Here is a 72,089-nt window from a genome sequence, read left to right as displayed (position 1 = left end):
GCCGCCGAGTGGAGGGAGCATTCAGTGCAAACCAGCCTGCCTGCCTACATCTCCCAGGGTCCTCTGCTGGGACTCGGGGACGCCGCCTGCAGCGCCACGGAACCGCGCCCGGAGGCGCATAAAGAAGCAACGCTCCTACCGCGTCGCGGGATGCACGCGGGCGACGCCGGGTGGAGCACGGGCAGAGGACGGGCCGTCTGTGGACGACCAGGGACGGGACGGGCCACCCCCCCTGATATTGCTATCGTGACAGGTACTGTTAAACTGGACTGGTTATCTGCTCGCCAGGGCTACAGAACACATTGACATTTATTTTCCCAAGACGACGAACTGGGCGAGGGGCAAGTATAGCCCTTATAGGTTTGTGTAGTCACTTACAAGAAGGAACTTAGGACTGCACTCAGGGGAGGGAAAAGAGCTAGCCAATAATAGACTCACTATGTCAAATCCCCCTAAAACACGCTCGGCTACGAGCAGAGCACATCTAGCCCAAAACCCAACACAAACCATGGCGGAAACAAATACTGCACCCACTATTAAAATAAAAAAACCTACCGCAATTGATTTGATGTTAAGGAAGGTATCGGGGGAGATAAATCGAATGGAAAGGAGTCCATCCGCCTCACCCATTCTTATAGCAGCCACCACAACTTAGGGACCAAATACTAGCTGATAGTCCCAATATGTCGGGAAATATACTCTCGACTAGTAACCCACTAGAGTGTGTTCCCTGCGCCCAACACATACCACTAGCTGGGGTAGAAAATTTAGAGCACAGTGACCCTATCACCCAAAGTCAACCCAAACAACAGAGGAAGAGTAAGGGACACCACAGGAAAAATAAATCACTGAGAGGAGTTGGTCGTCCTGAAAAGAGACAAGAGGCTACCATGATAGACAATAGAGTGCACACAAGCGAAAATCCGTCAGGCTGGATTGAGGAGGTTCTAGGAGAATTCAAGAAACACATGGAAAATTCATTATCGCCCAGTTGAAACCAATTGTAAGCAGGGTGGATAAAATAGCCAATGACTTAAACAAACAAGGCAAGACAATAGATCTGATATGTAAGAATTATCCTCCATGTCCTAATCAACCTAATCAACCCAAGAGTGTGGCTACTGATAAAATAGCAAGTATTAATAGTTGTGTTAATAACATCCAACACACGATTGCCGAGGTACATAACACCCCAGAACTTCCTCAGGACGTGGGAAGGGGATTAAACCAAAAGACGGGCACTAAAAATATAGTAAATGGCCCCCAGCAAACATTTATACAAAGGGTCCAGGAATACCACCACCTAGTAATGACCCTTCAAGCACATTCCACAAGGACTGTGACCCATTCCATAGCCCAGAAAGCCCCCTCCCACATATAAACCTACCACCAGAGGCCAGCCTCTTTGTAATAGTATTCGCAGGAGTACCAGAACGTAGGGTATCAGATAAAGAATCGCACTCTCAGCTCCATTCAAAAATTGCAAAGTGGCTGGATATTCACCGGCCACTGAATAACGGGGAAAGGGGGGAGATACTGCACGTAAGAAGAGTCAACTGGCTAGGAGGGAAGAAAAAAGACATAAGAGGGGACTGTATAGTGGCAAATTTCAGAGATGTTAGACTGGTGGAATATATATTGAGAAGTCCTAACAGAAACCACACCAGCACAATCTATGCGCTCCCCCTGGGGTATTTTTACCCCAGGAGAAGGAGCAGCAACAATCTTAATTACCCAATGTGGAACTCTGGAAGGCCACAATACACCCAAAATGAAAGAGCCAGGAACCACCCGGAACAGCTCTTGCCTCCCCGGGAATATCCCCAGTGGAGAAACAGATTTGCCCCCCGCCAGTCGCTCGATGAAAACGATTGACTACTCCCTACATCTAATGAGCAAATAAGTAGTGTAATAGGGGAGCAAGTAAGTCCTGTAAGAGAGGAAGGAATGACTCATACCACGAAAGGGGCAGCAATGAGGATAGAGGACCCCCTAAATCAGAGGGAGGAGACTGACAGTGCACTAAAAACACACAAAAAAGGCGAATGTAGATTAAATGACTACAGCGCAGAGGATAGGAAAGCAAATAGGGCAGGGCTAGCACTTGTGTCTTGGAATATAGCAGGCCTGGGGGGCAAACTTGAAAACAAGGAGTGGAGGGACTATATAAGTGGTTTCCACATTATAGCCTTACAGGAGACATGGGCACGAGATGCCGACTCATGCCAACTGGAGGGCTATAAATGTTTCTTTAGGCCAGCCCAGGAAGCAAGATCGGGGAGGGCAAAGGGAGGGCTAGTTATATACGTGGTCTTAGACTTAAAAGGCATTTGGTCACAACCCATATGGGCATCAGATACCACACAAGCAGTGACATTCCAGGGACAAGGACAGACATTTCTAATTCTAAACTTTTATAACTCAGGCCAAGTTGAGGGAAATTTCCCCATACTACAAGAGTTAGAATGTAGATTAAATGACGAAATAGACCAAAGGCAGGGGGGCACCGAACCAATCGTACTGTTGATGGGTGACTTTAATTGTCACTTGTGCCCTAAATTATTTCCTATGACACCTGATTGGTCATCCTGTCCTGAAGAAAGTGGCCCACACTTTGAACACAACAGAGAAGGTACACTGCTTATGAACTTATTGGGTAGCTTCGCCCTCACCCACACAATGGACTTGTTGCCATTGAAAAAAGGGGACACTCTTGTACCAACATTTAAAGGAAGAGGCTGCTCTTCTATTATTGATTTTATAGTAATATCTGCCTTTGCCAAAGAGCAGATTAAAGAGGTTAGAACGGAGTGGAACCCCTTTAGCGATCACAACCCCTCAACTCTCAATATAGCATGGAACGATCTACCTGTAGAAAACCGCAGGGAAGATATTGTAATTTGTCCATCTGACCAGGGGAGGCGTATAAGATGGGCAAAGATCAACCCTCAAGAATTCTATAGCACGCTAGTGGAAAGAGGGAAAGATCACATAAAGATTTGCCTCGATCTTGCAAGAGAGGGGAGAGAAGTGGTGCTGGCATTTGAGTCTTTAACTAGGGTAGTTGAGGGATTATTAAAAACTAAGCGGCCGATAAAGGAACCGACAACCCCAAGATGGTTTGACTCTAATTGCTCGCGGGCACTGAGAGAACTAAAACAGAGCCTCAAGAAGTCTCTGAGAGAAAAGAATGAAATCGCCCTCTGCAGACGTAACTATAAAACGCAGCTTAAGCAAAGAAAGACTACACTCCAAAAGGAAGTTTGGGCAGATTTAAGAGAAGCAGGTGAAAACAGAGATTATACCCAATTCTGGAGAATTATAAATAGACCCTGTTATCATGACTCCAGTTCCCCAGTAATTAGCACCAACATACTTCCCGAACAATGGATTAACCATTTCAAAAGTCTTTATAACCAACAGGATGAAGCAGTTAGGGAAGGAGTGTGGGAGGGCCCCAGAGCAACTGATTTAGAATTCTCTTTATTAGAAATCTCTAAGGCAATCCAGGGCCTGACGCGCAATAAAGCACCAGGCCCGGACGGCACCCCCCCCAGATCTTTTTTTAAGTAATATTGATTTGTGGGCACCGATAATGACTAGAGTACTAAATGCCGCAATTAAAACAGGACTCCCGCGTTCTTGGTCAACTGCACTGATTATCCCTATATACAAGAAAGGATGTAGGGATAACCCACAATGCTACAGACCAATCTCGCTAATTGATGTCTCAGCAAAACTATTAGGTAGAGCAATTTTAAACCGTCTTGCTGAGTGGACAGAAGCACACCATACCCTAGTGGACACCCAGTATGGGTTCAGAGCAGGCAAGTCAACTAGTGACCAATGCCTGAACTTATATCTACTAGTCGCCAAATACACTATATCTGAGAACAATGTACATGGGGTTCATGGACCTGGCAGCTGCATTCGACAATGTAAATAGAACTAAACTCTGGCCACTTATGTTTAAATTGGGAATTGATCCAGATCTTCTAAACATCCTAAAGGAACTTCACTGGAACACCTCTGCCAATGTCCGCTATAGCGCGGGAGGGGTGAGCACCGATCCCTTCCCGTGCACTGGTGGGGTGAGGCAGGGGTGTATCCTGGCTCCGTTCCTATTTTCCCTCTACATAAATGACCTGGAGAGCTCTCTGACGATATTGGGGACTGATTGCCCAAGAGTAGGATCGCGTCACATACCGGTACTTTTATACGCAGATGACGCAGTCCTGCTCGCACGAACAGCAGTGAGCTTGCAGCAGCTAATCAGTGGCTTTGTTAGGTTCATGGAGAACCTAGACCTCTCGGTAAACCTGACTAAGTCATTTGTCATGGTCGCAGGGAAGAAACCGTCTAAGAAATTTTTGTTCAAAATAGGAGCGCATACCATGAACACTGTAAATACATTTCCATACCTGGGTCTCTTGTTCGACGAAAATATTAGGTTTGCCCCATTATTGGAGGAAAGGTGTAGGAAACTTGTATCAGCAAATGGTGCCATCTTAAACTTTGCACGCAGGTTGGGCCGCTGGTCCCCAGAACTAATAATGACACTTTACAGAGCAGTGAGTACCACCAAAGCTATCTATGGGGCAGAGGTCTGGGGCTTTAGGGTTGCACACCAGATACAAGTAGAGGAAGATAAATTCCTAAGGAAATTGCAGAAATTACCACAAAGCATTCCGGCAACGATTATACACAAGGAACTGGGTACCCCGTACATTTCTGATCTGATAAAAGTGAGACCGATCCTGACCTGGCTTCGAATTTGGTTAAATCCAAATGCCGAACTCAGTAGACAAATAATTACAGACTGCCTCCTGAGAGAAACGTGCTTACAAATTCCATGACTTAAATACATTAAAGAAACCCTAGAGGGTATAGGTCATCAAAGTCTATTTACCGACCCAACACTGATCGACACTTCCTGTAAACATCGCATCCATATGCAGTTAATCGAAAAATATGACTCTAGCAGGAAACAAATTGACTCTACTAAAACATCTGTAGTAGTGCACGCTCTTGTGAACAACGAAATGGGGATGGAATCTTATCTATTCCTAATGCATAGCCAACAAGAGAGGTTTTTAATGTGCCGTTTTAGGCTCAATCTGTTATCTAATATTTTAGCATACCCGTCTGGTTTTACCTTAACAATTGAGCAGAAGGGTGCCTGCGGCTGCGACAATAGGTCTCCGCAGGACACCCTTCATTTTGTATTATTATGTTCTTTTTATAGAATTCCACGCCAAAGATATCTTGTGGACATTTTAAAGGAGTAAAAAATTTATCATGCTAAAACTGCATTATTATTTTTGCAAAGGGCGTCTGACATGCGTACTCTGTGTGCCATTGTGAGTTTTTTTTAAATTGTGGTCAAATTACGAAATACTAGGGGTTGATGTAGGATGAATTGAATTAAATGCATTTCTTTTTTTTTAAACCATTATTAACATGAATTTTAAAATGTTAACATGGTCAAAGTTCAGAGATTTTATGTAAATTGTCACTGTTGAATTGTATTATGTATTTTTATGATGGTTTTTAACCAACGAAATAAAGTATACTGAACTGAACTGAAGTGGCCAGCTTTGCTTCTTACAGCAGGAAAAGAGCTGATAAAACTTGAACCTGGACAAAGTACAGTTGGTAATATGGGTGCAGTATTCCCAGGAATGGCATTTGTCACCAAGTACAATGTCTCTCCAATATACAACTCCTGCCTCTTTTAGTGGGTAAGCAAGAGAGTCCAAAAGACACTACGGTGTACCGGGTGAATCCCAAACGGACGCCCAATTACTATAATAGGATAGTTCTAAACAATTTCAGCAGTCCAACCACAACCTAGCCGCCGAACGCAGAGTCGTTAAACAAATATTTTTAAAGAATTTAGGAGAGTCGAACTTGTACATGAAACCTAGCTCCTCTTCTCCTACTAACATGGCTTTAAACATGCAGCCTATCAGCGAACTGTCCGGAGAGAGCAATAGCATTTACAGTTCTTTAGTTGATAAGCCCAACAGTACAGCTGGAAGTCTGGTAGGGCCACCCCCATCGCTGGAGTTTGCGCCTTAATTTCTTCCAGGATAACCAGATCGCTTTACTTGCGCAGATAAAGGAAGATATCTTGCCCTGGATTTTGAGAATATCAGATTTTCCAAATTCTGAAGGAATGTTGTTAAAAAGGTAAGCGTATTTTGGGAGAACACACATCTTGATGAGATTAACTCACCTATACAATGATAGTGGGATACTCTTCCATCTTTTTAGTAGGACATTGACCTCTTTTGAAACTCTATCTAGATTAATCTTGGGAATTAGGGCGGGGACCTGAGATATTATAACTCCTAAGTATCTAAGTTCTTTAGCAAAATTCCCCTCCTGATCGGTTATGTTCAAGGCCACAACCTCGGTTTTCTCATTGTTTATCTCATAACCTGACAGGCTTCCAAAAGTTTGGGTTTCAGCTTCAAGCTCTGAAAGTGTAGTGCTGACATTGGATGATAGAAGGATCAGGTCGTCAGCATACAGTGCTAACTTTTGTATAAACCCGTTTATTTAAAAATGGACAATCTTCTGATTCAACCTTATGCTCTGAGCTAGCGGCTCTATATATAAATCAAATAGGATGGGGGAAAGCGGGCAGCCCTGCCTAGTTCCACGCCCTATCTTAACTACCGGGGAGAGATTGCCATTAACCAGAATCTGGGCCCGAGGGGATTTATATATTTCTTTCAACACTTTCCTAAAACTATCAGCAAAACCAAAGACCTTAAGAACCCTATCCAGAAGGTGCCCGTTCACCCGGTCAAAGGCCTTGGCTGCTTAAACAGTAATGATTGATAGAGGGAGACCCTGCGACAAAGCCAAGTCAATCGACCCAATTAAGGTATGTATTAAATCAGACATCTGCCGGCCTGGCAAGAAACCCTTTTGATCCGTGTGAATTATTGGCCCAACAACTGTGCTAAGTCGGGCATTCAGAATTCCAGCAAAGACTTTATAGTCAACATTTAGCAAAGAAATTGGGCGGTATGACTGACATTGATTGGGTTCTTCCCTGGCTTTAAAATCAGTGCAATAACAGCATCACTCCAAGAGTCAGGCAGGCAAGATTTACCTTCTAAGATCCCATTAAACAGTTTTAGCCAGACCGGGATAATCTCCTCCCTCAAAATCACCCGAAACATTATCACTAATTAGGAAGATAACAACAAGTGGTCCTGTGATGCTCGCTGGAATGGGCAGTGTTTAATCAGAAAGTGGATTGAATTAAAGTTTAGGTGACAATTTTTCAAAAGTGTGTGGATTTTGTATATATTTAAAATTGTTGATCTCCAAAATGGCCTCAATCAATAAATTGAATTGAAATTTAAGTTTATCATTTGGATCCTATTGTTGGAAAAGAAGTGATTTTGAACTCCCATGAGGCGGTTCCTTTCCAGAAAGCATTCAGGTTGTAATCATGAGTCAAATAATGCTGAGGAGGTTAAAATATTCAAAATGAATTCAAATTACACATGAAATGTTTATTGTTCAATATTTTTCTCTTAGTATTTTAGTATTTTAATAGTGGAGAAGTGTGGCTCAATGGTTAGAGCGGCAGACCCTGATGCAGAGGTTTAGCCCGGGACCAGGGTTCAATTCCCTGCCTCGGCGGGTCTTGGGCTAAAAAATTCCATGGACCTGATAATTCTCACCTCGGTGCCTATTCCAATCATGGAGTCCCACTCTGCAACTCTGGGCAATAGCTTGCTTAATCTCCACAACGGCCCCCACAACGCTAAGGATGCCTGGCCTCCACCTTGGGGGTGCCCAGGAGTGGACACCTCACAGGGAAAGCCAGGATGGGTTCCACAGCGGTATTCGTACAAGCGCCTTGAGACCCTTGCGGGTGAGTAGTGCGCTATACAAGTATCAATTTACATTTACATTTAATGTGAGGACTTTATTGCTTAAGGAAAATAATAGTATTTGTTTTTCTATATGTAGGAAGCATTACATTAATGAAACCACTGTATCCCACCTTCTTTCTTTCATTTCCTGTTCTTTATGAACGTTTCTATTGTTGAACTTTAAAGATTGCCTGAAATTAAGAATTGTGCTCAACATAACTTTGCTGTGTTACAGTATGTTGATTTTTATGTACAACTTTTGTCTCTTATGTGTATAGCAACTGATGTTTTAATTTGCTTTAATAATCAGCTTATGTTTATTAGGTCTTATTATTCAATAAAATGTTTCAAACACAACAAATGATAGTTGATATTTATTTACAACTGCAGCATTTTTATTGTATGGGTGCTTTCAAAGGGGCCAAAAATATGGTCTGCGGGTTGACAGAGCACCACATTGGTATCAGCAGGGAGAGGTTTGGGCAGGTGATTGGGGCTACGTGTAAAGTTGGAAGTAGGGGGAACAACGCATGTACATTGTGTGGACTGTGAATCCTGGAGTTATTGTGAGGGATACCATGCTACCCTGTAAATGAATCCCCTAGTGATTATTATCAACAAACTTTATTCGGTTTTATAAAAGAAAACCATAAAAGTCATACATAAAATGATAAAACATCTTCCAAGTTACAGATTGACAAATATAATATGTCCAAGTTAATCAAAACACAAGAAAAAAATTCATGAATTTAATCAGAAGTTAATAGCAGTTTGACCTGAGTCTAACAGCGAACCGTAAAAAGTTAAGCGTATGCAAAACTGTGTCATTAGAGAGGAACTGTAAAAAGATAAGAGCTGGTCTTACCCGCCTAAAACCCACTTTTTTGTGAATGGAAATAATAAATAACTTTCTAGGGACAGCATAAACACTACAAAACATTATAAAGTGCATCATGTCCTGAGGAGACTCACTGTTACAGCCACAGGGCATGAGGCACTGGCCTCTGTGGAAGCCGCGAGGGTGTGCCATGAGGTAATGGAAGAGGCTGAGCCGAAACCGGGTCAATAGAAAACGATCATGGATGCTTTTAAGCCCTAGAAGATAAGATTCGGTGGTTGGTACAGTTTTTAACACAATCTATCTTAGCGGCTCATTCTTAAAAAACACTCTTTGACCAGAGAAAGGTCCCTCTTACATATGCGCTTAGGGTTCACGAATAGTTCTTACCTACCCTAGAGAGGCCAACTCTTACACACTGGAGGCATCGGATGCTTGAGACATGGTCAAGTGAAAGGCATTCCCATAGGACGTCTTTGCTGAGTGTATTTTCTTAGCCCAAATATTAGGCCACAAATCCAGGGGACGGAAAGTCAGTAAATCTGAGAGGAAAGGCATCCCCAATTCTTCGTGCACGACATAAAACAGAGTGCTTTGTGGGACAGAAAGGGCCGTCGCAGGAAAGAGTTTTCAGCACTTTGCACTGCCCCTACCCCAATGTGGCCCAATATCTCACGCCTATAACTAACCTTTGATATATTTTTTGCTTCGTATATCTTCAATAGAGCCTCTATTGGCTTCCCTCCGACTCTGTTGGCAAAGTTAAAAACAGCTGCTAAAGCTTTCCCTAGCTCCCCTTTCTTCCAAGTAAGCAAAGGGCACCAACTGAGGGAATCGTCAAACACAACTCCCAAATAGGAGAAAACATTGGTCTTCGGCATTGACGAAAGTCCGAGTTTAAAAGTGAAATGCTTAGCTTTACGATGTCCTACCTGCATAATGAACAACTTGGCATGATTAAATGAAAGGTCCAAGTCCTCCATAAAAAGGACAAAAGAATTCAGAAGAAGTTTTAGGCCCCTTGCTGCCCTCCTATAGGAGTGGCAGGCTACGCTTGCCTGCCTGGGGACAATCAGCATTTGTGGCCGAAAGGGCCTTTTCTAAGGAATTAATATATAGGTTAAAAAGAAAGGGTGCTAAAATGCACCCCTGACACACCACTCCCTTGAAGTCAAGCTGACTGGACACTTTCAGAACCTTTGAATAGCGGACAACCGCAGTTGAATCACGGTGAAGATCCCTCAGAAATAAAATGATGTTACTGTCAATGCAAATAGAGGACATCAACTGCTACAGCTTGGACCTATTAACACAGTGGAATGCTGAGGACTGGTCCATGAAGGCTAGGTATATGGGGCTTTAACGAGCCACAGTGTATTTGTTCAGAACCATGTACAGGTTTAAACACTGTTCCACTATGGAACGACCTGAGCGAAATCCTTATTGGATATCGGATAAGAAGTTGTTTTCATCAACCCAAGATACAAGTGTGTCAAGTACCATGTGGCCCACCACCTTCACCACAGAGTCCAGAAGAGAAATGAGCCTATAACAATAGGTGCTGTACCGATCTCCCTTTTTAAATACCGGGACTATAATCGATAAAGCCCAAGAATCCGAGCGGACAACTTGGACTGCAGCATTGCTAACAGTTGTGAGCACAGGCACCCAGGTTTCTACATGGGCGATGTAGAGATCTGGCGGGATCCCATCTGGCGCGGGGCCTTGTTTTTAGACAGACCTTGTGTGGTGAAAATAAGTTCTGACTTGCCTTCCACCCTTTCCTGCCCCTCAGTTGGCGGGGAATCCGACTGGAAGATACCCTCGAAATGATGTACCCAATCGTCCTCTGTGATATGGACATCCAGTAAATTAGCATTATTTCCAGATAGAAATGAGTCCAAGGGTCTCTAGAGGTAGGCAGAGGTTAAAGTTAGATAGAACCTTACTCTCTAAAGTGGTAGCTTGGTCGAGCAGTAAGGCAGTATCAGAGGACAGTGTTAAGCATTTGATGTACACACTCAGTCAGCAAATGGTCTCACTCACTCAAGAACTGAATTCTAGGCCAATTGTTTTTGTATAAAAAATATACTGTTGTTGAATTGTTAGAACTAAGCAAGCCTGGCACAGGTAAGCATAAAAAATACTTTGCAGTAATAATTTACTTGTATGAACACAGTTCAAGTGGGCAGTAGAAATTGTACTTTGTTTGATTTACAGGGGAGCAGTAGTATGCAACACTTAGCAAATACAGTACATTGAAATGAATAGGCTTTTTCAGTAAATTGCAGATACGTTACTTTTTACGTTACTTTTCTAACTCAGTGCTGGATACCTAGATTCAGCACTGGTACATTTCCTAGAAACAGGTAAGTAATTAAGTTTTGGTTATTCGCATGATTTCTAAAGAATATTTTCAGTTTTCAAAACTCCACACTTGGAAACTTTTTGGAGCAGTACATTGAAATGAATGGGCTTCTACAATAAATTGCTGGTAAGTTACTTTTCACGTTACTTTTCTAACTCCGTGCTGGATACCTAGATTCAGCACTGGGACATTTCCTCGTAACAGGTAAGTAAACACGTTTTGGCTATTTGTGCGATTTAAACAAATATTTTTAGGTTTCAAAACTCCACACTTAGAAACATTTTGGGGAAAAGGTGTCCATGGTATGGAGGGAAAACAGGTTAACGTTGCTCAGGTAAGTAATCAATTGTGGGAGTTAAGGTTCTGGGGTTAGACTCAGGGGGTCTCCCAGGGTCAGTGATGCACTGTTGTTTCACCCTCAGCGTCACTAGATGGCTGGGTGCAGAGTGTTGAGGCCCAATGTTATCCTATGGAGGATAGGGGGGACTCCGTTTGGTGGCGGCTGGCAAGCAGGCCACGGGATTGTGGGAGAAAAGCTCCTATGGTTTCGCTCAGGGCAAGTTGGGGACCAAAGGTGCACCCTCAGCGGTACTAGGGTGGCCGGGCGCAGGGGGCTGTTTTAAGGTCGGGTGCCCTGTTGATTTCAATGGAGATTCTCCGGGACAAAGAAAAACTGCAGGCTCATGGACGAGGATCTTCCAGGAGCGACCACCACTTCGAGGGGTAAGTTGGGATGTTGAGGGTGGGTTAGGAACCATTGGGTTAGGCACATAAGGCCATGGGGTGTCGGGTGTAGGGGTGCCTTTGGACGTCGGATTTTCTTACCTGCTTTGGTCGGGGTAGGGGGGGTCCTCTGGATTGATGCTGCATGAGTCATCTGGAGGCTTGAGGCAGGTCAGGGGTCGCCGGATCTCGGATCAGGATCGCCGGGGGGACCACCTTGTGGTGTTTTTCCACTCGAGCTCGGGCCGTGTTTGGTGGGTGCGGAGTGGGCTGGTATCTCGGATTCTGGCTGGCACCAGAAGCTGCAGTTTAAACACGTTTGGTGTTCACAGGAGAAATAGTATTGAAAGTGAAGGCAGGCAGGTCCTTCGGGGTTTCTGAGGTTGCTGGCTGCTGGACTCGCCAGGGTTTCTCAGGAGCGGGTTAGAGGGGAGACAGGCCTGTAGGGCTGGGGCCAAGTCAGTGGGTGTCATCCTCTTGTTAGTTCTGCGTGGCTTCTCGTCCTTCTTCTCTTCTTTTTTGTTGTTGCTGGATCTGAGGAAGGAAGGTTCAGTCTGCCCCTGAATACTAAATTTAGTGGTGTTACAGGTAGGTAAAGGGCAAAGATCAATGGGTCCCTTCCCTGGGGTGGGTACACCCCCTATTCTGCCACTCTCCAGTAGGAGTGGGGCTGAAGCCTGTCCCTGGTTGGCTGGGTCCCCCGATCCTCAAGATGGCAGGGACTCAAAGTTGTGCTTCTCCTCGCCTCCCCCAACTTAGGGGTGGAGTTGCCCATCCTGGGGGAGGAAGCTTGGCACCTCTTCCCAGGATGTGCATTGTTTCAGGCCTCCGAGAGCAGCAAGCTCTCGACCCAGGGATCGAGAAACATGTCTGGTGGTGGCAGCCTAAGCAGCCACTCAGTCAAGTCACTAGGAGTTGGTTGAGTTCCTGGGGGCAGCTCTAAGATGCCCTCTGTTGTGCATTTTACATTAAATCCCACACTGGCATCAGTGTGTAGCCATTATGGTGCTGTGGAGTTCGTAATGACAAACTCACAGCGCTATATAATCTTAATGGCAGCACTGCACTTACAGTGCCCAGGAATAGACTTGCGGTACAAAAGGGGGTGGTGATGGACGGAGCATCTGAATCAATCAAACACTCACACCCAGTCAGAAGATCTGGGTTGAATCCATCTCCGTTCTTTAGCCCACTCTGCCACCCCAGTTCAGACATGGCTATATGCAAATCAGTCTGACCCTGTGCCTCATGGGAACAGTCCAGCCCGAACTGCCAAGCCATGTCTTCCCTGGACCGGAAACAAGCTTCCGAGGACCGGTTTCTGGCATTCCAGCCGTCTTCAGCCCGGCTTGCTTGAATCCAGTGGCAAAGTGAGCAAGGGACTCACGTCTGAGCATACACTGCCACACTTATGGTGGCCAAAAGCGGTACAAAAGGGGGTGGTGATGGACGGGGCATCTGAATCAATCAAACACTCACACCCAGTCAAAAGATCTGGGTTGAATTGAAGGCTAGGAGTTTTCCAGCCTTGTCTCCTACGTCGTAAATGCTGCTAAGTGTGGCTCTATGTTGAGTCCAGGCTGCGTCAGTGGATAAGTCGGTATATTCCTTGATTTTAAGGCGCAAAGCCTGTTGTACCTCTTCTGACTTTTGCACCCAAAGTTTCCCCTCTAACTGCAATATCTCACCTATCCACCTTCTCCTTTCATGATCCCGTCATTTGAGCCAGGGCCTCCCCCTGAATTACCGCCTTTTAGGCCTCCCAAATTGTCCTACAGATCCCTCATTCTCTTAGTAATAGAAATCGAAGTTGTTAGATTTGGGGATCTGTAGTTGGCAAAGGTAGGTACTTGTGATAAGTAGGGACCCTCTCCTGTAGTCAGGATAAGGGGGATTACACTTCTAAAATAACCCCTGCTCACCCCCTTGGCAGCTTGGCACCAGCAGTCGAGGCTTATTTCAGAGGCGTTGTAAGTTAAGCAGTTGTGACCACATACAGTAACTCAGTGACAACACTACAAATGGACACCACACAGGTTTTATATAAAAAATAAGTAAGTTTTATATAGAGTTACCACAATACCATAAACGACAGAAATACACACTATGATTACTTTAAGATGGTAGATTTAAGCTTAGCTCAGTTCAGTTCTTAGATGCGACACTCTGCGTCAATGTACCTTAAGTTGCGTTGCGCTTCCACGACAAGCAGTGTCGCAGCGATGGGAATGTGGCAAAGTTTAGATACAAAGAAATAAAGACGTGAAGATCTTCCAGATGCGGCACGCTTCTCAGGGATGCGAGAAGTTCTCAGTTTGATGGGCTACAGCGGCGACATCCAAGATGCGACGGCAGCAGTTCCAGAGGCGATGCTCTTCTCCCACGAAGCGTGAAGCTTTCGCTCGATGCGACAACCACAGCGGCGACATCCAAGATGCGACGGCAGCAGCTCCGATGGCGGCGCGCTTCGCCGGGATGCGAGGTGCTCTTGATCGATGCGGTGCAATGCGACAGTTCCAGCAGCGACACCCTCCTTCGGAGTTGTGACGGCAGGCGTAGCGACGGCGACACGCTCCGACCTCGTTGAGAGATTCTTCTCCTGATGCGGTGCAGTGCGACAACTACAGCAGCGACACCCTCCTTCGGAGGTGCGACGGCAGCAACGGCGACACGCTTCCTCTTCGTTGCGACACGCTTCTCTCCGATGCGGTGCAGTGTGACAGTTCCAGCGGCGACACCCTCCTTCAGAGTTGCGACCGCAGGCACAGCGACAGTGACACGCTTCTTCTCGTTGAGACGTGCTTCCAGCTCCTTGCCTCACACAGTTCCTCAGAAGGCCCAAAACAGCAGCAGGCACTTCCACAAGAACTCTGGGGAGCTGGGGGGGGTGAAGTCTGTTGTCCCTGATACTTCAGCAGGAGGCAAGCTCTTTTCCAAGCCCTTGGAGATCCTTCACAAGTTGAAAGCAAAGTACACAAAGTACCTTTCTCCTTCCTTTGGCAGTAAGGCAACCACTGCAGGCCAATTCCCCAAGCAGCACTTCAGCTTGGGAATAGTCTCTCCTCAGTTTCTTCAGGTTCCTCTCCTCAGTAAAGGTTTCTTCTTGTAGTCCAAAGTGATCTAATTTCATGGGATCAGGGTCCCAATATTTATACCCCAAAATCCTTTGTTCTCTGAGGGCAGAGGGGCCTTTGTCCAGTCCATCAATGCATGTTTCGTTATTAGTTTCTTGGGACCCCTGAAACTCCCTGTTATTCAGTTTGGTCATGTCAAGCTGTAATGCAGTGCAGGCAGTTTTCAGGCCGTTGCTCCATGAATTATTTGCTTTCATAAAGATAATTTTTAGGGTCTTCCAAATATGTTACGCTTTTTTGCCGGCTGTTGAAATTCCATGAAGCCTGGTATAGCCATTGGGGTGAGCGACCAAGTTTCTTGCAGACATAACAAGTCCCCTGACTGCATGAATTCAAATGCTTCCTTATTATGTAGTGAGGCTTTTAGCCCGTAGACATTCCAGGAGATTACTTTGAGCAAGTTGCCTGGTTTATTGCTCAGGCAACCATTTCCTTGTGTGCTAGGAGCACGTGCGCTTTGTTTGAGCGGACTCAGGCAAAAACTGAATTGGGGTATATTGTCAAGGGGGTTTATCTCCGCTTTCTTGGCTTTAAAAGCCAAGAAAGCGGAGATAAAATTATCTCCCTATTACCTAGCTGTCGCTAACACCAGTTAGCGACAGCTAGTAGGAGATAGCGACCATCTTGGGCACCACTTTGCATGTCAGTGATATTTATCACTAATGACATGCAAAGTGGGCTTGCCAAGATGTTAGCGACTGGAAACAGTTGCTAACATCGCTATCTCCTATTACCAACTTTTGAAGATATTCACGCAAAGCGCGAATATCTACAAAAGCTAACACCTGCCCCTGAGCAGTTCTTAGCCATGTTATCCAATGGGAGGTGGATAACATGGCTAAGAGCATTAGCTCGATAATGCATGAATATCGCTGACTTTTCAGCGATATTCATGCATTGCGGCCGTTTTTTATCGCATTTGCGATAAACCTTAGTAATACCAAGGTTTATCTGCAGCAAAAATCGCTGCAGCTTAGCGGTAAAATTTTCTCTCTAACCAAGCAATAGCGATAATTATCGCTATTGCTTGGTAATATGCCCCTGAATTTTTATGTTGGGGTATGCTGTTGTGCGAGGAACATAATTTGTCCGTTTTAGAATGGACTTTCTTGGGCGCAGTGTTGGATTTCCTCTTTTTAGCATAAATGGATATTTCTCTTCTTCTGCAGTGTGGACATTAATCCCCCAGTTTGCGAACCTTTCTTTTTCTTTCATAATTTTTTGTACAAACGAGCCGTCAGTCCATATTATTATCGTTGACTCTCTGGTTGTATTGTTGTCCAAGATTATAAATTGAACTTCGGTAAGGTCTTCACTGGAGATGGTAGAGAGCTCTGGGATATGATGAAAAATTTGCAGAATCTTGGACCTGTTTAATGCGTCCAGACTTCCCCGTGATGTGTATTCAGGTGTAAAAATGATTATATTATTCTTCTCCTCTTTAAACCCTTGTGCTGGTTGGCTGGCCGCGAGTGAATATGCGGCAAATAGTCACTTTTTTGTTGGAGATACTTCGTGGTCGTTATTAGTTTCTTGGGACCCCTGAAACTCCCTGTTATTCACTGATATGGGTAATATCATTTCTCTGTCTAGTGCTGTCTGCTGAATGTTCCTATAGCTTTCTTCATGCTGTACCATACTCAGACTGCCTGTACAGACCAATGGCGGACTCACTTCTAATTTGTGTTGTGGCTGCTCTTCCTTGTTGTTGGCCGGTCCGTTCACAATTGGTTGGGGTATAGGATTATTTGGTATTATTTGATGTTTCACCAGGCTTCCCCTTTGAAAATCTGGGAAAAGTTTCTGTGGTTCCAGGTTCTTTTGTGTGGGCACTTGTATTGCAGGTGTTTTTTTGGGTCGAGCACCAATGGATTCTCTGGCGCCCAGTTGTAAGACCGTTGTGCTTTCTTTCTTGTTTTAAGTTTTTTGCCTGTTTTTTCAGACGTTTCTTCGCACTTCTCGAAAGGTTTTTACTTGGTTCTGTGGTATGCACTAATTTTGTTGTCCCACTGTTATTGCCATGTATGTTCTCATTAATTATAGATTCCTCAAAAGATGTTGTGCTATGTCGGGAAACTGATGGTGACAGCAAAGCTAGTGAGCACAAAATTGGTTTACTGACTTGTATGTTCATTAATGTCGAAATAATTTCTGCTAAGCCGGTTTTTCCCTCTGGATTGTTTACAGTACTCACTCCAATTTCAGTTCACAGGGCTTGGTCGCCCCACTCACTGCTGCCGCTCCTGCCTGCCTTTGCCGCCTCCTGCCTGCAGATTCCTTCGCTCGCTGCCCACTGCTCCTGGGAATTTCCCGCTGCTCCTGGGAATTTCCCGCTGCTCCTGGGAATTGCCCGCTGCTTCTTGGAATTTCCCGCCGCTGCCTCCCTGCGGCCCCGCCCCCCTGTAATTCCATTCGCCGCCCCGCTCCCGCCACCCAGCTGCTCCTCCCTCCCGGCTCCTTACTTATGACGCCCCTAGAGCGACCATGCAGCGGACGCGCGCAGCGGACGGGCGCAGCGGGAGCGCCGATTGAGCGCCGAAGGTGCGCCAAAGGTAAGCCCGTCTGCGCCCGTCCGCGCCTGGCCCGCGCCCAGCACCAGGACCCCTGGCCCTCCCTGCCAAGGCAAGACGACCCGACTGACCTACGACGCCGCCACTCTCAACGCACTCAATGCCGGCCGGACCCACGCATGCTGCCGAGCCACCCCGAGACGCACCCACGGACCCTTCACCTGCTGCACCTGCAAGTTCACCTGCCTCCAAACCTGCCCCGCACCCGCCAAGACAAACACCAGCAGCAACCACCTCAAGTGCATCCTGATCAACACCCGCTCTGTACACAGACACGCCGTGGAACTCTGGAACCTCCTCGACGCTACATCACCGGACGTCGCCTTCCTCACGGAAACCTGGATGAACGCCTCCTCTGCACCCGACATCGCCATCGCCATCTCGGACGGGTACAAGATCATCAGGAGGGACCGCATCAACCAGACCGAAGGTGGCATCGCCATCGTCCACAGGAACACCATCTGCATCACGACCGACGCCAACGACTCCTTCGCCGCAGCCGAACATCTCCACTTCCAGATTCACACCGACCCTAAGACGACCCTCATAGGCACCCTCGTCTACAGACCCCCGGGACCACGCACACAATTCAGCGAAGACATCACAGACTTCATCAGCCCGCACGCCCTCCCCTCCACTGACTACATCCTCCTCGGGGACCTCAACTTCCACCTGGAGAACAACAAGGACGGCAACACCATCGCCCTGCTGGAAAACCTCGCCAACCTCGGACTCAAGCAACTGGTCAACACCCCCACCCACTACGCCGGCCACACGCTTGATCCCGTCTTCTCTTCCAGCAAGTACATCACCTTCAGCCACGCCACCGGACTCCACTGGTGCGTCCACTTCAGCTTCAAAAGATCCACGACCCACCACCACCCGCAACAGGTACCTCACAGGAATTGGAGCAAGATCACCGCAGACCAGCTCACCACCTCCCTCAGCCAGAGCCCACCCGCCAACACAACGGACCCCAACGAAGCAGCCCGCAACTTCACACAGTGGCTGACCGCCTGCGCCGACGACCTCGCGCCACTAAAGAACCCTCCCAGCAGACCCAGAAGCAAGAAGGCATCCTGGTTCACCGACGACCTCAAGGACTCCAAGAAGACCTGCCGCACCCTCGAGAAAGCCTGGCTCCTCGACCGGACCACCGACAACATGACCGCCCTCAAACACGCTACCCGCAAGCACCACCAGCTCATCCGCACCACCAAGAAGAAATCCCTCAAGGAACGACTGGACAACAACGCCCACGACAGCAAAGAGCTCTTCACTATCGTCAAGGAGTTCTCCAACCCCAGCACCGGCACCAACGACATCACTGCGTCACAAGACCTCTGCGACTCCCTCGCAACGTTCTTCCACCGCAAGATCGCCGACATCCACAACAGCTTCGCCGCCCCACCCACGCACCCAACCTTCGAACCAACACCCCCCAACGCCACCCTTCGCACCTGGACCACGGTGACCACCGAAGACACAGCCCGCACGATGAACACCATCCACTCCGGATCACCGACCGACCCCTGCCCACACCACGTCTTAAACAAGGCCGACTCCACCATCGCACCCCAACTCCGGAACATCATCAATGCCTCCTTCAACACCGCCACCTTCCCGGAGAGCTGGAAGCACGCCGAGATCAGCGCCCTCCTGAAGAAACCTACAGCAGACCCCACCGATCTCAAAAACCTCCGCCCCATCTCGCTCCTCCCTTTTCCTGCTAAAGTCATCGAGAAGATCGTCAACAGACAGCTGACCGCCTTCCTCGAGACGAACGGATCCCTCGACCCCTCGCAGTCCGGCTTCAGAGCCAACCACAGCACCGAGACCGCCCTCATCGCAGCCACCGACGACATCCGGACCCTGCTCGACAAGGGGGAAACAGTGGCCCTCATCCTCCTGGACCTCTCCGCTGCGTTCGATACGGTCTGCCACCGCACCCTAGTCCAGCGCCTCAGCAACATCGGTATCCAAGAGAAGGCACTGGAGTGGATCATCTCGTTCCTCGCCGGAAGAACACAGAGTCCGCCACCCCCAGTTTCGCTCCGAGGCCACCGAAGTCATCTGCGGCATCCCGCAAGGATCTTCACTCAGCCCCACCCTCTTCAACATCTACATGAAACCTCTCGCAGCCATCGCACGCCAGCAAAACCTCAACATCATCTCTTACGCCGACGACACCCAGCTGATCCTCTCCCTCACCAGAGACCCCGACACCGCCAGAACCTGCCTACACGAAGGGATGAAAGACGTCGCCGAGTGGATGAAGGACAGCCGCCTGAAACTGAACTCGGACAAGACGGAAGTCCTCATCCTGGGTTCTTTGCCCTCCGCCTGGGACGACTCCTGGTGGCCCCCAGCCCTGGGCACCGCACCCAAGCCAACCGACCACACACGCAACCTGGGCTTCATCCTGGACCCCTCCCTCTCGATGACCAGACAAGTCAACGCCGTCTCCTCATCGTGCTTCAACACCCTGCGTATGCTTCGCAAGATCTTCCGCTGGATCCCGACCGAGACCAGGAAGACTGTCACCCAGGCACTCGTCACCAGCCGACTGGACTACGGAAACGCCCTCTACGCCGGAACCACAGCCAAGCTACAGAAAAGACTCCAGATTTGTTGGAGTACAGTGTTGTAGAGTGGAGTGAAGGAAAACAGTGTCGTGGAGTGGGGGAGTAGAGTGCCGTTGAGAGGAATTGTTGGAGTACAGTTTCGTAGACTGGAGTGAAGGATCACAGTGTTGTAGAGTGGAGTGGGTGAGTAGAGTGCCGTAGGGAGGATTTGGTGGAGTACAGTGTCATAGTGTGTAGTGAAAGATCACAGTGTTGCAGAGTGGACTCCAGCGCATCCAGAACGCCTCCGCCCGACTCATCCTGGATGTCCCCCGACGCAGCCACATCTCCAGCCACCTGAGGAACCTGCACTGGCTCCCCGTCGACAAGAGGATCAACACGTTCCGGCTCCTCACCCCCGCACACAAGTCTCTCCACGACCTGGGCCCCAAGTACCTCAACGACCGCCTGACCTTCTACACGCCCACCCGCCAGCTACGGTCCACCAGCCTCGCCCTCGCAGCCGTACCACGCATCCGAAGAGCCACCGCCGGAGGAAGATCCTTCTCTTACCTGGCTGCCAAGACTTGGAACTCCCTCCCCATCCACCTTCGGCTGACCCAGGACCATCTCGCCTTCAGGAAACAACTCAAGACCTGGCTGCTCGAGCAGTAGCATACCCCTCCCCCCAAGCGCCTTGAGACCCTCCCGGGTGAGTAGTGCGCTATACAAATGGCATGATTGATTGATTGATTGATATGGGGGGTTTGTTACGCCTACCGGACTATTCGTACTATTTTGTGTGCCATGTTTTGCAGACCCTTCGTATATTCTTTGTAGGCTCTGAATCATAGTTCCCTCTTGTCTATGCTTTAGTTCTATAATGATGGATGTTAGCACTTCATGCAGAGGGCAAAGTTTCTCTACAATTGGAAGGTATGAGCACCTGGCAGTTGGTTGCAGCCTCAACGACTCCATTTTTTCGTCTAAGAGGTTGATTTTAGTTTCGATGTTAATCATGGCTATTGCAAGAGCCTGTATAGTTTCCATTTGAGTTTTCAATTTTTGCGTTTGCCGTGTGGTTGTTGCTAATGTAGAATTTATTGAGGATAGCAGAGAATTTTGGTTAAAACATCCATTGTGGGGTGTGCATTTTGTTTCGGTGGCAAATTCTGATTTCCTGAAAGACTATTCTCTTTCTGTTTCTCCTGCAGCAAGAGTGAATTTTGATCCAGAACAAAGCTTTGAGTTATTGATGAACTTCGTATCAGGGCTGGGGACTGAGACAAATTATACTGGTTGTCCTTGCCCCAGCCTGTACATTTGTTTTACCTTCTGCACGCATTTGTTGGCTGAGTCTATTTGTTTGCTCCAATGTTGGCGATATTTCCAAAACTTACAATTTTCCCTGACTTGTTTCCTCTCGTGGCCCTCTCGGCACTTCCATGTGCTCTAAAACCGATGAGATTTCCAATATTTCTTAATGTACTTGCCCCATTATATCTTGCTCTTTCTCCCCAAGCAAAGGAAGGTCTAAGACTAAGGCTTCAAGCCTTTTCTCCTGCGTGCCCGAACACTCTGGCTGTGTGACTGCTTTAAAGACTTCAGAGTCTCCCAGCTCTAACCCGTCTTTCTCCATTCCAATGCTAATCCCATAGGGTAGCGGTGTCTCACTGTCTGGACTCCCTGTTCTGCAATCCGGGCCATTAGCAGTTTGTGGTGTTGAGTGTACTAATGCCCTGCTGTATAACAAACTTTTTCTAGTTGATTTTGGGCAGGCATTGATGGCGCTAGCGTTGGCGTTGTTGGCGTTAGCATTGGCGTTGATGGCATAAAGAATTTGCAGATTGACTTATTTGTTAAATGTGGGTTTGAAGTTGATGATTGCACTGTGGCGGTAGATTCCAACCGCGCTCGCCCCTTTGTTGATGGCTTTGGTCTAGAGCCTGTACCATTTCCTGCACCGGTTGGTTTGCCAATACTGGGGACTGTTTTTAATTTACGAGTCTGACCGCGAGAGAGCCAGTGGTTTTATTTTCTAGTTTATTTAATTTATTTTTAATACTGCCTTCGCCGCCACCCTTTCCCTGATTCCTCCTCCTCTAGGTGGTAAGTGGGTGGCAAGTAATTATAAGCGTCTAAGGCACGGTAATGTGGACATCAATCCTCGGCAGTATATGACAGTATGTGACGGTATATTGCAGTGGGCATGGGCAGAATGAGTCCAAGAGCGCAGGCGCAAAATGCAAAAGAAAAAAAAAGTGGCGGCAGAAACAGAACAGGAGCAGGGCACACTGGGGCTCCACAGGCTGAACCCAACCTAGTTGGGGCAACTACGCGGGTGCTTCCGGGCACTACACGGGACTTTGTGTCCTCCAGTAGGGAGAGCACGCTCATTTTCCTGCACTCTCCCACTTATATAAACTTCTGGCGCTCCTGGCGCTCCACAAGTCCTGGCCCCAGCTCCTTGGAAATTGACAAAGCACGCTAAGTGCGCACCCGTGCCGCAGTTCACAAGCCCCCCTCGCAGCTCTCACCTCACCTCACCTCTGAAGCTCCGGAGTTAGCCTCCACCGCTGGCACTGCTGGCGACCTGCACTGCAACACGTACTATCCAGTCCGGTCCAATCCAGAAGGCAGTGGACGTGTAACGGCAGGGAAGGGGTGCCAGGCAGGTTGCGGGCTGCACACAGTGGGAAGCAGTGAGTAGCGGCAGTGAGTAGCGGCAGGCGGGGGCGGTGCAAGCCGCAAACAAACTGACCGGCAAAGGCGGGCGTGGGCTGCAACAGTGATGGCGTGTGACTCCTCCTCCTTCGATTTGCTTTAGCTCTGCCTTGGCAATGTTCCAAAGATGCTTCTGTGTAGAAGCTCAACGTTTCTCCACTGTTTCCGCACCCTGGAGGACTCACTCCTGACAAACAGTCAGCATTCTGCTGTATCAGGCTTTTTGCGGCAGTCAGCAAAAAGTCGCCCTCAGCACAGTCGCGGTTGGTTCCAGGGCTGATCCCGGGGCCAAGGGCTTCCGCGGCTCGGTTTACGGCCGATTTTTGGGTCGTTTTAGGCCGTTTTCGGCCGATACACACTTTCCGCGTCACCTACAGTTCGCGGCTCCCGCGGCCCTTCCTCCTTGCATCAGTATGTCTCCGTCACCCGACAGCGGCTCTCTACTGGATCAGACTATTCCCACTCCAGCAAGTGCAACAGTAGGGAAAGTATTGGATAGCGTAACTGTAAAAATGACTATTCACACTCCAGCAAGTGCAACCGTAGGGAAAGCGTTGGATAGCGTAGGGGTTAAAATTACTATTTCCACTCCAGTGAGTGCAACAGTAGGGAAAGTGTTGGATAGTGTAGGGATTAAAATTACAATTCCCACTCCAGCAAGTGCAACCGTAGGGAAAGTGTTGGATAGCGTAGGGGTTAAAATTACTATTCCCACTCCAGTGAGTGAAACAGTAGGGAAAGTGTTGGATAGGGTAACTGTAAAAATGACTATTCCCACTCCAGCAACTGCAACAGTAGGAAAAGTATTGGATAGCGTAACTGTAAAAATTACTATTCCCACTCCAGCAAGTGCAACAGTAGGGAAAGTGTTGGATAGCATAGGGGTTAAAATTACTATTCCCACTCCCGAGAGTGCAACCGTAGAGAAAGTGTTGGATAGCGTAGGGGTTGAAATGACTATTCCCACTCCAGTGAGTGCAAAAGTAGGGAAAGTGTTGGATAGCGTTGGGGTTAAAATTACTATTCCCACTCCAGCAAGTGCAACAGTAGGGAAAGTATTGGATAGCGTAACTGTAAAAATTACTATTCACACTCCAGCAAGTGCAACCGTAGGGAAAGCGTTGGATAGCGTAGGGGTTAAAATTACTATTTCCACTCCAGTGAGTGCAACAGTAGGGAAAGCGTTGGATAGTGTAGGGATTAAAATTACAATTCCCACTCCTGCAAGTGCAACCGTAGGGAAAGTGTTGGATAGCGTAGGGGATAAAATTACTATTCCCACTCCACTGAGTGAAACAGTAGGGAAAGTGTTGGATAGGGTAACTGTAAAAATGACTATTCCCACTCCAGCAACTGCAACAGTAGGGAAAGTATTGGATAGCGTAACTGTAAAAATTACTATTCCCACTCCAGCAAGTGCAACAGTAGGGAAAGTGTTGGATAGCATAGGGGTTAAAATTACTATTCCCACTCCCGAGAGTGCAACCGTAGAGAAAGTGTTGGATAGCGTAGGGGTTGAAATGACTATTCCCACTCCAGTGAGTGCAAAAGTAGGGAAAGTGTTGGATAGCGTTGGGGTTAAAATTACTATTCCCACTCCAGAGAGTGCAACAGTAGGGAAAATGTTGGATGGCGTACATTTTAAACAATTATTATTTTAATATTTTAATAAAAATAACATTTGAAAAACTTCATTAAAAATAATTATGAATAAATATCAATACAATTAACGAAATGTTTATGTAATTAACATTAAATTACATCTCACCCTATTCCTCTATAAATACACTACAAATTATTACCAATTAATAATTATTTAACAATAAGTAATTATTAAATAATAATTAATTTAAATTAATAATTACTTAATTATAATAAATGAGTTCCCACCCTATTCCCCTATAAACACACACCACGCTACACATATTTTTCTTTAAAAAATTAATATAATTAAAGATTAATCAATTAATAAAAATGAATGACCAATTCTTAATTAATAAACAATAATGTAATTGTCAATAACCATAAATACAATTATTAACTAATTATGTATCATTAATATACTTATTAATTAATAAAGCCATAAAAAAATAATTGGCAATTATTAATTAACAATACAGTAATAATAAATACAATTAAATAAAAACATTAATTAAATAATTATAATTAATTTACTTCCCACCCTATTACCCTATAAACCCACAAACCGCAACAGAACTAAAACACAATATTTTATTAAAATTAATTTATATTTAATGAAAAATAATATTTAATTTAATTGAATTACTTCCTACCTTATTCCCCTATAAACCCACAACCCGCTCTAATACTAAAATGCAAATTTGTATTAAACTTAATTTATATTTACTAACAATTATTATTTAATATAATTAAATTACTTCCCACTCTCTTCCCCTATAAACCCACAGCCTGCTCTAATACTACAATGCAAAATTTTATTAAAATTAATTTATATTTAACAAAAATAATTATTTAATTTAATATAATTAAATTGCTTTCCACCCTATTCCCCTTTAAACCCACAACCCGCTCTAATACTAAAACGCAAAATCTACCTAAAAATATTTTAAGATTTTCTAAACATTTCATACATACAAAAAATATTAAACGCATACATTTAAAATACATACTTAAATACATAACACTAATATAAATCTCGATATTATTTACAACTATATTTTTGCTAACATTATTACTTACATCGATATTAAATAAAACAATATTCCTTACCTTAAGGTCGATATTCTGGTCACCCATATTCTTGCTTTCGATATTCTGTACCTACGATACAAAAAACTCGATATTAAGGTACGTCGATATATTGACTGTGCAACGCTTTTTCTTGGGGCAGGTGTGGGATATTACGTACCAAGTGGTATCAGAGAGATTATAATCTTCCCTGCAATGGTCATCTGCTTTACAAAAAATTTCAATATGAGGAGAGACTCTAAAAAGCAGCGGCGGGGCATATAGTGAGAGGAGAGAATGCAGATCGTCACTAACGTTATAGAACAGCACACAACTTTAGAGGCTATGTAGATACAGGGGAGACACCTGAAATGGGTTCTGCACCTCACATGAATGCAGTACACGAAAGCGCCTTCACACACAGACCAAACATCCTAGGAGGGTCCGAGGGGAGAAGGAGGGGCTCCGAAGGAACACAAACATAGAAGGAAGAGCTAGTAGGTGTTCAGGGACACGTTACTGGAAACTAACTACTCTAGTTAGTAGTGTCATGGACTGGTTGTGGGGACAGTAGTGCCCTACAACAAGCAGCTTTTACTCCACGGCTAAAAGAAAAGGTGTCAACCTTCTTCTGACTTTTTGCATTAAATGAAAATATTGGTCAGAAGGCACTTATAAATATGCTCAATACATCTAGCAAATGATGTAAAAATAACCCTTGACACAACCCTTAAAGAGTTGGTCAATTCACAGGCAGACCAAGTGGGTCATTAGGATGGCGGGCGAACTTAGTCTGCCCGCCATCCTATCGGTGATTGGGGCCGCCCGCCATAAGGCGGGGCTCCCATGAGGGGTATTAGGATGCGCCCGCCACTGTGACGGGCGCATCCTGCATTTTTAGCATTGTAGTGGGCGGTGCTCTCAGCACGCCCGCCACAATGCTAAAAATGCACATATGCATTTGCATAAAAAAAGTGGCAGGCATCGTGCGGTACCTGCTGCGTTGTTTATGCAAATGCAGGGGGGGTACAACAGGTTCCCCTCGTGTGCACCCCCCAGCTCTCCTTCACTCTGGGGGCCCACAGGGGGCCCCCAAAGTGAAGACCGCATGCCTTACCGTGGCGGCATCGCAGCCACGGAAAGGCTTCTGAAACAGACCATGTTAATATGGCTGGCGGTGTCTATTAGACACCGCCACCGTATTGGACCTTTTCCGCCCCGGTCACAAGGCGACCAGGGTGGAAAAGCGGCGGGCGGTCTTTCCGTCTGCCGCGGTCCCCCCGCCATCCTAATATGGCGGGGGTCATTTAGGTGTGGATGGTGGGCAGATTGCCCCCGCCAGGCCGGCGGTGGCTACCGCCAGCCTGGCAGGGGCAATCCGCCCGCCATCCTAATGACCCCCCAAATGTTACTTCTTGACAGGGCCACTATACAGGTCATTATCCAGGGGTTGTATTCCCTCGGCCTCTCCATCACAATCTCCACCATCCCATGTGTGGTTTAATGCACTTGGAAACAGTGCAACCAGGAGACTCTGTATTTAACCCTGACCTACAATTTGTGAAATAGTGAGCTTCAGGAATCACTAAGTACATTTATGCCTCTCCCCCATTTATGTCCAAGATTGGAGGTATTTACAACCATCCTAAAGTTGTAAGTAAAACTGTGCTTTTAAAAATGGGCCTAGATTGTGGTGATGCGTCTTTAACTAAAGATTCCTTCCAGCGGATCCTGGAATGTTGTTGTTGATGAGTTGCCAGGAGTGTTCCCGGCAGTTACGTTCCTGGTGCAGTTGGGTGAGTGGTGAATAAATCTTACACTTAGCCTACCGATGACACAAGAGTTTGATTACCACATAGACATTGCCTCTGGGGGGTACACAGCACCTACTCTCATGGACTATTCACCAGAATGTAACGTGGCCAAGTAATAACCTTTTGGAAAAAGTAGTTCTGCGTTCATCAGACTTAAACTGTTTAGAAGTAGGCAAATCCTACTCTTTCTGTGCCTCTGTCCACTGATCTGACAATGTATTCACCTTGAAGGAGCCTGGATGGAAGAAATAAACATAAAAGGCACGTTCCCAGCACAAACCACCAGCATGGATTTCATTCACTCGTTCAGAGCTGCTTAACTGCTGGCCTCCGCACTCCATATCAGCATCTCTAAAGGCAAACACTTTTGAAGCAAAGCTAGGGAGAAAGCCCGTATGATCCTGTACAGCCTAGGCCGCTCACTAGAAAACAACGACGAAGGACAGGACTCTAATAGGATAAACCGATCCATCTCAAATATGAGGTCAACGTATTATTCATCGCCTTAATGGTGCAAAAGTCACTCTGGAATTAAATCAATACTATTCGCATAATCAATGTTCAATTAAGAATAGAGACATTGCTGTGCTGCAATGAAAGAAATCACCGGCAACAATAGCTATTCTCCCAACAAAATGTACTTATTTCAAGTTTGGTTTGCATATTTTACAAGAAGGAGATAAAGCGACAACGGATAGACAACATTATAAAGCTTACCAATTTGTCTTATAAAGGTCACTGGTACTTTTATAACAACGCAAAGGTTAAGGAAAAGAAGAAGTATCAAGGTAGACAGTGTATCCGCAATGGCGGACAATAAACCCTTATTAATAGTGACCACATAACAACCGTCTCCAGGTAGGAGCGCCTAATTACAAAAGACCTGCAATTATGGTGAACGACTACATCGCATCAAACTGTGACTATGACATTGGTCTATCAAAACATTTGAGTTCTGTGTTTGTTCTTCTTGTTAGGTCTTGATCCTGAAAGATATAGGTCGATGGGTTTCGGGCTTGTGCTTTATGCACGCTTCAGGACTTCGCGTAATGAATGTCACCCAAACATTGCACCATGTTGAGGAGGTGACTGGCGTGAGAGTTGGTCGCGTAAAATGGAGCGCCACCATAAAAGAAATGTTCGAAGAAGCACTGGAGTTACCAGCTTCTCAAAAGGGCATGTCCTCTGTTTAGATAGCTGTCCAGAGGGCCAGAGACCTGAGTGGGGCCATCAATGTAAGCAATGGCCCGTAGCCGCCATGGCTAATTTGTAACTCCTGAGTCAGTTTGATTGTGTGAAGGCGGCAAAGAATTGTAGTATACTGATATGGTTGGGTTGGGTTGCGAACACGATCCACAAACGGGCATGTGGACACTCACTTCGGGATCCTTGCTGCCCGGCAGCTCCTGCCACCCAACACCAAACAAGCAGGACTTTTATAGCTGAGCTCTGTGTGATCTCCAGGCTGTTCAAGTTGTGCTGGCATCACTGAGCTGCACTAGATATGTGCGGGCAATGGAGCAGCCCACCCGAGGGTCCGACAAACCTGGATGTTCCTGGTGACAAAGAGTAATTATTTTTAAGATTACGGTGAGGTTGTTACCTGTACTTCTGGAATGCAGTATTTTCTTGGAAACCTAAAAAAAAAAGGTAAACACTAGCTACAGTATGATTGCCGTTAATAAAAATGTTACATCTGATAGCACAGGAAGCATTTACACATTCTCTCTTTTTGCAAAATATGCTCAACTGATCTTATACTCTCTACAGCCCATCCTATAATGTGTAAAGCGTATTTTATATGTTGTTTAATTCTTTCTTTAAAGTATTGGCAGGAACGACGCGCCACGCCACGCCACGCCACGCCACGCCACGCCACGCCACGCCACGCCATACTGAAACTGCAGGCTTGGAGTGATGGACAACGCGATGTAATACATGCGGAACCCGTTCACTAAAGTTAATGTCTCCCGTGCATCTACAACGTGATGAAATCACTGCTTATTAGAACATTGGAATGTTGGGAGCTCCATTGCAGACAATGGAGTGCTCCCTGCTTCTACGGGCCGGTAAAGGCCCGCAGAGCAACATTCCAATGTTCTACAAAGGCTTCTTGAAGTTCGAGGGGATTTCCATCCCCTCGAGCTTCGAGAACCCTTTGTTTAATTTGTTAGAACATTCTGCCCTCTAGTGGCAGAATGTTCTAATAGCCTTATAGCTCTTCGTAGCAGGGCTATACGGCTATTAAAGTCCCGCTGTTTCGTTAAAGTCCCTCGCCTTCGGCTCGGGCCTTTAACGATTCAGCGGGCCTTTAATAGCCGGTATAGCCCGCTCCTTTTTACGTACAAAGGAAATAACATGAGTTGTATTTTTTTATATTAAAGCTGTTATGTGGAATTTCTTTCTTGGTGGTATATATGTATAATTAAAAAATCTTTGTAGATGTGATTGAGTAGAGTGGATTGAATTGTGGCTTTACCTATTTGGTGATAGTTTTGATTCCAAGAGGATATTTTATTTTCTACTCTTCAATAAAGACCAGATCTCCAGAGGACAGCGGACCTGTCCAGAAAACCTCTAACTTCAAGGATTTCAAACGATTGAACTCTGAAGTCCCGTAGTCTGACCTTCTCAACTCTCAACCCACCTCCAGGCCTGGCCACCGTGACTATAAACCTGTCGATTTATAAAGATGTGTTTTCTTCTTGGTTTCAGTGTCTAAAAGATTTCAGCCAAGTATGGTTATAGTATACCTCTCTTGGAGTTCACAGGCCTAAGGGTTCGTCCCTGGTATATAGAACGGATGACAGAGGACGTCCCCGCCCAGTGCCCCAGGTGATCTGAATGGCGTCTGAGTTAAACCCATTTACGTAAACTCAGGCCATAGGCTGTGTGTCCAGCAGCTTCCTACGTGATATCAAACTCCCTGACATACCAAGGCGCCTACACGCCTCGATCATAAAAGACTGTTCCAGGGAGTCAAATGCCTTATCGGCATCATCAGCCTTCATGTGTGTGTTTTCCAAATGCAGTACTGCGAATACCGTCCGTAGATGAACCACTGTGGGTTTATGTGGGGCAAATCCCAACTGTAACGGGGAGACAATTCTCTCTCGTAGGAGGGATAGCCGAGTCGCATCACCTCAGGCAGGAATTTATTTATAAGCTTTGTAAAACTCTACACCTGACCTTCAGATCCCGGAGCCAATGATCTGTTGCCCAGAGATCGATGGCTTATGACTGGATTTGAGAGCAAATTAATATAGCACTGAAAAACTAGTTCGGGAAAGAAGTGTCCTGGCGCTAGTATAAGCACATAAGTATCAAAATCCCACAGCCCCTGAACATGAACAGAAAGGTTTTGAGTTATTTCCTGAAAGAACTCATGTTTTCGTGAGCACACAGGGCAGGTGGGGCGGCATTCCATTCCAGGTACCTGCAGTCAACACAGGCGGAGAGCAGCCATCTATTCTGATTTTTATAAACTTAGAGACTTTACGCAGCAAAGCATGATGGGCTCTCACCACTTGGCCAGCTGATACCAGGCAAAAGGCGAGGACATATAAGAATGAATCCCCTGATTGTAGAGCGTTTATGACATAAAGTGCTTTATATTGACATCTTTTTAGGACAGGAAGCGGTTGCAATTTGACCAGTTTGTTGGAGATCGACCTTGATTTTATTAACCTCAGAACCAGCCCAGCTGCTGTCTTTGTAGCAGCAACAATCTATGTAGGCGATATTCAGATATGCCTACGTATAAGGTGATGCAGGAGTCCATTCTCAATAGAATCAGAACCAGTACCAGGTCCCTCCTAGATAAAGCAGGGATTAATGGAAGTATTTTTCTGATAACTTTCAGCAGTCAGAAGTCTGTGGAGCAGGTAATTTTAATGTATCCTTTTAGGAACAGATGCAAGTCCACCCAAACTCCCAGTTTGCTGACCTGATGGAATGGAGTGGGCAGAGCTCCCAAAGACTCCGGCCGCCACCCTTGTGCCATGAGGCTCCGGTCCCAAATACCACTATTTCCATTTTTCCACTGTTTAGCGCCAGGGAGATTGAGCTCATCCAATCAGCAACTTCCTGGCGGCAGCTCCTGAAATTAGTTAGCATTTTATCTGTATTTAATTCTAAACCAATGATTTGTGTACATTCGAGTAGAGGTGATATTGAATGGCTCCATCAGGTGTATTTTCTTCTAATCTAATGATTTGTGTATCCACGAGTACATGTGATATCGATTATCGAATGACTCGATCAGGTGTATTTTCTTCTACCTAATGATCTGTGTATCATCGAGTAGAGGTGATATCGAATGACGCGATCAGGCTGGCCAAGTGGGCCATGTAAAGATTGAAAAGATTGGGGCTCAAAACCAGCCGGGGGAGGGGGAATTGTCTTAGGGGTTGATCTGAAGTTAGCTGAGGCCACCGCTTGGGTCAGATCTTTGAAAAAGGATAAGAACCAAGCAGGCACTTTCCCCTAAGACCCACCATCTCCAATCTCTATAGTAAGGTGGAGTCAGAGCCCCACCTCCCCACCCCATACATAATGTCTCTAGTATCCCACGTGGCTTTAGCTCTGTTGGAGCACTGGATGGACTTTGTGCAGAAGTTGGTGGGACTCAAGGTATTTGGTGAGCTGCTTGTTCACCGTGGCCTCAGTTAGTTTGATGAACATCAGGAACAGAGAGACAGGCCAATCCTTAGAGTTAGAACTGCTGTGACTACTGGAGCAGACATCTGGAAGTAATGTTGTGTAAAACACTCTGATTGGCTGCAGGCTGGGGTGCAACGGAGGGCAAGAACAAGAAGGTTGTGCTTGGATGTGTCCCAGAGTAATTACCAGACCCTGGGATGAACTCAAACATCCCACCCATCATTTGTCTTATTCATAAATACGCCAGGTGTGCCCATGTGTGGGTCCCGTGCTCGCTGCACCGCTGGAATCAAGTCGCACCCTACAGTCAAAGCCCAAATGTGGGTCCCGTGCTCGCTGCACCACTGGAATGAAGCGGCACCCTACAGTCAAGGCCCAGATAGGTTGAAACCAGTCTTGGGTTGCTTCTGTTCCGGTTCAGAAAGGATCTGGATTGGCTCTTCAGGCTGGACTGCTCCTATTGGAAGAAGTCTAAAGCTGATTTGCATATGTCTGCTTCCTGTTGGAGGTGGCATTGTGGGCCAACAACCAATTGATCTCCCTCTCAGGCGTGGCCTGGTGAGGACCTGGACGTGAGCCGGAGTCTAGTGAGGAAGAGGATGTGATCAGGGCCTTGTGAGGGCCAGGATGTGAGCCGGGGCCTTGTGAAGACCAGGACGTGAGCCGGAGTCTAGTGAGTACAAAGATGTGAGCTGGAGTCTGGTGAGGACCTGGATGTGAGCCAGAGTCTAGTGAGGATGAGGATGTGTGCCAGGGCTTGGTGGACCCAGACTTGAGCCAGGGTCTTGTGAGGACCAGGACGTGAGCCGGGGCCTTGTGTGGACCAGGACATGAGACAGGGCCTTGTGAGGACCAGGAAGTGAGCTGGGGCCTTGTGAGGACCAGGACGTGAGCTGGGGCCTTGTGAAGACCAGGAAGTGAGCTGGAGCCTTGTGAGGACCAGGACGTGATCCGGGGCCTTGTGAGGACCAGGCTGTGAGCCGGGGCCTTGTGTGGACCAGGACGTGAGACGGGGCCTAGTGAGGACCAGGTCATGACCTAGGGCCTTGTGTGGACCAGGACATGGGCCGGGCTTTGTGAGGACCAGGACGTAAGCATGGGCCTTGTGAGGACCACGACGTGAGTTGGGGCCATGTGAGGACCGGGACGTGAGCCGTGGCCTTGTGAGGATCAGGACGCGAGCCAGGGCCTTGTGAGGACCAGGATGGGAGACGGGACCTGGTGGACCAGGATACCGAGCCAGCTCTCGCTCCTTTTGAGAGGCCAGACTAAACACCTGGCTTGTCCTCTCTTGCAGGACCAGGGAAGAGTCAGTCCAGAGATCCAAGGACACTAGAGACTGGGGCGCTGGACTTGCACCCCCTGTTTTTCATTGTATTTCTCCCTGAAACAGATAAAACTGTGTGAAATCTCCTTGAGAGAGAGTCATATTATCCCAGATCTCACTGGACTCACAATCTGCAGAGAGAGGCTGAGAATGAACGTCCTTGCACATGAACTGTTCTGTACCTCCTCATACCCCTGGACAGGCCTCACCTCCTCATACCCCTGGACAGGCCTCACCTCCTCTTACCCCTGGACAGGCCTCTCCTCCTCTGCACCCCTGGACAGGCCTCAGCTCCTCTGCACCCCTGGACAGGCCTCACCTCCTCATACCCCTGGACAGGCCTCACCTCCTCTTACCCCTGGACAGGCCTCTCCTCCTCTGCACCCCTGGACAGGCCTCAGCTCCTCTGCACCCCTGGACAGGCCTCACCTCCTCTGCACCCCTGGACAGGCCTCTCCTCCTCTGCACCCCTGGACAGGCCTCTCCTCCTCTGCACCCCTGAACAGGCCTCTCCTCCTCTGCACCCCTGAACAGGCCTCTCCTCCTCTGCACCCCTGGACAGGCCTCTACTCCTCTGCACCACGGACAGGCCTGACTTCCTCTGCACCCCTGGACAGGTCTCGCCTCCTCTGCACACCTCTCCTCCTTTGCACCCCTGGACAGGCCTCTCCTCCTCTGCACCCCTGGACAGGCCTCTCCTCCTCTGCATCCTCTGGACAGGACTCACCTCCTCTACACCCCTGGTCTGGCCTCGCCTTAACTGCACCCCTGGACAGGCCTCACCTCCTCTGCACCCCTGGACAGGCCTCACCTCCTCTGCACCCCTGGACAGGCCTCTCCTCTTCTGCCCCCTGGACAGGCCTCTCCTCCTCTGACCGCTAGACAGGCCTCTCCTCCTCTGCACCCCTGGAAAGGCCTTTCCTCCACTGCACCCCTGGAAAGGCCTCACCTCCTCTGTACCCCTGGACAGGCCTCACCTCCTCTGCACCCCGGGACAGGCCTCACCTCCTCTGCTCCCCTGGACAGGCCTCACCTCCTCTACACCCCTGGACAGGCCTCACCTCCTCTGCACCCCTGGACAGGCGTCTCCTCCTCTGCATACTCTGGACAGGACTCACCTCCTCTGTACCCCTGGTCAGGCCTCACCTCCTCTGCACCCTTGGACAGGCCTCACCTCCTCTGCACCCCTGGACAGGCCTCACCTCCTCTGCTCCCTCTGGACAGGCCTCTCCTCCTCTGCCCCCTGGCCAGGGCTCACCTCCTCAGCCCCTCTTCTGGACAGGCCTCCCCTCCTCTGCACCCCTGGCCAGGGCTCACTTCTGCACCCCTGGACAGGCCTCACCTCCTCTGCACCCCAGGTCAGGCCTCACCTCCTCTGACCCCTGGCCAGGGCTCACCTCCTCTGCCCCTCCTCTGGACAGGCCTCCCTTCTCTGCACCCCTGGACAGGCCTCTCCTCTTCTGCACCCACCTGGACAGGCCTCTCCTCCTATGTACCCCTGGACAGGCCTCTCCTCCTCTGCACCCACCTGGACAGACCTCTCCTCCTATGCACCCCTGGACAGGCCTCACCTCCTCTGCTCCCCTGGACAGGCCTCACCTCCTCTACACCCCTGAACAGGCCTCACCTCCTCTGCACCCCTAGACAGGCCTCACCTCCTCTGCTCCCTCTGGACAGGCCTCTCCTCCTCTGCCCCCTGGCCAGGGCTCACCTCTCCAGCCCCTCCACTGGACAGGCCTCTCCTCGTCTGCACCCCTGGACAGGCCTCTCCTCCTCTGCACCCACCTGGACAGGCCTCTCCTCCTATGCACCCCATGGACAGGCCTCTCCTCCTCTGCACCCCTGGACAGGCCTCACCTCCTCTGCTCCCCTGGACAGGCCTCACCTCTTCTGCACCCCTGGACAGGCCTCACCTCCTCTCCTCCCTCTGGACAGGCATCTCCTCCTCTGCCCCCTGGCCAGGGCTCACCTCCTCTGCCCCTCCTCTGGACAGGCCTCTCCTCCTCTGCTCCCCTGGACAGGCCTCTCCTCCTCTGCACCCACCTGGACAGGCCTCACCTCCTCTGCACCCCTGGACAGGCCTCTCCTCCTCTGTACCCCTGGACAGGCCTCTCCTCCTATGCACCCCTGGACAGGCCTCTCCTCCTCTGCCCCCTTGGACAGGCCTCACCTCCTCTACCCCCCTGGACAGGCCTCACCTCCTCTGCACCCCTGGACAGGCCTCACCTCCTCTGCACCCCTGGACAGGCCTCTCCTCCTCTGCACCCCTGGACAGGCATCGCCTCCTCTGACCCTGGACAGGCCTCTCCTCCTCTGCCCCCCTGGACAGGCCTCGCCTCCTTTGTACCCCTGGACAGGCCTCACCCCCTCTGCTCCCTCTGGACAGGCCTCTCCTCCTCTGCCCCCTGGCCAGGGCTCACCTCCTCTGCCCCTCCTCTGGACAGGCCTCTCCTCCTCTGCACCCCTGGACAGGCCTCTCCTCCTCTGCACCCACCTGGACAGGCCTCTCCTCCTCTGCACCCCTGGACAGGCCTCTCCTCCTATGCACCCCTGGACAGGCCTCTCCTCCTCTGCCCCCCTGGACAGGCCTCACCTCCTCTACCCCCCTGGACAGGCCTCACCTCCTCTGCACCCCATGGACAGGCCTCTCCTCCTCTGCACCCCTGGACAGGCCTCACCTCCTCTGCACCCCCGGACAGGCCTCACCTCCTCTGCTCCCCTGGACAGGCCTCACCTCCTCTGCACCCCTGGACAGGCCTCACCTCCTCTGCTCCCTCTGGACAGGCCTCTCCTCCTCTGCCCCCTGGCCAGGCCTCACCTCCTCTGCCCCTCTTCTGGACAGGCCTCTCCTCCTCTCCTCCTCTGCACCCCTGGACAGGCCTCTCCTCCTCTGCACCCACCTGGACAGGCCTCACCTCCTCTGCACCCCTGGACAGGCCTCTCCTCCTCTGCACCCCTGGACAGTCCTCTCCTCCTATGCACCCCTGGACAGGCCTCGCCTCCTCTGATCCTAGACAGGCCTCTCCTCCTCTGCCCCCCTGGACAGACCTCACCTCCTCTGCACCCCTGGACAGGCCTCTCCTCCTCTGCACCCCTGGACAGGCCTCTCCTCCTCTGCACCCCTGGACAGGCCTCTCCTCTGCACCCACCTGGACAGACCTCTCCTCCTATGCACCCCTGGAAAGGCCTCTCCTCCTATGCACCCCTGGACAGGCCTCACCTCCTCTGCTCCCCTGGACAGGCCTCACCTCCACTGCACCCCTGGACAGGCCTCACCTCCTCTGCTCCCATGGACAGGCCTCACCTCCACTGCACCCCTGGACAGGCCTCACCTCCTCTGCTCCCCTGGACAGGCCTCACCTCCTCTACACCCCTGGACAGGCCTCACCTCCTTTGCACCCCTGGACAGGCCTCATCTCCTCTGCACAGGCCTCACCTCCTCCGCCCCTCCTCTGGACAGGCCTCTCCTCCTCTGCACCCCTGGACAGGCCTCTCCTCCTCTGCACCCCTGGACAGGCCTCACCTCCTCTGCACCCCTGGACAGGCCACTCCTCCTCTGCCCCCTGGCCAGGGCTCACCTCCTCTGCCCCTCCTCTGGACAGGCCTCTCCTCCTCTGCACCCCTGGACAGGCCTCTCCTCCTATGCACCCACCTGGACCGGCCTCACCTCCTCTGCACCCTGGACAGGCCTCTCCTCCTCTGCACCCTCTGGACAGGCCTCTCCTCCTCTGCCCCCTGGCCAGGCCTCACCTCCTCTGCCCCTCTTCTGGACAGGCCTCTCCTCCTCTGCACCCCTGGACAGGCCTCTCCTCCTCTGCACCCACCTGGACAGGCCTCACCTCCTCTGCACCCCTGGACAGGCCTCACCTCCTCTGCACCCCTGGACAGGCCTCTCCTCCTCTGCCCCCTGGCCAGGGCTCACCTCCTCTGCCCCTCCTCTGGACAGGCCTCTCCTCCTCTGCACCCCTGGACAGGCCTCTCCTCCTCTGCACCCTCTGGACAGGCCTCTCCTCCTCTGCCCCCTGGCCAGGCCTCACCTCCTCTGCCCCTCTTCTGGACAGGCCTCTCCTCCTCTGCACCCCTGGACAGGCCTCTCCTCCTCTGCACCCACCTGGACAGGCCTCGCCTCCTCTGCACCCCTGGACAGGCCTCACCTCCTCTGCACCCCTGGACAGGCCTCTCCTCCTCTGCCCCCTGGCCAGGGCTCACCTCCTCTGCCCCTCCTCTGGACAGGCCTCTCCTCCTCTGCACCCCTGGACAGGCCTCTCCTCCTCTGCACCCCTGGACAGGCCTCACCTCCTCTGCTCCCTCTGGACAGGCCTCTCCTCCTCTGCCCCCTGGCCAGGCCTCACCTCCTCTGCCCCTCTTCTGGACAGGCCTCTCCTCCTCTGCACCCCTGGACAGGCCTCTCCTCCTCTGCACCCACCTGGACAGGCCTCACCTCCTCTGCACCCCTGGACAGGCCTCTCCTCCTCTGCACCCCTGGACAGTCCTCTCCTCCTATGCACCCCTGGACAGGCCTCGCCTCCTCTGACCCTGGACAGGCCTCTCCTCCTCTGCCCCCCTGGACAGACCTCACCTCCTCTGCACCCCTGGACAGGCCTCTCCTCCTCTGCCCCCCTGGACAGGCCTCACCACCTCTGTACCCCTGGACAGGCCTCACCCCTCTGCTCCCTCTGGACAAGCCTCTTCTCCTCTGCCCCCTGGCCAGAGATCACCTCCTCAGCCGCTCCCCTGGACAGGCCTCTCCTCCTCTGCACCCCTGGACAGGCCTCTCCTCCTCTGACCCCTGGCCAGGGCTCACCTCTGCACCCACCTGGACAGGCCTCTCCTCCTATGCATCCCATGGACAGGCCTCTCCTCCTCTGCACCCCTGGACAGGCCTCACCTCCTCTGCTCCCCTGGACAGGCCTCACCTCCTCTGCACCCCTGCTCAGGCCTCACCTCCTCTGCACCCCTGGACAGGCCTCACCTCCTCTAACCCCTGGCCAGGGCTCACCTCCTCTGCCCCTCCTCTGGACAGGCCTATCCTCCTCTGTACCCCTGGACAAGCCTCTCCTCCTCTGCACCCTCCTGGACAGGCCTCTCCTCCTATGCCCCCCTGGACAGGCCTCTCCTCCTCTGCACCCCTGGACAGACCTCTCCTCCTCTGCACCCACCTGGACAGGCCTCACCTCCTCTGCTCCCCTGGACAGGCCTCACCCCCTCTGCTCCCTCTGGACAGGCCTCTCCTCCTCTGCACCCCTGGACAGGCCTCTCCTCCTCTGCACCCACCTGGACAGGCCTCACCTCCTCTGCACCCCTGGACAGGCCTCTCCTCCTCTGCAACCCTGGACAGGCCTCTCCTCCTATGCACCCCTGGACAGGCCTCGCCTCCTCTGACCCTGGACAGGCCTCTCCTCCTCTGACCCCTGGACAGGGCTCACCTCTGCACCCCTGGACAAGCCTCATCTCCTCTGCACCCCTGGACAGGCCTCACCTCCTCTGACCCCTGGCCAGTCCTCACCTCCTCTGCCCCTCCTCTGGACAGGCCTCTCCTCCTCTGCACCCCTGGACAGGCCTCTCCTCCTCTGCACCCCTGGACAGGCCTCTCCTCTGCACCCACCTGGACAGACCTCTCCTCCTATGCACCCCTGGAAAGGCCTCTCCTCCTATGCACCCCTGGACAGGCCTCACCTCCTCTGCTCCCCTGGACAGGCCTCACCTCCACTGCACCCCTGGACAGGCCTCACCTCCTCTGCTCCCCTGGACAGGCCTCACCTCCTCTACACCCCTGGACAGGCCTCACCTCCTTTGCACCCCTGGACAGGCCTCATCTCCTCTTCACAGGCCTCACCTCCTCCGCCCCTCCTCTGGACAGGCCTCTCCTCCTCTGCACCCCTGGACAGGCCTCTCCTCCTCTGCACCCCTGGACAGGCCTCACCTCCTCTGCTCCCCTGGACAGGCCTCTCCTCCTCTGCACCCCTGGACAGGCCTCTCCTCCTATGCACCCACCTGGACCGGCCTCACCTCCTCTGCACCCTGAACAGGCCTCTCCTCCTCTGCACCCCTGGACAGGCCTCTCCTCCTATGCACCCCTGGACAGGCCTCTCTTCCTCTGCCCCCCTGGACAGGCCTCACCTCCTCTGCCCCCCTGGACAGGCCTCACCTCCTCTGTACCCCTGGACAGGCCTCACCTCCTCTGTACCCCTTGACAGGCCTCACCTCCTCTGCACCCCTGGACAGGCCTCTCCTCCTCTGCACCCCTGGACAGGCCTCGCCTCCTCTGACCCTGGACAGGCCTCTCCTCCTCTGACCCTGGACAGGCCTCTCCTCCTCTGTACCCCTAGACAGGCTCACCTCCTCTGCATCCCTGGACAGGCCTCTCCTCCTCTGCCCCCCTGGACAGGCCTCGCCTCCTCTGCACTCCTCTGGACAGGCCTCACATCCTCTGCACCCCTGGACAGGCCTCGCCTCCTCTGGCCCCTGGCCAGGGCTGACCTCCTCTGCCCCCCTTATTTTTTTTTTATTTTTTTTTTTATTTATGCATTTTTATATAGCGCGGACTTTACCCGAAGGTGTCAGAGCGCTTCACAATAGGAACAGAACTGATACATGAGAACATTACAAGTGAGCAAAATACAAAGGCAAACGTTACATTAAATGAAGCAAAATTACAATTGTGCACCAACAAAGTATAAGAGGTAGTAAACGGTGCATTACAAAAGTGACAATCGTTAGCCAATAAAATACAAGAGGTAGCAAACGGTGCATTGCAGGAGGAAAAAGTGATGTGTGCAGGTTACAAAAAGCGTACAGAATAAATATAAAGGTATAATACTGCAATATATGGAGGACACTCCAGCACAAGAACAAACGTTACGTAGGCACTGGTGGCACTTGTGCAGGTGTCAAAACAAACAAATGTAGGACGTAGAAAACAGTGTGTTACCGGAGAGAGTGACGGGTGCAAGTCACTCACGAGTCCCAGACACAGGAGGAAGGACAATACTGCAATAAGAGGCAGACTATCAAACCACAAGAACACACTTGGAAGACACTTCCATAATCAAATAAAGTAGGTTTTTCAGTAGTTGAAGGGCTTCCTTCAGATAGCAGAGAGGGCATGAATTACATTTGGAAATGTCTTTGAAGAAGGAGAACTTTGAGGTCAGATTTGAAGGCTTGGGAGGAGGAGGTGGTCCGGAGCTGAGGCGGAAGTGAGTTCCAGATTCTCACTGCGCTGCCTGAAAAGGATTGGGCCATCGATCTCTCCTTCTAGAAAGTGGGAGGTTCAAGCAGTAGATTTTCCGCATTTCGTGATGGTCTAGAGCCTCCAGAGAGTTTCAGTTTATTCGCCAGGTAGCGCGGAGAGGAGGATTGCAAGGCTTTATGGGTGATGCAGGCAGTCTTGTAGATAGCTCTAGCCTCGATGGGGAGCCAGCGGAGGGAGGATAACATGGGAGTGATGTGGTCGCTTCTTTTGGCCCCATAAATGAAACGAGCTGCTGAATGTAGAACAGACTTAAGGGGGGATAGGTGGGATTTGGGGAGGCCAGTCAGAAGAGAATTGTAGTAGTCCAGTCTGGAGAGGACCAGCGATTGGACCAGGGTTTTGAGGTCATGCACCGGGAAGAACCGACGAATCCCCCAAAGAAGGCGCAGTTGGTATCTGGCAGACTTTGCAATTGAATTAATGTGGGAAAGTAGATTGAGTTTTGTGTCGAGTATGACACCAAGGGATTTTGCGCTGTCGACAATGATGGGATTAGTGTTCAGCAGATTCATCTGGTCCATCCATGATTGCACCGGGGGAGGAGAAAGTGAGGAGGAGAGGAGGAGGAACTCAGTTTTGGAGGGGTTCAGGATCAGTTGATGTGCTGACATCCAGTTATGAATGGAGTCGAGGGTAGAGCTTAGGACAGAGAGATCGTGCGTGGAGGCAACCTTGAGGTAGATTTGAGTGTGGTCAGCGTAGAGGTGATATTTGACCCCAGATTTACTTAGGAGATTTCCCAGAGGTTCCAAATAGAGATTGAACAATGTGGGAGCAAGAATAGAGCCTTGGGGAACACCTTGACCCACCGCCAAAGGAGGTGAGAGACTGTCCTCTATTTTGATCATTTGGGATCTATCAGAAAGGAAAGAAGCAAACCATTTAAGCACGGTGCCTTCCATGCCCATTCTCTGTTGAAGGGTGTTGAGGAGGGTGTTGTGGTTGACAGTGTCAAAGGCTGCCGAAAGGTCAAGGAGAATTAGAAGACAAGACCCCCCCCCCCCCCGAGTCTAGTATTCTCAGCGCTTCATCGATCACTTGCAGCAGGGCAGTTTCAGTGCTGCAGTTTTGGATGAAGCCGGACTGAAAATTGTCAAGAAGATCATTTTCCTTGATATGACGTGAGAGTTGTTTCGCAACACATCTTTCTGTGATCTTCGCAAGAAAGGGTAGGTTAGTGATGGGGCGGAAGTTGTTGAGGTCATTCGCATCCGCAGTGGGTTTTTTAAGCAGAGGGGTGACCTGCCCAGATTTGAAGGGAACAGGGAGGGAACCTTGACAGAGGGAGAGGTTGACCAGAGTGGTCCAATAGGGAAGAGAAAGGGTATAGAAGTCAATGGCAATGGCACTGGGGATGGGGTCGAGCGAGTGGTTGGAGGGCTTTGTTTCGAGGATGCACTTGAGGAGGACATCTTCAGAGATGGGGTCGAAATTCTGCCAGATGGCTAGTGACAGGCCCTGGACAGGCCTCTCCTCCTCTGCCCCCCTGGACAGGCCTCACCTCCTCTGCGCCCCTGGAGAGGCCTCACCTACTCTGCCCCCCTGGACAGGCTCACCTCCTCTGCACCCCTGGACAGGCCTCTCCTCCACTGCACCCATGGACAGGCCTCACCTCTTCTGCACACCTGGACAGGCCTCTCCTCCTCTGCACCCCTGGACAGGCTTTACCTCCTCTGCACCCCTGGACAGGCCTCTCCTCCTCTGCCCCCCTGGACAGGCCTCACCTCCTCTGCGCCCCTGGATAGGTTTCTCCTCCTCTGCTTCCCCTGGACAGGCCTCACCTCCTCTAACCCTGGACAGGCCTCTCCTCCTCTGCACCCCTGGACAGGCCTCTCCTCCTATGCACCCCTAGAGCAGGAACAGCTGAGCTCTCCTGATGTCACCATGAATGCGCGGGGTGGAAATTTGATCCATGGATTAATAAATTGCAGCCAAGTGCTCCTACCTGAGCAGAAACCTGTCCGGGTTCTCTCCTCCTCCTGGGGGGCAGATCTGGGGTCTGAGGGTCTAAAGATGAACCACCAGACAGGGCTCCTTCCTCCTCTGCAGCAGGCTGGACACACAGACAGGAAGTGATGTCACCATTGTTGCTGTGCTGTCTCTGCCGCTGCTGACCCGGAAGAGGAAACCCTTCTCCCTTTCATCCAATGTGTGCTCAGCGGGTTTCATCAGCAGGCGAGGATCGCCCTCTGGTGGCCGCTGACGGAACCACCGCCTCCAGGCTCCAGCAGGGAATACATTTCACACAAACAAGCATTTATACCTGTAAAGACCTGGGATTTCCGATGTCACAGACGTGAATGTGTTTAAGGGTCAGACAGTTCAAGTACAGGGCCTCACTTGATTGCTGCTGTAAAAAAGTATTTATAGCTTCACTTCAGATGAGCATCTTCCAAACACTGATGTAAAGGACTAAAGAGTATTTACAGAAAGGTGACAACTGGAAATGACAGTCTGTATTTCAATGAATATATCTGTATTTAAATGAGTATATCTGAATTTCAATGACTATATCTGCATTTCAATGAATATATCTGTATTTAAATGAATATATCTGTATTTCAATGAATATATCTGTATTTTAATGAATATATGAGTATTTCGGCGGGGGCTGCGAGTTGGCTGAATAGCTGGGGGCACTATCGGACCTGCACTCAAATGCTTAGAGCACCGGACATCTCGCTCTTCAGTATCGCTCTCCCCCGCCGCCGCACTTCACAACGCGGCCGCTGAGAGGGGGGAGCGCCGACCTACAAACGATTGCCTACATCTCCCAGCGTCCCCAGTGTGGTCTCGGGGACGCCGCCTGCAGCGTCAGTTTCCCGCGCCAGGAGGCGCATAAGGTGGAGCTGCTCCTGCCGGGGAGCGGGGCTGCAAGTTGGCTGAATAGCTGGGGGCACTATCGGACCTGCACTCAAATGCTTAGAGCACCGGACATCTCGCTCTTCAGTATCGCTTTCCCTGCCGCCGCACTTCACAACGCGGCCGCTGAGAGGGGGGAGCGCCGACCTACAAACGATTGCCTACATCTCCCAGCGTCCCCAGTGTGGTCTCGGGGACGCCGCCTGCAGCGTCAGTTTCCAGCGCCAGGAGGAGCATAAGGTGGAGCTGCTCCTGCCGGGGAGCGGGGCTGCGAGTTGGCTGAATAGCTGGGGGCACTATCGGACCTGCACTCAAATGCTTAGAGCACCGGACATCTCGCTCTTCAGTATCGCTCTCCCCTGCCGCCGCACTTCACAACGCGGCCGCTGAGAGGGGGGAGCGCCGACCTACAAACGATTGCCTACATCTCCCAGCGTCCCCAGTGTGGTCTCGGGGACGCCGCCTGCAGCGTCAGTTTCCAGCGCCAGGAGGCGCATAAGGTGGAGCTGCTCCTGCCGGGGAGCGGGGCTGCGAGTTGGCTGAATAGCTGGGGGCACTATCGGACCTGCACTCAAATGCTTAGAGCACCGGACATCTCGCTCTTCAGTATCGCTCTCCCCCGCCGCCGCACTTCACAACGCGGCCGCTGAGAGGGGGGAGCGCCGACCTACAAACGATTGCCAACATCTCCCAGCGTCCCCAGTGTGGTCTCGGGGACGCCGCCTGCAGCGTCAGTTTCCCGCGCCAGGTGGCACATAAGGTGGAGCTGCTCCTCACGCGTCGCGGGTGGTGCGCGGGTGGCGCCGGGCTGAGCCTGGGCAGAGGGCGGGCCGTCTGTGGCCGTCCGTGGACGATCAGGGACGGGACGTGCCACCCCCCTTGACTTTGTTGAATTGTACAGGTACTGTCAACTCGGACCTGCCGTTTGTGCTGGACGGGCCCATTTAATATACAGATTGTGGAAAAGTAAATTTTGTCATGTTCTGTGTCCCTACGTGTCATCCATCATATGTTATGTGTGCATGATTAAATATGCATATGTTATTCCCCATGTTCGATTAATGACGCAAGTACAGTTGTGTCCACCTCTAATATGCCAAATATGCCAGTTTCCAGTTCCCGTGAATACTACGGATATCAGGCCTATGTAAAGCTACGTTGCCACGTTTCTCAGTGTGCACGTTATTCCATTATATAGTCCCCGTTTATAGGCCTCAAAAGGGCCTGGACACCAGATTCAGCTCCTGTCTCCTGAAGCCTCGCTGAGGAGCGATACAGCCCCCACCTGTATCCTCGACCCTTCACTTACTTCCTGCCTCGCAGTGCCCGGCCCAGCATGGCTCAGTCTCTGAGTCTGCCAAGAATATGTTATGAGTCCAGTTATCAGTTCAGCCCTCCTTCTCTGCATTCCTAAAGCTACTGAACTGCATCAATAGTTTCCGTCATTGTCTAGCCTTCACGTCTCCACGTTAGAGAAATACTGCATTTAATGGTCATTTAATATTCTTCAACACGCACTACATGTAGAATAATGCATGCTCCAGTCTTAGAGCCTGTTAGCCTTTCCTCTCTTGACTTCTAGTTCATATCAACATGTTCCCTAAACATCAGATACTAGATAGGGTTTAGGTACATGTCGCTCCGACCCTCCAGACTTTAGTCTCTGCTCCTAGCACAGAGTTCATAGCCCCCAGCTTCTCCTAGTAATACGTCATTGCCAGTTTGCGCGCACCACCAGGTTAGAGGTTCCGGCTCCTTAGGTAGCCCCCTCCAATGTTTCCGCCCATTCATGACATATTCTGTTACGTTTGCATCACATGTCTATGTATACGCCCCGTTACACCTACTTTCGCCCTTATCTTTCGCGACTGCTACGCGTCACACCTTCTGCTCCACCCACTGCTACGCCTACTGCAATGTAATGCTATGTGTTTGCGTTATGTATATATGCTCATGTATTGTTATTAAAAAGTCAGCGCGCTCATCCCAGATCCAGCCCCAGCAGCTGCTGGGCCCTGTCACCCTGTCATCCTATTCCTTTGCAGGTTGTCCTGTTCCTGTCCTTATGCTGTATTAAACCTGCAAAACTCCTACTACCTCGAATCTTGACTCTTATTTATTGAGCTATCTGTTATGATATATGTCTAGTCAAAAATAGGGTATTATTTATTTATTTACCACATAATGGCGCCCGAATAGGGACTTGACCTTTCCCCACGCGTCGGTGAAGCCACGCCGACCCCCTGACCCTCTGCAGTCGTGACGGAACTCTTCTGCGCAGTGGCAGATATTTCTGCTCAAGTATCCCTCAGGCCCACGGAGGAGACGGAGGAGGCGGTCCAGCATCCAGACGAGACGGTGGAGGAACGCGGCGAGTCCCGACCAGAGCCCAAGCCAAGAGTCCAAGGTCCGAGGTATCCGGAGGTCCACCCGTAACTGAAGTCCGAAGTCCGAAGTTCGTCGTCCGTCGTCGTAGCAGTCCAGTCCAGTCCGAGGCTTTCCGTTCTTGCTGCCCGGTGAGTACCGTTACTGGGGTGGTATCTAGACAGGGTCAATTTCATTGACTCTGGTCTGTGGGTTGGTGGTACACAGTCCCACAAACGAAGTGTCCACTTCGGTGGATACGGGTCCTGACGTGTCTCTTTATGAGACCGGTAAGTTTCGTACTGTTTCAGCAGTGCATCTAGTTTCTGTTCTAGTCAGTTTCTGTTCTCGAGAAAATTTATGTGTTCTGTTCTCAGTATTTCCAGGTAGTATTCTGTTCGAACTGATTATTTTAAATGTTTTTCATGTATTTCAATGTCGTGGTATGAATGGGGAATAAGTATCGTGTTCATTGTGTATTGTATTGTGTCTAGATTACAGTTCAGTCATGCCCATATTTTCCAAATTACGTCAGTTAAAAACTAGAAAGGGTCTGCTGGAAGCAGCAGTTCCCGTCCCGCCCAGGGACAGTCCAGGTCACTTTATGTATCAGAAACATGGCATAAGTGCCATATTGTATCTAGATTTATGGGTAGAGTATACCAAACAGTTAGAAGAAAAGTATAGATGGCCCGTATCGGGTACATGGGATGCCGAATGCATCATGCGAGTAGAAGAAGCATTATGGAAAAAGAAAGCCAGACAGTCACAGAAAGATGCCATTGAGTTATGGCGCAAAGAAGCTCATAAAAGAACTGAAAAAGAAATCAGAAAGTCAGAATTAAGTAGAGAATCCTTAGAGCGAGCACAAGAAAAAGAACTAATCGAGATAGGTGAACAAGTCAAAACTGAACAGAGAGACAGACAGAGGAATGCCCTTATTAAGGGTATGTATCCTCTTCTTGCCGAGGGCTTGCCAAAAACGACCCCGGAGGCATCCAGTAATTTCCCGCCACCATTAGTTCCGACCAAGCTACGTCACAAACCGACCGCAGCTGATATTTTTATTCCATCCTATCTGGACGACACAGTCCCTGAATATGCAAATCCTGTTCGCGCTCCGCCAGTCCCTGTCAATCAGGCACATCCTGCTCCTCCAGACACCGGGGCACCCCATGCAGTACCTGCTACGGTACCCCCGGTCCAGCCAGCATTTCAATTTCCCGCTCCGCCACGAAGAATATCAGTCGACGATTCTAGTCTAGGGGCCGCAGGAGGAGGTCCTCCTCAAACCCCGCCGCCACGCAAGCGTTTATCAGCACTCGAATTACATGCTCAAGCATCACAGCGTACTCCCAAAAGTAATAAGTCTGTTGCAGAAATCAGGCAAGCCCTTGGCGAATGTGCCTATGACCCAGTCCCAGGCGAGAATAATATGGTTTTATATTCGGTACGCGTAAGGAGGGTGACCGAGTATCTAGTCACCCTACCAAACATGAAAGAAGATCTAGACAGAATATATCGTTTCATCCGTACAGGGGATGATCCAGAAAGTATTAGTGATGCCATGTCTCAAAGGAAAGCTGAGATCCAGCGTATGATATTAAAGTTTTTAATTAACTGTCTAATAAGAGAACAAGATTACCTGTCTAAAGATCAGGCCGAAATGAAAACCCTGACAAAGTGGAGTGATAATATAGCCGAGGGTAAGCACAATACCATTAGTGCCATGGAGAGTATGTACAAGAAAATCCGTAGAGAAATAATAAAGATACACGAACAACGTAAAGCAGCACAAGTAAGCGAGAAAGAAAGTAACTCTGATCCTGAAGAGGAAGACGACGAGAATACCGCCAGAATAGCGTATGTAGGAAAATCTAGATTTCCAGATCGCCATTTACGCCTAGAACACAAGTCAATTTTCCATCATTCAGCACCAGAACAAGGTTCCCTAGAACAAGTGTTCCAAGCTACCGATCACATTCTGAAATCACGAATCGGTTACAGTGAGTTAAGTACCATGCATGAACAGGAACTAGCCCGATCAGCAGTCCGATGGATTACTGATTCTACCACTTTTCCAGACGAAATAGTGGCACAAATGTTTCTGAAAATGCCTCCAGCCGAGCAGCGACTGGTGGGTATGTATATGATCCAGCACCTCATTACTCTGTATGAGGGTCAGCACTCTGATCCAGGTCCGTTACATGATGTCCTGAACGAGTTACTCCAGTATAGATGGAAAGGTTTAGGTACCGATTTAATTAGTGTCATTCTAGAGCAGCGCCACAAATATAGAACGTTTCTGAACCCGCATTTTGTTCATGTCTCACCCCCAGAAAGTAAACCATTTTACATGGAAAGACAGAACCCGTTACGAGAAGTGCATCCAGTTAAGACAGAGGACGGTGAAATGCAACGAGTGTTTGTTTACACCCCGATTACAAAGATGGAACTCCTCGAAATGAAGAAATTAATTCCCTGTCATGACAAAGATCCAGCAGGGTTCCATAGAGAACTAAAAGACATGCTCCGTATGGGAGAATACACTTACCCAGATATCATTAAAATGTTAAAGGTCCTGTTGCCCGCAGGGGTGTATGAAAAGCTAAAGGAAAAAGAATGGGAGGTGGGAGAGAAAAAGATCGATTGGGCAGTTCTAGAAGCTGAAGACAAGGCACGAGTACCAGGTACCGGTCTAGGAGAGAAATGTAAAGAATTACCAGAATTATTGATTCAAGTTTTACCCAGATTATTGACAACTAGAAAAGAAGACTGGGATGCAATCTCAGCCTGTAAACAGAAGCAAGAGGAAGATATTAGTGATTTCTATTCTAGGTTTGAAAAATGTTTTAGCATCAACAGTGGCCTCAAGACAAGTAGTGAGTCATACCCTCACCTTTTTGTTACTAAATTAGTCGAGAATTCAAACCCACAAATTAAGAATCGAGTTTTGAAAGTCGAAAGTACCTGGCAAGCTAATACCCCGTCCCAGATGCTCCAGATGCTCCAGTATCACCAGAATAGAATCAGAGAAGAGCAAGAACACGAGAGAAAACGTATGAAAGACACGAAAATGAAAGTACTAGTTGCACAATCTGTTCCTCAAGACAGTCAGAAGAGGGGTCCGAATCAAGCCAGTCATCCTGCAGCTCCCGTTAAAGGGAACTGCAATTATTGTAAACAGCCAGGTCATTTTATAAACGAGTGTGCAGTTCTGAAACACAACATAGCTACTGGTAAGACTAAAGAAAGACCACGTCCGCCTAGACAAGAACAAGTTTCACAGACTCCTCAGCCACAGAATGCACAACAGACAGTTATAGCACCGCAGCCTATTGCTGCAACACAGCATGTTACATCGCAGATGTACCAGTATGCACAGTCTGAGTATCCAGAGTACCAGCAGTATTCATGAAACAGCCTGGAGAGGGAGGTAGGCTTGCCTCTCATCGAGATACCTGTAGATCAAGAAGGTCCCTATGTTCACAGTCAAGTATTAGGGAAAGACAGAAAGTTTTTGATTGATACGGGGGCAAGTAGGACCACAATTAGTCACGCCGAAGTTCCAGGGGCTCCGCTCTCAGGCTCAAGAAATGTTTCCCTTGGATTTTCAGGAAAACCTATCGTAAATGAGATTTCAAAGCCAGTTACTCTAGAAGTAGGTCCATTGTCCCGCACTACTGATCTGTTACTTACTAAGTCATGTCCAGAAAATCTATTAGGCATTAAGACACTGAAAGAGTTAGGTGCAGTTATATGCTGTTCCCCAGAGGGAATACGTCTGTTCCTGCGTGACTTTAAGGGTCACTATGTATTACGAGATTTTGATTCAAGACTGTCTAATGTTCCGCAGCATTTATGGGCGCAAGGTCCAACTGATGTAGGTTATATGCAAATCACACCCTATCGTGTGACTCTCAAGCCAGGTGTAGTGTTACCACGAATCAGACAGTACAGATTGCCACCCGAGGCTGTAGCAGCCTTATCCAAAATTATTGACGAGCTCATCGCTCAAGGAGTGGTTGTAGAAACTGACTCCAACGTATGCAATTCTCTGATCATTCCAGTCATGAAACGTACTGATCCAAATGCACCCCCAGTATATCGATTAGTGATCGACCTACGAGAACTTAATAAATGTATTATTCCGCAGTACCCAGTTGTCCCAGACATCTCTTCCCTATTGACAGCCATTGATTCCGAAGCCACGTTCTTCACTGTCATAGACCTCAAGAACGCATTTTTTAGTGTTCCAATTCATCCAGACAGCCAGTTTCTTTTCGGATTTTGTTTAAATGGAAGGAGCTATATGTTTACACGAGCTCCTCAAGGTTTCACAGAAAGTCCTAGTATTTACAGTCAAGCACTTAAGAGACAACTTGACAACATTCACATGCCAACTGACACTGCCCTGCTCCAGTATGTCGATGATCTACTGATCACAGCCCGTTCTGAACGTGCTTGCGAGCAAGCATCCCTTACAGTCTTGTATTTCCTAGCCGAGATGGGGCACAAGGTGTCCCCTTCTAAGCTTCAATTCTGTGTCCAGCAAGTGGTCTACTTAGGACACTTACTGTCCAAGAGGGGTAGGCAGTTGACACCAGACCGTATCCAGTTAATAGCGAGTCTTCCTCAGCCCAAGACCCAGAAGGAGGTACGTGCTTTTATCGGCCTTACTTCTTACTGTAGACAATGGATTCCTCAGTATGCATTTCTAGCCAAGCCACTGATACAGTTAACGACACAGGAGGCAGCCGTATCGACTGTCCTCCCTTGGACATCTGAACATACACTTAGTTTCAACGAGTTAAAGAAAGCTTTATGCCAAGCTCCAGTTCTAGCGACACCGAACTACAGTAAGCCTTTTACACTTTTCGTCACAGAACGTGAAGGTACAGCATTATCTGTTCTCACACAAGATCAAGCAGGACAATACAAGCCCTGTGCTTATTTTTCTAGCACATTAGATCCTGTAGCCCAGGCTCTGCCTGCGTGCCTCAAGTCAGTTGCAGCCACAGCACTAGCTATCAGACAAAGTGATTCCATAGTGTTAGGACACTCCCTGACAGTACAAGTTCCACATTCTGTGGAAGTTCTTTTAAACCGAACACAAACTCAGCACTTGACAATTGCACGTTTAACAGGTTATGAATTGACACTGTTCCAGCCACACATAGAAATCAGACGCTGCAACATTTTAAATCCTGCTACACTGTTACCATCAGTTACTTCGAATCCTGACCCACATGACTGTGTGGAAGTAGTTAACATTACGACAAAGCCAAGACAAGATCTGACAGATACTCCGTTACCAGACCCCGACCTGACACTTTATGTGGATGGTTCATGTATGAGAACTAGTACAGGAGAACTAGTAGCCGCGTATGCAGTGACTACTGACACTAAAGTTATTGAGACACACCGTATTGATACTCTGTCCGCTCAAGCAGCAGAGCTAGTTGCTCTGACACAAGCCTGCATACACGCCAAGAACTTGAAAGTTAATGTTTACACAGATTCACGCTACGCATTTGGAGTTGTACACGACTTCGGAGTGCTCTGGCAGGAGAGAGGTTTCATGACTTCTCATGGAACCAAGATTCAGCATGGTCTCCTTATTCAAGCTCTGTTAGATGCCATACACTTACCGACATCTATCGCTATTATGAAGTGCAAAGCACATACGAAAGTTACTGACATTATTTCCCAAGCTAATGATCTAGCAGATCGCACAGCCAAGCTTACAGCACAGACTCCAGACATTCAAGTTAATCCGACACAGACACACACTCCAGATCCGACTACATGCATGACAGTTAAGGACCCTACTCAAGATGTCATAGATATCCAGTTACATGCTACTCCCGATGAAATCAAGAAATGGTCCGAACAAGGAGGGGTCCAGACAGATCAAGGATGGTTAACGAAGGGTAGAGCCACATGGTTTCTCCCCGACTCTATGGTTCAAGTCATTATTAATACCGCACATAGTCCAGCACATTTAGGGGAAAAAGCTATGTTAGACAGTATCCAGAACATTTGGTTCAACAAGCATTTACGAGCTGCAGCCAAGCAGAAAGTCCGTACCTGTATGATATGTTGTCAGTTTAATCCAGGTAAAAGTGTCCCGGTGGAACAAGGTGGTTTCCAGCCCCCTGACCACCCTTTTGAAGTCCTCCAGATGGATTATATTCAGATGGAGCGATGTCGAGGTTTCAAGTATGTCCTTGTAGTTGTATGCGCTTTGTCCAGGTGGACAGAAGCATATCCAGTCCCAGATTACACAGCCGCGACCACTGCCAAGCAGTTGGTTCGTGAATTCTTCCCTCGTTATGGACTCCCTAGAATCGTATATTCTGATAACGGCCAGCCATTCTCCTCAGAGTTAATGAAGCACATTTTCCTTTTGTTAGGGTACCAGTGGAAGTTCCATTGTGTACGCCATCCTGAAGCAGCTGGTCTCGTTGAGAGACATAACCAGACCCTGAAAATCCGAATTGCCAAAGTATGCAAAGAAAAAGGTGTGGACTGGCTAGTAGCCCTACCAGTCGCTTTATTTTATATGCGCATGGTCGCACATTCCAGATCAGGTCTGTCCCCGTATGAGGTCGTATTCGGCCGCCCCCTAACATGTGGGGTACTCCTAGACCCCGAAGTATTACCGATGTTTCAAGTAATATGCTGACAGATTACCTAGCTTCCTTGATGTCTGCCCTCAACTCATGTCGTTCACAGGTTGCCGCCGCATTTCCAGACAATACCGAGGTGGCACCGCATGAAATCGTTCCAGGATCCATGGTGATGGTCCGCAACTTTGACAGATCAAGTCCGCTGGAGCCTCGATGGAAAGAGCCCCGACAGGTCCTCCTCACTACCCGTACAGCCGTGAAGTTGGAAGGACGCAAAGGCTGGGTACACCTTTCTCATGTTAAACTTTTTAATGGACTGAAACCCGCCTTAAAGAACATTTCCCAGGATTCAAAGGATTGCCAGAATATTGTTCTCAAGGACTGTCCCGCAAATGACATTGATTCAAAACCCCCCCTGTTAGAGAAAACTCCGCAGCAGGAGTATAAACAGAAACTACGGTCTAGTAAAATAAGTCAGCCAGTTTGATTGTCTAAGTCCTCCCCTAGGTGAAACGGTTAGACTGTTTCTGACATGTATAAAATAGACCCCCATAGTGAGAGAGTTAGTCAAAACTCAATCCGATGTATCGTTTTTCTATGTTTCATAGTATTTCTCAGCATTATGATTTCCAGCACTAGTTATGCATTTTATCTGTGTTTCTCAGTTTCACATGTAAATAAGTCTTCTAATGTTACAGTAGAGCACACGTTTAGTGATCTGCCCCCTCATGAATTTTCTTACCGCCTCGCTATGCGAAACAATACTTTTATCCGCATGTTACATTACTCACACCAGACCAGCAATACCACTAATTGTTGGGTATGTGGTCGACTCCCCCCTTTCCAGACACCGAAGGGAGTTCTGCCACTTTTTCCTTATCCTTTTTCACATAATGGTTCGTGTGGAGCATGGTCCACGTTAACGTCATCCTCAACAGATATGTTTTTTCTTAACAGTACATGTTTCCCAGACAAGCAAGGTCTCCCCCACAGAACAGGTTTAGCTCTAGAAAATGAAGTGTATAATTTAGGTAATTATTCGTCGAATTTTATGGTCTTGAATGTTCAGTCTGATACTACTCCAGACTTACCTGCTATTTCAGTACTACCAGTCAAAGGCGAATTATGTGTCCGAAATAATGGTTCCGTACATGTAGGACATAGTGATTGTACTACTATTGTCAAGTATAGTGACAGTGGGAAATCTATTTTCAAAGCTTCACGTCATTCTTATTTTATTTGTGGTCAGACCGCATATGTTCGTCTGCCCCTCGATTGGGAGGGAACCTGTTACATTGCCTTCCTACTGCCACCAGTTTTCCTAGCCCCACCTGATTATCACAGAAATACACATCTAGTACACATTAGACATAGAAGGGAGTCCCCAATTGTCGATTATACTGAAACTACTCTAGAACAATATACAGATTTCAATAAAGGTTTCTTCTTCTTTATAGGACCTGTCCAGAATAGTAAGTTAATCCGTAGGTTAACCAGAACCCTTGAAGCTGTAGTAAATGAGACTGCCTCTGCTCTAGGTAACTTAACTGAAGAGCAATCTGCTATGAGATTTGTCGTTTTACAGAATCGTCTCGTCCTTGACGTCATACTGGCCGATAGGGGCGGGGCCTGTAGAGTCATCGGATCTAGTTGCTGCATTTTCATTCCAAATAACGCACCGTCTGTTTATTCAGCTATAACCAGACTCCATAAAATTGCCCATCTAATACACCAAGATCCAGGCACCTGGACATGGTCCGGTTGGTTCTGGAATATAATTTCCGCATGGGGATGGAAAATATTGTCCTTTCTAGGTATTGCAGTAGCGATCATATTCAGCTGCTGCCTCTGTATACAATGTGGCCCTGCGATTTGCGGCATTTGTGCTACCTCTTGTATTCCTAGTCCCAAGCCCCGTTCTAAATCCCGTTCCAGGATAATTCGAGATGAGCAAATGATACTGTATGAAATGATAGATGGTATCATGAAAATTGATGTTTCCTGATGGGAACGTAGTGACAAGGAGGGAATGTGGAAAAGTAAATTTTGTCATGTTCTGTGTCCCTACGTGTCATCCATCATATGTTATGTGTGCATGATTAAATATGCATATGTTATTCCCCATGTTCGATTAATGACGCAAGTACAGTTGTGTCCACCTCTAATATGCCAAATATGCCAGTTTCCAGTTCCCGTGAATACTACGGATATCAGGCCTATGTAAAGCTACGTTGCCACGTTTCTCAGTGTGCACGTTATTCCATTATATAGTCCCCGTTTATAGGCCTCAAAAGGGCCTGGACACCAGATTCAGCTCCTGTCTCCTGAAGCCTCGCTGAGGAGCGATACAGCCCCCACCTGTATCCTCGACCCTTCACTTACTTCCTGCCTCGCAGTGCCCGGCCCAGCATGGCTCAGTCTCTGAGTCTGCCAAGAATATGTTATGAGTCCAGTTATCAGTTCAGCCCTCCTTCTCTGCATTCCTAAAGCTACTGAACTGCATCAATAGTTTCCGTCATTGTCTAGCCTTCACGTCTCCACGTTAGAGAAATACTGCATTTAATGGTCATTTAATATTCTTCAACACGCACTACATGTAGAATAATGCATGCTCCAGTCTTAGAGCCTGTTAGCCTTTCCTCTCTTGACTTCTAGTTCATATCAACATGTTCCCTAAACATCAGATACTAGATAGGGTTTAGGTACATGTCGCTCCGACCCTCCAGACTTTAGTCTCTGCTCCTAGCACAGAGTTCATAGCCCCCAGCTTCTCCTAGTAATACGTCATTGCCAGTTTGCGCGCACCACCAGGTTAGAGGTTCCGGCTCCTTAGGTAGCCCCCTCCAATGTTTCCGCCCATTCATGACATATTCTGTTACGTTTGCATCACATGTCTATGTATACGCCCCGTTACACCTACTTTCGCCCTTATCTTTCGCGACTGCTACGCGTCACACCTTCTGCTCCACCCACTGCTACGCCTACTGCAATGTAATGCTATGTGTTTGCGTTATGTATATATGCTCATGTATTGTTATTAAAAAGTCAGCGCGCTCATCCCAGATCCAGCCCCAGCAGCTGCTGGGCCCTGTCACCCTGTCATCCTATTCCTTTGCAGGTTGTCCTGTTCCTGTCCTTATGCTGTATTAAACCTGCAAAACTCCTACTACCTCGAATCTTGACTCTTATTTATTGAGCTATCTGTTATGATATATGTCTAGTCAAAAATAGGGTATTATTTATTTATTTACCACATATTTATCTTAACTGTTTAAAGATTGCACTATGTCCAATCCCCCCAAAACACGCTCGGCCACGAACAGAGCACAGCTAGCTGAAACCCCTAAACAATCCATGGCTGAAATAAATATCGCACCTCCCAATAAGGTAAAAAAAACCTACTGCAATAGATCTGCTGCTGAGGAAGGTATCTGGGGAGATAGAACGAATGGAAAGGAGTTTATCCACCTCACCTAGTCCTATATTAGCTACCCCAACGCAATTGAGTGAACAAACACCAGCTGAAAGCCCAAACATGATTGAAAATATAGTGTCAGCAAGTAACTCAATAGAGGACATCTCCTGTGCCCAACATGCACTACTTTCTGGGGCAGAAAATGCAGGGCACAGCAATCATGCCGCCCGTAGTAAACCCAAACACCGGGGGACTAGCAAGGGACTACACAGGAAAAATAATTCACTCATAGGAGCCTGTCGATCTAAAAACAGACAAGAGGCTACCCCTGAAGTCAATAGAGTGCACACTAACTTAATTCCACCCGGGTGGATTGAGGAGGTCATAGGAGAACTCAAAAAACACTTGGAAACTTTTATTATCACACAGCTGAAACCAATTGTAAGTAGGGTGGATAAAATAGCCAACGAATTGACTAAACAAGGAAAGATAATGGACCAGACCAGTAAGAAGCCCCTTTCAGGTTCTAATCAACCCACAAGTGTGGCCATTGATAATATAGCGACCAATAACAATTGTGTCAGTAATATTCAACACACGATCGCCCAGGTACATGACCCCCCTAAAGCTACCCAAGGTCTTGGGAGGGGATTAAATCACAAGACGGGAACTAGAAATTCCGATAAAGACCCGCAGCAACCATTCACACAAAGGGGGCAGGAAGACCACTACTCAAGCCATGGCCCTTCCAGCTCATCCTATATGGACCCCGACCCATTTTATAGCTAAGAAGCCCCCCCCCCCCACATATAACAGTTTAGTGGAATGTTAAATTGAATGTCAATTTTAGTGAGACTTGGATGTTAATTTTATTACTTTACATTTGTTGTGATCAGGTCTATAAATTCAGTAATGTCTCTTCCTTTGGAATTCTCTTGTCAAATGTTAAGTGACACCACTTCATGTGTCTTTTTTAAATATCTATTTTTTTTATTGACTTTTCATACACAATGAGCATATAACAGGGATTGAAGTTTATCAATTCAGCAGAGTCCAAGATACTGTGTAAACTAGAACTGGTAAGACGACATTGATAACAGGAAAAACGATAAATAAAATAACATCTCCAGATAGAGGTGATGTGTCCTAGAAGATCCCGCAGAAGATCAGGGAAGGAGGACGAGGGAGAACAGGAGGGGAAGGGACATGGAAACAGGAGAGAAAAGTCAGGGAGCCAGGCCCCATGGTCGCCCCCCAAATAACCAACTCCCACTACGAAGGCCATAGCCAGCTTACTCTTACCATGGGGAGCTAAATCCTGGAATATTGACATTTAGTGAAGCAAGGTCAGAGGGCCATGAATTGCGGTGCCACCCCTAGGTTGGTCATCAAGTTATCCCATACGGAGCCCAGTAGCACAAAGTACTGTACAGTCCACAGGAAATGAAAAATGTCACAGGCGAGTGCGCTACACCATCAGCACCTCCAGCACTTGGAATCGACTGCCATTTGTGCTTTATAGATCCACTCCGGCGTCCAGTGCCAGTGGTGTAGGAACTTGAAATAACTGATTTCAACCTGACCTCCTGAGGTATACTGCCATGATCTTTCCAAAGGTCATGGGAGTCCTATTCAGAGAGTGAGAGGCCCAACCTCTGCTCCAGCAAACAGCATAGATTGTAGGCAGCAGTGCTTTAAAAAAGGCTGTCCACAGCTGTAACATACAATCCCACCTTAGGGCCTGATTCTGATGTGGTTAGGAAGGCCTCCTAATGGCATTTGCTATGTCCAAATCGGATCGGGAACATGTCTTACCAATTGAGGGCCTTATTAAGATGCGATTAGTAAAGCATTCCCACCTCGGGCCCGATTAAGATGAGGTTAGGAACAAAGGCTCTCATTGACGTCAATAGGAGTCCAACCAAATCATATCTGGAAGCATCCCGACGCATCATACTCGGTTGGTTGGACTCTCCCGATCCGATTTGGTTGGAAACCATTCCCAAACCCATTTGGTCGGGAAGCTTTCCACACCGCATCAGAATCGGGCCCATAGTGTCCTTGAATCCTTTCCACTTCAGAGTATAACTCAACATTGGGACAGTCTTAAGATCATAAGGGGGAGCACCCAGCATGTGTCGCAGGCTATGCATAGGCTGTCGATACTGTCAGTGATCCGATTATGGCAGCCCATAATCACGCATGAGAGTAGCAAAGGGGGCCACCTCCACGTCCCCTACTATATCGTCAACAGAGCGTATCCCTTTGGCCCTCCACTGTGTAATGGGAGTTCAGATCATACTTGGCCCCAAGCAGCTCCTTGAGAAGAGCAGGGGTCAGCAATGCGTTATACGTCTGAGTCAGGAGAAACTCAAGGTCAGTCAACCAACACTGTTATGCCTCCCAGTGGCACTTATAGGCAGCCAAATCGTTCATCGGCCTTCCTGCCCTCTCATAGCACCTGTGCAGAGGAGATGGACCCAGCGTTCTCCTCCAATTACTGGCTCAGATATTTGAATCCTCTGTGCTTGTTTTCAGGGATTTTATACCATGCTCTATACATACACCAACTGGCCTGAGGGGTTTTCAACAATCAAGGTTTATGGTCGAGTAGCAGTTGATCATGATCAGAGGTACTGTTTGGGAGGATCAAGGCGTAAACGTTTACAATGGACGCAGGAGGTGAAAGTATAGTCCGCGTCCCTTAGGTGCGTCAATCACCATGGATCCATCCAGGCACGGTCATCAATAATGTAAGAGAAGATGAACCCGTCTCGGGGCTGCCTGGTCGTATGGTTTCTGGACTTGTCAAGGTGCTATATTCCAGCACCCCACTCATGAATACCCTGGCTGTCGAAAGGAGAGCAGGAGTTTGGTCTGCCGCCGGAGCATAGATAAGGCCCACACACAAAGACGCATTGAGAATCTGAACCTTGGCAAAAATATATCTGCCCAGGAGTGGTCCCAGCGTGTCTGCAGTGTGCAAACTCCCAGGGATTTGTGAAAACAGATGTCCAACCCACTCTCCCTATGTTCCAAAGGAGTAGGTGGGTGTGTAAGGGTAGTCAGGATCCTGCTGGCATGTAGTACCTACTCATCCAATCCCTTCTGAATGTATCATGTTCACTAGGTGACAGGTGTGTGTCCTGGAGCAATGCTTCATCAAGGCGGTGCATCTTCTGAAATGAGAGGATTTTCTGCCTCTTGATAAAATTGGTCAGGGTGTTGTCATTAAGGGGCATATTTACAAGGAAGTGGTGGAGCACGGCGTTGGCCACCTTGGCTTAACGCCACGCTCTCCACTTCTGAAATGCAGAACTACACCGTATTTACAAGAATACGGTGCAGCCTTGCATTTCTCCCTGTGCTGGTGCTGAATTTAGCTGCCTGCGGTACAAAAGGGGGTGGTGATGGACAGAGCATCTGAATCAATCAAACACTCATACCCAGTCAAAAGATCTGGGTTTAATCTATCACCGTTCTTTAGCACACTCTGCCACCCAAGTTCAGACATGGCTATATGCAAATCAGTCTGACCCTGTGCCTCATGGGAACAGTCCAGGCCGGACTACCAAGCCATGCCTTCCCTGGACCGGAAACTAGCTTTTGGCCCCCATAAGTGTGGCAGGGTATGCTCAGACGTGAGTCCCTTGCTCACTTTGCCACTGGATTCAAGCAAGCCGGGCTGAAGACGGCTGGAATGCCAGAAACCGGTCCTCGGAAGCTTGTTTCCGGTCCAGGGAAGGCATGGCTTGGCAGTTCGGGCTGGACTGTTCCCATGAGGCACAGGGTTAGACTGATTTGCATATAGCCATGTCTGAACTGGGGTGTCAGAGTTGGCTAAAGAACGGTGATGGATTAAACCCAGATCTTTTGATTGGGTGTGAGTGTTTGACTGATTCAGATGCTCCGTCCATCACCACCCCCTTTTGTACCGCTTTTGGCCACCATAAGTGTGGCAGGGTATGCTCAGATGTGAGTCCCTTGCTCACGTTGCCACTGGAATCAAGCAAGCCGGGCTGAAGACGGCTGTAATGCCAGAAACCGGTCCTCGGAAGCTTGTTTCCGGTCCAGGGAAGGCATGGCTTGGCAGTTCGGGCTGGACTGTTCCCATGAGGCACAGGGTCAGACTGATTTGCATATAGCCATGTCTGAACTGGGGTGGCAGAGTGGGCTAAAGAACGGTGATGGATTAAACCCAGATCTTTTGACTGGGTGTGAGTGTTTGATTGGTTCAGATGCTCCGTCCATTACCACCCCCTTTTGCACCTCTTGTTTTACTTAGGCAGCGAAATGTCTGGTGTGCATGGAAGTGAAGTTCATACTTTGAGCACTGTGGGGAGGAAGACCTCGCCGGGAGTAATGAAGACCAGTGAGTGACCTGGTCATTTAAGGCATTACACATTGCAGAGAAGTACAAAGTACCCGGCCTGTGAAATTATCTTTGGAATCGGACACCGGACAATATCTTAGGAGCTGAGAGGGTACCTCATGGGATATCCACCAGAAACGGACAGAGTTCCCCTTTGGGGTTTTCAGACTGAAGTGGCTGACATGCTTAGAGTGAAATCCTTCCCTAAAGCAGTTCCATGGCGCTAGAAATGAAGCCCTCCCGTAGTAATAAAGCATCCTGTCTTCCCGCGGCTAGCAAAGGTTTTAAACGGAGAGTCACGGCGGCGGCACAAAGTCTATGGGTGCGCGCAGCGTCATACTGTTCCAGGCATACTGTCGGACTGTGGAAGAGCATACCGTCCCCAGATTGCAACAGCAAGCCTCCCCCACTCGCTGGTTCTTCGCTCCTCCGGTTGTGTACAGTGCTAGACTTTCAGAGCACCCTGGATCTAAAACAAGCACACGCAGCCACGCGCGTGTGCCAGATGAGGGGACGTGCAGCTGGGGGAGGGCTACCAGATGAGGGGACGTGCAGCTGGGGGAGGGCTGCCAGATGAGGGGACGTGCAGCTGGGGGAGGGCTGCCAGATGTCTGCATTGTTTCTGAACTCCAGAGTGGAAAGAGGACGTGGGCAGCAGGAGAAGAAATTGAAACTTGCGGGGATCTGCTCTGACACATAGCGACACCAGCCGCCCCTGTGGGTGCGTGAAACAAGTGCTCCGTGGCTATTTCTGCAACATCAGGAGTGGGAAAAGTGCGGAAGGAAGGCAGACGGCCACGAACAAGCAGGGGGACGCACAGCTGCAGCTCCCATTTCCAGTAAGTAATGGAGGAGGAGAAAACAAAGATATGCCCTGTGTAAATAAATAAATAAGTCCAAACTACAAGGAGGGCGTTATCATTTTTCAGCATGGGCAAATAGTTGATGCAATGAAGCTTCCCAATCAGTTATTGCAATATGTGATGGTCATACAGGCAGGCGCCCCTGGAATGGGACAGTCACAGTGCACCGACAGGCGGGTGTTTCTGGGAGTCGAGATAACATAGCCTGCCCAGCGTCTTTGTTGTCGAATAGGCGAGTTGAAAGGCACAGCAGCAGCAGCAGCAGCAGCCACTTTGGTGGCGGGGTGTGCTCACCGTACCAGCACTCGTACAGCAGGGGTGCCATTGTGCACATCCACTCCATCCCAGGGAAGCTCCTGGCTCTCTTTTGTTTCCTGTTCAGAGTAATTGTTGCACTCCGAGGCCTTGACCTGCAACATAGCCTTCCCAAATTCACTCAATTCATTGTCGGGAAATCCGAAATGGTTGATGTTTTTTGGCCACTAGAACGGTCGGATCCATTATTCATTTAAATACATTTGGGCACCATTGCGTTGCGTCGGGGTGAAGCATCTGGTATCTTGTAAACTATTTATTATTACTTTTTTTTTGTTCCTTTCTTCCTCCCAAAAGAAACCCCACCACTACTAGAGCGCAGGTATATAGTGAAAGCAGTTCTCGCGCATTCTTCCCACTTGGGTGTTCCCGGATGCTGGCATGGAAACCCCTGTGACGATAGGAGGCGCCCGGATCGGGGTTACATGGCAGGCGCCCTCGCTTCCCGCGAGGCTGTGGTTTAACCCAGTGAGCACTGATAGCTGAAAGCATGGGGCACGCATTTACAAACAAACGCAAGCTTATGCTAATATTTGTGAAACGAAATTTCCCGGCCATACACGAGATATGTCGTTTTGTATCATTTTTTGCATATGCGTTTAATTTACAGATATGTCTCTGAAAGAGTGGGCGTTTAACAAAGCTCTTTTTTCTGCTGTGTTGGCCTATGCTACCTGGGAACCTCCTGCCATCTTAGGCTGGGTGTGGCAGGGAGGGGGCTCCGTGTTACATACAGCCGTTCATGGACGATCAAGGAGAAAGAGAGAGGCAGAATGGGGCTTACAACACGTACTGGGACTGCCACACTGCGTCACTTTTGTGATACACTCCAACAATGCGTCACTTTTGCGCTTACAGATACGTCAGAAATACTGACGTATCTGTAAATCCTTGCGACATGATGCGTCATACATTAAATAAGACGCATCAGGAATGTCGCAAGGAGTGCGCACTGAGAAGTGACATATCGCTGCTTTCGCGCAGCGATGCGTCATTTCTCATAAATGAGGCCCCAGGTATGACATATACACGGAAAATGACAGGAGCGATGACTGGAGCAAACGAGTTCAGCTGAATAGGCGCGGGGGGAGGGGAACAGATTGGTGCTCGAGCTTAAAGGAACAGTACTAAGGAAACATCTTTTGTGCTGGGCTAACTCCATTGGAGAGCACGTGCTCTTCTGCTTTAATATGCACGTGCTTTACCATTTTAAGAACATATGATTCTTAACTCTCCACGAACAAATTGTGTTTTTCTTCAAGTTTCAGCCGTATTACCGTAATATAGGAAAATCCCTGCTCTGGGAAGGAATCCGGTTGTTTGAGTAGTTCTACTATCCTTTTCTTTTGGTTATGAATGCTCCAGACTATCCAGGCGCGGATCGGATATAGGAACGGTCATAATCAAGAATGCCTCACACGAAACTATAATCAATAGGCACATTTTGTGAAAATTCAACTTTTAGCAAAAATGATAAGTGTTTACCTAGAAGAAATTCTGCAAGGTTTTACGTAAATGAACAGTCACCCGAATGCAATTGTGTTGAGGTTTCACAAAATTGAGCTGTTTCCTTGAGTTCAAGCAGTTCCCTGTCACTCAGACGTAAGTGTCCGGCATTTCCGGGAAGTAACTAAACCTTTAGAAACAATTGTATAAGCCTTCTCAGAAATGCATGGTCACAGGTAAGGTGGGAAGCTTTCTCAGACAAGAGGGATGTAAATGGATACTTGTATAGCGCACTACTCACCCGCAAGGGTCTCAAGGCGCTTGTACGAATACCGCTGTGGAACCCATCCTGGCTTTCCCTGTGAGGTGTCCACTCCTGGGCACTCCCAAGGTGGAGGCCAGGCATCCTTAGCGTTGTGGGGGCCGTTGTGGAGATTAAGCAAGCTATTGCCCAGAGTTGCAGAGTGGGACTCCATGATTGGAATAGGCACCGAGGCGAGAATTATCAGGTCCGTGGAATTTTTTAGCTCAAGACCCGCCGAGGCAGGGAATTGAACTCTGGTCCTGGGCTAGACCTCTGCATCAGGGTCTGCTGCTCTAACCATTGAGCCACACTTCTCCACTGTAACACAAGGAGTCTTGATGTGGGTCTCATGGCTGTACATTTGTGAATGACCTATAAACTTACCCATGTCCAGGTACAAAGGCTCTTCTAGTCTTTCTAAACTAGCTGCTGGGGAAGAAGTTGGAAATCAGATAAACGACTAGTACTATGAAAAACTTCACTACATCCCACATTTTTTTCCTTGGCTAGCATCTATTCATGTATTTTAATGTCTATATCGTCTTCATTTTCAGGAAAAATAAAATTATTTTACCCACAGTAAAAACACGTAGCTTCACTCCTTTTTCAACATTTCATCTTTATATATATATGTATAAAAAATCTATTACTGCAAAATGCATCTCTAGAGTATTTCTTCTCTGCTTATTATTCACAGCACTGAGCAACTGCCAACTTCTGTACAAAGAGTGTAGTGGATAAAAACCTGTTTTTTTAAAGTGTGACTAAATTTAAGGCCTCCTAAAGCCTCTCTGATTGGCTACCACTTGCCAAAATGTCTGATTTTGGGTCAGTTTTCATGTAACCAATGTAATTAGATTACATCTTGCTGAAGATAAAAAAAATGCTACAAACGTAACAGTGGTCGCACACATTAGCTTATATTTCTGTGAAAATATACATTTTGTACCAAGATTTAATTCATGTTGGGCTTACTATTTTGTGCATGTTGAATAATGCCCATTGCTGTGCAGTTAATACTCCGTGGGAGAGGAGAGAAGTGAAAGAACAATAAAAGTAGGCAATCTGAGCAGAAACTACACAATCTTTATTGACCTAATCCTGCTAGGTCAAATGAGGCCAACATTGTGAATAGAGTGTCACGCTCCAAAGCTCCTGAAAGCTCCTAAAGGCAGACGAGCATCTCAAGAGCATGCTCCTGCGAGCCAATGAACGAGGGCACATATGCAAAACTGGCCTCCTCAACACGAGCTGAAATAAGATTAGAAGCACCCATACCTCGGGGGCGTGGCTTGGATGGCAAGGAGGAAGCAGACCTAAGTCCGGAGCTCCCGACCCCCAAGTCAAAGAACGGCGAGCAAGAGAGGCGAAACGCGGAGAAACGCGACAGCAGTTGAAAGAGAAGGTGCATGAACATAAGGGGCATCACCAGAGCTGAGCCAAGTCGAGTTGCGTCCACCAAGAAGCTGGAAAAAAAAGCGGAAAGAAGCCAGCCGGGAGGAGAAAGAGGAGGCGCAAGATGGCGGACGTACCAGAGAGGGAATAAACGGAAACGCGACCACCGAGCCACCAAGTAAGAGCACCCGATCCTAGGCGCAGACCCCCCCAGAGGCCCATAGAAGGAAGGAGAAGCATCCCGCTACCGACACCGTATGTGAAGCGGCGAGCAGAACCCCACCCCCCCTCCCCCCCAGCCCGCTGACGAGGCAAACAAGGCAGCCATCTTGGGTGAGGAAAGAAGTGAGGGGCGGCCAAACCACGAGGGGGGCTCGTACACCCGAGCGGGGCACTCCAGGGCGCAAGGAGGGACCGCAAGGCGAGAGCGCGATCGGCGGAGACGAGTACAAACAAGGAAGGGGGGCGCAAGAGGTCCGAGGAGAAGCGGCAGCCGGGGGGTGCAGAGCTCACCACCAAGTCGCCTGCAAGTGAGAGCGCTCTGGGCTGAAGTGAAACTCGCCAGTGAAAGGCAAGTGCCGACGCACAGCAGAGGGGAAAATAAACAAATAGTTTGAAGGAAAGGGAAAACGGGAAAAAAAACGCTCACTCGAAGTACGAGGGAGAGGCACAGAAGGGGGCGGCCATCTTAGGTAAGGTGCTGAAGCGAGCGAGCGGCCATTTTGGAGAAGGCAAAGCGGAGAGTTAAAAAAAAAAACGAGCAGAGGCAGCGTGCACACCCAGCAGCACCACACACGCACCCGGGGGAAGCAGCAGCGTGGGGGCACCAACCCAGCACAGAACCACCCAGAGAGTGATCAACCCCAAACGGCAGAGGCAGTGGGAGTGGCAGTGTGCAGGCGGCAGTCGCAAGGCAGCAAGCACGTACGGAAACAAGGTGCGAAAGGGGGGAGCCTAAGGAGACGTGTACTGAAATAACCCACACGCTGGAAGCGCAAAGGGCGGCAGGCCAACCCCGGGCAGGGTGGGAAGCACTCAGGGGTCTTAGGGAGCCAGAACTGCCACAAGTTGTGGAAACACCAAGCCATACCAAGGCCCACACCCCCAGCCAACCAGTCGACCCCACAGCAGAAGCAGCAGAGGGAGCAGAGTGACGAGTGACAGAGCCTGAAAGAGTGAAAAAAAGGCAAGACAAGGGGGGACACCGCAAGAGGCTGGCGGAGTACAGGACAAAAACTAGAGTGGTCAAGTGGCCACCCAGGTTCAGGGACAACCCCCTAACGGCAATAAGCACCCTGAGAAACAAGGAAGAAAAGGGGCAAAACAAGGCCGTCACGAAACAACAGCTAATAAAAGGTAAACCCAAGACGCACCAGGCCAGAGGAGGCACCGACGCCATGTCAGGGAGGGACCGCAAACAAGGCACAAACGACCTGAAAAAGAGCAAGAATGAGACCCCCGCCTCACCGAGCAAAGAGCGCTGCGGCCAGGGCGACGGGACTGTCACACTTGACACTCTCCTGAAGAAAATAACGGAAGGAAACGAGCTGGCAAAAGCCACGAAAAAAACAGTGGACAGCATCCAGATGGAACTAATAGCGATTAGAGCGGAGCAAAGCAAAGCCAATGGCAGAATAGACGAGGCAGAGAAAAGGATAGGCCAGCTGGAGGACAATGCCAACATAACACACAAAGATCTGGGGTTGGTGATAAAGAGAACCACAGCACTACAAAAAGCCATGGCGGAGCAGGAGGACAGAAGCCGCAAAGGCAACATAAGACTCTTGGGAGTGCCCGAGGAGGAGGAAGACACACCGGGGGCATGCGCCCTAATGCTGGAAACTCTAATACCCAAGCTCACCGGACTCAGCTTCGACAGACCGCTCGAAATCACCAAAGCGTATCGCATACCGGCCAGAAGGCAAGCGAATAGTAACGCCCCCAGGCCTATAATATGTAAACCGTTAAGAGACAATCACACCGACGCGATCTTCTCCGTAGCCAGGAAGGGCCACCCGATGCTGATAAACGGAAGCAAGGTAACAATCACCCAAGACTTCTCCAGGCTAACAGTCGAAGTGAGGAAAGGCTTCCTAGCCCAGAGGGAACACCTGCGCAAAAAGAACATCGCCTTCACTTTTGCGGGTCCGTCCAAAATGAGAGTAACAGACAGGCACGGAAGCAGAATCTTCGATGACCCCAACGACCTACACAGATACCTTCAAGGCCCGGAACCAGAAGAAATGGAACTACCAAGCCCCGGGGCAAAGCGAAGAGCATCCTCGGATGAAACGAATGAAGGGGAGGAGTAGGAAGGGGAATCGTTGTTAAACTACACGTGCAACTCGAACTTAAACGAACTAATCTACCTCAGACAATCACACACAAAAGCAACCGCAGCTACCTCAGCAGTGCCACCACAACTACGGGAAGAAGGGGGAGAACAACAACAGCCATATCCTTTTATTTAACGTCTTATTACCTGGCCTCTCCCATCTCTACGAAGGGACCCTTGTGGCCAGGGCCCAACTCAACAGTAGAGACTATGCAAGGACTTGGGGGGGGGAGTGTGAGGACCGTTGCTGTCGCACACCCGAGTTACTACTGACGGGTGGAGGGGGGGAAGGGGGGAGGGGGGGCGGACAGGGGGGTGAAGCGGGGCAGGTGGACAAGACAGTAGATGACACAGCCATCATTTGTGTAACAAAAAAAATCCCTTTACTTTTTCTTTTTTCTGTTTACATCCTTTACTTCTTCCCTCTCTCTATTCCCATCCAAACCCCTGGGGGGGGCCACAAGATGCACCATGGAGAACGGACATCTAGGCCAGCGCCAGAACGTACGGAAAGAACAAGCATCAGCGACAACACCGGCCCACCGTGACAGACCCAACAAAAGCTGGCCTGTCTACTGACCTGAAGGTGGTATCCATGAACGTTAAAGGACTGAACCACCCGGTCAAACGAAGAAAAATATTAGAGCACCTGGCCAAACTAAAGGGAGACGTATACACGCTGCAAGAGACCAAACTCTCAGAGGAAGAAGCAAAGCAACTCAAGGCTAGATGGATAGGGGAAGTACTCTGCTCACCGGCAAAAGGGAAGAAAAGAGGAGTAATAACGATCCTGAGCAAGAGGGCCAACCTAATAACACAAAAAACGGACGTAGACGAGGATGGCCGCATGCTAATAACAAGCGTCCAGAGAGGGAGCGATAGAATACATGTGGTCAACATATACGGCCCAAACTCTGAAAATAAACAATTCTGGCAGGAAGTGGACAGGAAACTATCCGGCTTACCCCAAGAAGACCTCCTTGTCATAGCAGGGGACATGAACAAGACAATGGACCAGGCAACAGACAGGCACCCAAACAGACCAAGCCATAACTCCAACAACAACAACAGCACCCTGAAAGACCTATGCATCAAACAGCATCTAGCTGACCCATGGAGGCTACAGCACCCAATGGCGCGGGAGTACACGTTCTACTCACACCCACACAACTCCTACAGCAGGATTGACTACATACTGCTGTCCAACACCCACACGCACCTTATAGAAGAAACGGAGATAGCTCCAATAACTATCTCGGACCACGCTCACATAACACTCACTCTAAGCGGCAAACACAACGAAAGCCCAATGAGAAGATGGAGACTGAACGACGATATCCTCCAGAACAGAGAAAACGTGAAAGAAATTGAAGACGCAATTAAAGATTACCTCAAGCACAATGACAATGGCGAAGTAGGGAAGGACATCATATGGGACGCCCTCAAAGCAACACTAAGGGGGAAACTAATCAACATCAAATCCAGGATGAACAGAGGCAGAAACAAGAAAATCTCCGAAATAGAGGAGGAGATAATAGCACTGGAGAGAGGTCACTGCGCAAACATAACAGACAAGAACACACTCACCCTGCTCACGAAAAAGAAATACGAACTGAACAAGATTTTAAGCGAGAGAGCAGGGTCCTGGTTAACAAAATTCAAATCAGTCAACCTGTGCGCAGCAAACAAAGCAGGGAAACAGCTGGCATCCTACCTAAAGGCAAAACAAAGGCAGCACACGATCGCAGCGATAACAGACCGAACGAACAAGTCCCAAACAACGAACAAAGGAATACTAGAAGTCTTCAGACAATTCTACCAAGAACTATACGCCGAGGATAACAACCTGAGCAAAGACGCAGGACTAACTCTGCTCAATGACACCAATCTGCCAGAACTCAAAGAGGAGGAGAGGGAGCCGCTCGAAGCCGATATAACAGAAAAAGAGATTGAAACAGCAATAAGCCAGCTAAAACAGAACAAAGCGCCAGGACCAGATGGATACTCCACAACGTTCTACAAAACTTTCGGCCAACACATAAAAACGCTACTGGCACAAACGTACTCGACATGCATCCAGAACGGTAGGATGACGGAGTCCATGAGCGAGGCCAACATCACCATAATCCCCAAGGAGGGGAAAGACCCACAATATCCCCAAAACTACAGACCAATCTCGCTAATAAATGTTGACTGCAAAGTCTACGCAAGGATCCTGGCCAACAGACTAAACAGAGTTCTCCCAGACATCATCCACACCTCACAAGTGGGATACATCAAAAACAGGCTATCGCAGGACAACACAAGGCTACTGTGCCATCTGATCAATCACACAACACGGAGCAATGAACAAGCAGTCATGATAGCGCTGGACGCGGAAAAAGCCTTTGACAGAGTCTCGTGGCCCTTCCTAAGGAACTGCATGGGGAGATTCGGACTGGGGGAAAAATACATAGCAATGGTTATGGCCTTCTACAACAAACCAAAAGCAAAAATAGTGGTGAACGGAAGTGCATCCGAAACGCTCACGCTGGGAAGAGGCACCAGACAAGGATGCCCCCTCCCCCCCCGGCCTCTTCCTGCTGGCTCTAGAACCCCTTCTAGCCAGAATAAGAGACAACACAGGTATAACAGGCGTCAAGATCAAAGAGAAGACAGTCAAACTAGCGGCGTATGGAGATGACATCCTAATCACAACAGCAAACCCCACCCCGTCAATAAAAGCGCTCATGGTCACAATAGGAGAGTACGCGGGAGCCTCAGGCTACAAACTCAACAAAGATAAATCGGAGTGCAAGCCAATGAATGTCCACACCACAAGAGAGGTCCTAGGAGATTCCGGACTGGCATGGCAGACGAAACCACTAAAATACTTAGGACTGCACTTTGGAAGGGACCTCACATCAACGCTCACGCACAACGAGGACCTCACACTGAAAAAAATAAAAGAAAGGCTAGAACTATGGTCGCCAAAATACATAAGCTGGTGGGGAAGAATAGAAACCATCAAAATGATGATAACGCCAGCGATAAACTACACGCTAACAATGCTACCACTCCCAATGACAGAAGCTTTCCACAAGAAACTAGACCAACTCATCAACGTCTTCCTATGGAAAAACAAAAAACCTAGGATAAGCCTACATAAACTAATACTGACAAAGGACCTTGGAGGCCTCAATCTGGCGAACTTCAAAACATACCAAACGGCCTGCCTGGCGAGACAGGGTATTGCCTGGATAGACGATACACAAACATACAAACCAGTCTGGCTAGAGGTAGAGAAAGACATCCTGGGAGGGCTCAAGCCAGTAGCCCTTCTAACAGCAAACAGACACCCCCAAAGGACCAACCCTATACTGAAACACACGAGGGAAGCGCTGATGAAAATAGACAGACGCATGACGCAGAGGTTGAAAGGTACAGCATGGGAATCTATATCGGATTCAATACTAAAGTAACCTATCGGGCGCGACAATGCACAGCGACATATGGATCGAGAAAGGAATTAGCCTCCCCAAACAGATGGAAACCAAGCGAGGACCGCTGACGTTCCAAAACTTACAGCAGCTACACGACCTCCCGAACCAAGAGCTCTACAACTTCCTCAAGATCAAGACCGCCATAACGAAAGCGAACTTACATAAAGAGGAACCAAGCATCATCAAATACATGCAAATCCTCAACTCAGCAGGCCACCAAACTGCAAAGATCTACAAGCTCCTGAGCCCCTCCACACTGGCGCAGAACAAGAAAATAACCAACACATGGGAAACGCTCCTGGGCAGGCAACTAAATGAAAAAGAACAGGCAAAAATGTGGAGCTCAGCGACAACAAACAAAGTCACCCCACAACTAGCGCAAACTAAGTTTTGGCTCCTCCACAAGGCCTACTGGACACCGTCCAAGCTCCACAAGGTCGGCATCGCAGAGTCGGGCAAATGCTGGAACTGCCAGAAAGAAGAAGGCACCCTCGAACACCTCATCTTCAACTGTGCAAAAGTCAAGAGGTTCTGGACACAGATCAAAGCCTTCATAAACGACATGCTCAAAACTGACCTAACAATCAGCTTCGTAAGCCTGGCGACAGAACACCTGACCGCGAACCTAAAAAGTAGAGAAGAGAGAGAACTACTAGACTTACTCCTCACAGCAGCCCTTAAAATAATCCTGACTAACTGGAAGAACACAGCCAAAGCAAACTTTAAAACATGGATTAATTGGGTCACCTTCCTGAGAGGGGCAGACAACATCACAGGCAATTTCTCGAAAGAACACAACGCCAAAGTACACATGTGGGGCCCACTCGACGAGCACCTGAGGAAAACCCAGTAAAGGACAACGACCCCCCCCCCCTCCCTCTCTCTCTCCCTCTTTCTCCTTTTTCTCCCTCCTCTTAACTGGGGGAAAACGAACGAAAAGAGCGCGCATCCACAAATGGACTGTAGATAGAAAAAACAACCATTGTATACTCCACCTATATATATATTTGTGTATGGTTCTTTATTCTTGCTGATGCCAATAAAAGCTTTTGAAATCAAAAAAAAAAAAAGAAGCACCCATACCTCTGAAAGAGAGGCTAGAACAATGGCAGAAAGTCTGCCTTTAGAGTAATGGAAGGAAGAATATGTGTGCATCTTCTATGGTTTTACAACCGAAATAAAGATTATGCCTACGAGTAATGCTTTGATAATGAATGACAAACTTCATCAGTGCTGGTTGTGCATTTTGTTTATTACATAAAAAGCAAGATAAAGTGCAAGATATGTGCGAAATTTGGTACACTGCCTGGGATCACCTGTACTGTAATTCAAGAAAAGAATTATTTTGAAATGTCATGCTTTACATTTGGGGCCAAACTTCATGGAGCCTTTCTTACATAGCCTTGCTGTGGATTTGGTATTGTTTCAGAAAAGGAATAAAGGCCACCCCCATACTTTCCCACACCAACTTATGCTTAAACTCATTGCTTTAAAAAGTGAGTCTCTGCAGGACTTAGGAGGCTGTCTCTATATCCTTCCCAATACCCACTCTAGGACGCCTCGGCCTGGAATGGATACAGCTCCATTTAGGCAATCAATGATGCCAAACGACCAGGGCAACCAGGGGTGGCTGAGTGAGCAGGCACCAGGCATAGGCACTCAAGAGGCAGGTTCCAGCCTCGCATTGGCGCAGCATCCTGTGACTTTAGATACTT

The sequence above is a fragment of the Lissotriton helveticus genome, chromosome 1_1, assembly GCF_964261635.1.
Source record: "Lissotriton helveticus chromosome 1_1, aLisHel1.1, whole genome shotgun sequence".
Lineage (NCBI taxonomy): Eukaryota > Metazoa > Chordata > Amphibia > Caudata > Salamandridae > Lissotriton > Lissotriton helveticus.
This window is presented reverse-complemented; position numbering follows the sequence as displayed.